Source organism: Brachionichthys hirsutus, chromosome 17 (assembly GCF_040956055.1).
Source record: "Brachionichthys hirsutus isolate HB-005 chromosome 17, CSIRO-AGI_Bhir_v1, whole genome shotgun sequence".
NCBI classification, from domain to species: Eukaryota; Metazoa; Chordata; class Actinopteri; order Lophiiformes; family Brachionichthyidae; genus Brachionichthys; species Brachionichthys hirsutus.
The window spans coordinates 6,672,312-6,744,400 of record NC_090913.1 but is presented as its reverse complement, the minus strand read 5'-3'; the positions used below and the strand labels follow the sequence as shown (position 1 = coordinate 6,744,400).

General features: G+C 42.5%; 1 protein-coding gene across 1 annotated transcript; it reads left to right on the top strand.

The window, feature by feature from the left end:
• Positions 1 to 40,019: 40,019 nt before the first annotated feature.
• Positions 40,020 to 66,281, top strand: tnrc6c2 (trinucleotide repeat containing adaptor 6C2). Its single transcript, XM_068750719.1, has 21 exons — positions 40,020 to 40,082; positions 40,460 to 40,481; positions 47,486 to 47,899; positions 54,106 to 56,514; positions 57,309 to 57,512; positions 57,853 to 58,013; positions 58,112 to 58,189; positions 58,377 to 58,434; positions 58,717 to 58,859; positions 59,031 to 59,177; positions 60,036 to 60,182; positions 60,366 to 60,485; positions 60,683 to 60,766; positions 61,141 to 61,432; positions 61,508 to 61,672; positions 61,811 to 62,002; positions 62,445 to 62,594; positions 63,316 to 63,531; positions 64,251 to 64,324; positions 64,835 to 64,974; positions 65,942 to 66,281. Exons 1-21 carry the CDS (start codon positions 40,020 to 40,022, stop codon positions 66,279 to 66,281), a joined length of 5,619 nt encoding a protein of 1,872 aa, XP_068606820.1.
• Positions 66,282 to 72,089: the final 5,808 nt, after the last annotated feature.

Genomic DNA, 72,089 nt, shown 5'->3' with positions numbered 1-72,089 from the left:
TCATCCCTCATTGCTGTTTCTCTTATGCTGCACACTATTTTGCAGATTGGAATTTTCCCTTACAGAAGAGCAAGGCCTATCATGCTTCCATTCTAAATGACCTTTGTGTGAGGAATTGCTCCTTCGGATCCCATAATAGCAGAGTTAGAAAAATATGCTAGGCAATTGGGATTTGTCTTTGTCTTGAATTCCACAACTAAATTGCCTAATCACAGCAAACATTTTAGCCAAACAGCACATTTTAGACAACTGAAACAGTTTTTGTTGTCCTCTCAGTGACAACAATGGTGCTCAAATGAGTTCCTTAAGCAATCTTCAAAGCACTTCACATGACATTTTTTAGTATGGATGGCTCCCTGGGGAATGAGCCATGGTGTTATAGTGCTTCATTGTCTGTGGAATTAAAAGATGCCTGCCGAGCTCTCAAAGGGCTCGGCTCATTAGAGAGTTCAATTTATGATGACACACAACGGGCTGTTGCTTCAACATGTGGCACCGATTAGAAACAGGGTAAACACTGAAATGGTGTTTTATGCCCAGATAAAGAATGAGCAGAAATTACGAAATCCAATGCTTTGTCTCGCTCTCCTTCTCTCTGTTGCTCATTTCATGCATTCTGATATATTTTCAAAGTGGAAATACCAAACGACCTTCAGCTGTCCCACTCTCCCATGCTCTCCTCTTTCAGTTGTCTTCTAAAAATAGACCCCCCCCCCCCCCACAATCATCAGTGAAGTGCTGTGGCTGACCCTGTGGGCACAGACTTTGGCAAAAGGGTGCAGGAGATGAGCCTAATTAACTCATTGAGAAGGAGACAGCAGTAGAGGGAGAGGTGGAGGAGGAGCAAAGGGGTGAAATAGAGAGAAGATGAGGGACAGAGGAAGGCGGTGCGTGAATATTAACAGATGGAGAGGATGTAAAAAGATGTAATGGTGCAAAGAGGAAGATAAGGAGGAAGAGGAGGAGATAATGAGAAGGAGAGGTCAGAGACCGAGATAGGAGAGGCAAGGATATAGTAGTGAACAAGGCAGAAGGAGAGTGATGGAAAGGAGCAATTATTAGGCATACGACCAAAGCCCCCCCATCACCTTGCATATTGGTAGATGGAGAATGGAGAAAAGGAGGGATGGAGATGGATGGGCGGGCCGCAGCGGTGTCAAGATATGAAAAGGAAATATGTAATCTTCAGCACAGAGTGAGAAAGTGGCAGCAATCTTGCAAAGTCAATTAGCCAACGTCCATAAAACAAACTGTTCTTAATCAGCTGTGTCAGGCACTTTCAGCGAATGAGCCGCTCTCATTCTGCAGGGAGGAGCCGGGGAGATAACAGCAAAGTTAGAGGAACCATCAAAGGAAAGATTAAGTCCGAATTAATGCACTTGGTTTCACTACTGTCTTTATGTCACACAGTGAAGACTTTCAAAAATAATCAATGTTTGACCCACATTATCACTCAATAATAATGTAACGATAGCATAAATGAATTCAGACTTAATGTTCACACTAATGGAAAGTGAATAGCTTTATTTAACTGGATGGACAATACATTAAACAATCTAATGCTTTTGACTGAGACGTCATGGGTTTGATCCCCAGACAGTGAGAATACATCAGTGTGGGGGCAGTAAAAGAGCGTCGATTGCCTTGTATTCATTACCACCAGGGAGGAGCCCTGGAGCAAGTCCCTAAAACACCAGTGGCAAACTATTGTGATTGTGATATTCCCCTGATGTGAGTGTGTGTAAGTGTGACTCTGACAAAAAAAAGAGCATGTACTCTCAACAATGTTTTAAAGGTTTGAAAAAATACTCAGCATAATTATTTATGACTGAAAACATAAAAAAAAAAAAAAATCAACATCTCACTATACTTCTTTGCAAGGCACAATACTATCATGTGGATTTCTAAATCCACACAGCAGTCTTTTGGTACATGCTCTATATGCCACCGGGGCTCTTCTGTCTTGCAATCAGTGGCCCCTGATGAGCATCCTGTCCTAAGCTGACTATAATTACAAAGCAGGAGGAACAAGTAAGCTAATTAACACTTTAACAAGCAGCAGACACCCGACAAGGGCATGGAGCGTTGCCATGCAAGGGTCTGACAACTTCACCGCCCCGCCCCCCATCTGTCACAAACACAGACCTGCACCTGTTTGTGAGTGCATGTATGTCTTTACCAGACGACCGGGTCCACCCCCCCCCCCCACCACCACCACCACCCCACCCCACCGCTGCACAAAGGAGGAATATAGAGATGTTGATGGAAAGCCGTAACGTTAACGGCCTTTTGTTCACGTAACTGGCAGTCCCTTCCCGGAACCCTGTGCCAAAGTGCTAGGGGGTCCCTGCCAAGGCATACATCAGAGTTGGCATCAACCATGTGGTCTGACTGTCCGTGCATGGCCCCCGGAACACTGGGATACTCTGCTAAATCCCTGTATTTGTCTGAGGTTTGGGTTTTGGACAAATGTGATAACGTGGGGTGGAGAATAACGTGCAATTACATTTTATTTGTTCTTTTTTCTAAAATATTCATAATGAAGTTCATCTAGACCGTGACAATGCCACAGAAATAATAAAATGATTTTAAGGTTGGCAGGCCCTTGAGTCTGGATGGATTGAAATATAATGCATTCGTGAAATTGGGATCCTATTGCAGCACCTGAGGATGAAGTAATACTCATTCTTCTCTGAGGGGTGAAACAAGGGTGGCCGTATCGATTTGTTATTACAGGGAGAACGTTTTCCACGAGCCTTACACGTTTTCCTCCTGCATGTAAATGTAAAAATCGGAAAATATTAACTGAGACTGGGGAGCAAAACTCCGCGATGCTCTGGCGCCGTGTCCGAGGTGTACCCCGCCTCTCGCCCGTAGAAAGCTAGGATAGGCTCCAGCAACTCCCGTAAAGCGGAAAAGCGGAAGAAAATGCATGGAAAATAGATAGTGAGCAAAACTGGCTATGCATGTCATAAAGTTCAAATTTGTCTTTGCCTTTCAACTTTGCACATTTGATCATTGAATTTTGGAGATCTTGTAAAGAAAATTATGTTAGGGTTTAATTTAATTTCAAGGGACTGTCAGGCTTTTAAAGTGCACACATCAGCCATGCACAATTATTGAGTCTCTATAGAATACTACACTTAAGTCATCCGCTCTGCGCTCTGGGGGTGGAGCAGATGGCAGCACTGAAGAAACACAAAACAGGCTTTAAGAATTAAGTTAAAGGTCCCATATTATGAATGGGCTGCTTTAACAATAGGCAAAGTCTCCATTCATTTCTGTTGCTGATGTTTCCCCAGTGGTGGGAAAGAAAAGGAGATGTGAAATATTCACATGAAGTTGATGAGTTATGGATGGACATTCTCATGTCACATTGTCCAGTGTGCGTGTGTGCTTGCGTGCGTGCGTGTGTGCGTGCGTGGAGTTTTGCAGACTGAGCATCTTCGGCAGTCGCATGGCTGATCACAGAAAGACGGCATCTGACTGATAAATTGCTACATTTGGAGGCTGGCGCTTTTGCTTATACAAACAGAATATATGATCTTCTTTTCACACAAGTTGCCAATGTTTTCTCAGAGAGGATTCCCCCCCCCCCCCTATTATCCTTTTGTTGTCTAATCAGCATCTTGTTGTGCCTTTGCCTGGGGTCTGCAGTATCCCACTGTCTCTGCAAACTGCATGCTTTCCCCAGCCGCATGGCTATGCTTCAAATCCAATCAGTTTTCCCAAACCCCGCCACCAACACACACACACACACACACACACGCTGCGCTCCTCCCAGTCTTCTGAGGTGTGGCGGATCGTCTTTCCGCACAGTGCAGACCCAGCATTCTTCTCATTCATCAGCTTGTGTATTTGCATTTTCAATTAATTACCAGCGTCATGCGTACCGACTCAGCCGCGTCTTTGTGTGAGACCCTTAATTGCAATCATTATGCAATACAAGTAAGTTGCCTTTGTGTGTTCAATTGTACACTGGGTTTAATTATGGGAACAGAGTTAAAAGCATTACTCAACAGTCTAATGGACCGGATACTGGAGCTGTGTTCTCTGGAACTGAATTAAATGATCGTTGAATGCTGAATTGGTAATTAATCACAGTTGGGGTTGCTGGTTTGCATAGCTACATCATTTTAAAGAAGTGTGCGTGTTTGAAAGCAGATGTGACCAGGATAGCTTCAATAAATATTGTAACATATTGGAAAAATAGCTCATTATGCCTCACTGAGTTTGAAGAGATGAAATTCAACTTGAGAACCAAGTATCTGAAGGAATCTATCCGTTTCCTAGGAATTGCAGATCTATGGGATAAACCAGATATAGCTGCACTACATGCACCAAGATTAAATCACATTATTTTTAATCCATAGTATAATGATAAAAGAAAAAGCACAACCCTTGGAGTAGTTCTTTAAACACAAACCTGTGCAAAGATATGTCTTCATATTTGTGCAGACTTGCTCTCACTCACAAATAGATGTCACTCCTTGCATGTGAGTGTCTTGGAAGGAAGAGACAACGTGCACACACACATGCACACACACACATACACACACACAATAATGTACACAGTCCTCAGAGAAGGCACAGTCACACAAAGTGACTGGAGAGCATACATGCACTTAGTCTCTCTCTCTCTCTCTCTCTCTCTCACACACACACACAATAGCGTCCTGTCACACAGCTAGCCCCTTTGCTCTGTGTGTTGCATTCAAGCTCAGCCACTGAGCCAATAACACAATCGCTGCAGCAGAGAGCCCCCCCTTTGTTTTCCAGCGCCATTCCCCCTCTCACCATTCCCTCGCTTTTTCCCCCTGCCTAACTCCCACCTTCCAGAGCACAGATAAGAACTCTTCATGGCGCAGTGAAAGCAAGGACAATTTGAAAGAGCGCAGGAGGAATAGCCGAGACAATTAAAGACAGGGACAAGAGAAAGCAATTGTGTGTTGTCAGCACACAGCCAGAGTCTCTGATATCAATCTTAATATCCCATTTAAGGCTTTTCTTCATCAGAGGTTGTGATTTATTAGCTGGCCTTCCCCTCCAATTTATCAAAATAAACAATGAGCTTACGGATGAGGCCAGCAGGGCAAATTAAAGCAAACAACCGAGCTATTGGTTGGAGGCAAATAGGAGATGCCACTAGCACACATGCACATGTCGCTCTAAGTCTTCGTTTCTTCACCTCTCTCAATCTTCATCAGTGGTCGGTGGCTGAAGAGACAGTGTGTGTGTGAGTGTGTGTGCGTGTGCGTGGGTGTGAGTGTGTGTGTGTGCGTGTGTGTGTGTGTGAGTGAGACTTTTCTTCTGCTCTCCCTGCACTCTCATTTCTTTTTCCTTTTCTAGTTCCTACTTTCTTCTTTCCACTTATTGCCACAAACATAACATACACATCTTTCTAATTTATTTTAAGAAGGAATTCCCTACAACAGGAAAAAAAGATTGATTGATTGATTTTTAAATATATAATAATTTGACGTGAAATATTTGATCTGGGGTTGACATCTCTAGTATCAGAAGCAGTGTTTTTTCCTCAGGGGAAGCATATGTCCCTGCCAAGGCAGTGATCACATCCAACCATCCTTTAAAAACACAACTTTAAGACAACTTAACTTAACCAGTTTTAGAGTCATTAAATACAGGTTGTTGTTATTATACACCCACAAATAAACTGTTCAGTACAATACGGGAACACTGTGATGGATTGTTGTTTTACGCCAGTCATCCTTGGAATATCAGGGCTCATTTGGAAGGTCCAAACGAGTACAATGATTCCTGGATCATCTGGATGGGTCTGGAAGGGCGGAGAACTTTCAGGAAGTATAAAAGTGTCACCTGAAGAACTTCTGTTCCATTTTTCTTTCCTTTGTTTGTTGAGAGAGATGTTTCTGGATCTGCTCTTCAACCCAGCGTGATGTCTCATGGACTCCAGGACACCGCCAGGCTGGTTGTGCTTAGCGTCTTGCATTCCCTGGATTTGACTAACTGCAACAGGATCTTGATCATTCAACGGACTTCACAAACCAGGATTCATCAGTCAAGGGGCACCACCCCAAAGGAACGCAGGCTTGTGACTTTTGACCTCAATTTCACTGTTCACCTTCACGTATTTGTTGTATTGGATGTTGATACATTTTGTTTGTTTGGTTTACTGATAAAGCTCTATTGTATATGATTCTGGTTTGCTGCAATTCTTAGGGGCTCACAGAACTTAAGTAAGCACATTATATAGCACTCCCCCTAACAGCTGGGTAGATGGGACAATGGACCATCACAACACTTGCATCACAAACTGGATCTTAATCCCCTGACCGCTTCGTCCAAAAATCAGGATGCGGGTCATGCTGGAGCATAATCCCAGCAATCTATGGGTAAGAGGCGGGATACACCCTGGACAAGCACGCTAGCTCATCAAAGGGCCACACATAGATAATCAGTCACACGCACGTGCACACTCGCACCTACGACAATTTAGCATAATCAATTAACCTAATTTGCATGTTTTTGGAAGCTGGAGAATCGTAAAGAACCAATGCAGACACGGGGAGAACATGCAAACTCCTCACAGAAAGACCCCCAAGTTGGATATGAACCTGTGACCTTCTGGCTGTGAGGCAACAGCGCCACCCACAGTGCCACTGTGCTGCTCCTTGATGGATTGTGTTGTTCACACAACATTACTCTGGAACATATCTGTCATGTTTTAAATCCAATTTTCATTCAAATGTAAATGCTTTTCAGGGGGGCAGAAACGGAGATAGTCATCACGACTCTCTCCGGATCAATCCCCCCCCCCCCCCCTTTTTTTGTCCACCTACGTTGTACACATTATGTGTCTTTTTAATTTATTGTTATTTTGCATCAATTGAGTAATTTATTTATTTTTTTATAGGTATTGTCACAAGTCGATGATTTATGTACGAAGGACTTTCAACGGAAACAAGACCGCAAGGGCTTTTTTGAAATGCTCCTCTTAGACAGGATGTTTGACTGTATTTGTACTGTAATACATACTACTGTTTGACTGTACTTGTACTCTAACATTCTATCTAATAAATATATTCATCATCATCATGCTGTATAAAATGAAGCAAGTCTGAAATATGAATCACTTGCAGGTAAACTGGGATCCAGGGAAGTGAGAAAGTGATACTAGAATGATACAAAGCAAGTCGATACGACGTGCAGGATTTCACGGAACTACACACAGATGCAAAGCTATGAGGGTAAGGGAGATCCAGTGTGAGAGGTTTTTTTTTTGTAAGAACAATTAGGATAAATCGACTTTAATTTTCCTCCATCTGGGACGGTTGTGATTCCATCAGCCATGATTTCCCTGCAGGCGAGATGCAGCATCAATTTAACTCACCGGTCAGTCACCCATGAGGTAACTGATCACCATGCAATAGTGAAAAAGCCAGATGAGGTCATCAACCTTTTCACCCTCGACCTCGCTCCTCTGACTCATGAGCCCCGTCCAGCGGGAGTCTGGCCTAGGGACGCTGGATTAAATCAATAGCAGGGTCTGTAAGTATTAGAACCTGAATGACCAAGCTACATACAACAACTGTCACTTGAGTCTGTACCAAGGATGTGCTTTCTGCATTAGTTGCATGTGTGCTCAAGAATGAAGACTGTGAAAGGATGAATTGTAATCTTTACCACAATGACCACTGTCCTTAATGAAACTCCTAGTCGTAGCAGAAGTTGAGTATCACAACTCGGGTCTTGTCAGTTGGATATTGGTGGAGAATCAATAATATATCACCATTTAGATGGACTAATCATGCAAGCAGAATCAAAACCTGAAGAAATGGGGCAAAATATGAGCTTGCTAACATAAACTATTCCCACGTGCACAATTTACAAATGCACAACTTGTGCATGACTGAATGTGGGTTATATGGAACGGGGTTTAGTGATGCATTAACTAACAGAAAATAAGTCCTTCCTCTACAGTGTGAAATCTGAATGGACTGCATCTCCTGCACAACCCCCTGCTCCATACAAAGGACTGTTGCTAGGCAGATTCATTTTCATACAGCCACTCTCTGCTCTCCCCTGCCTTGCCTTCCTTTTCTTTTGAGTGTGTCAGCTGTTTTTTTCTCTTCTTTGGTTCTCCCGATCAAACCTGGAGCCCAACCTTCCACTCCATCCTTCTCTTTCTCTCTGGCCATCTCTCCATTCATCTTTCTTTCATCTCCGTCTCAGTGAGGTCTCCAGTGGGAGCAGTGAGGTGACAGGCGTGTGTCTGCCTGGCCTTGCTGTCTGCCTTTCTAATGAGCTTGAAACACAGGGGGTCAGCCCATTATGGAGATGACGAGATCCAGGATGGCCAAAAGGTGACAGTCCTCACTAATAGGGGATCTTTGCTCTCCTCCCAGCCCTCCATCCTATTTCTCCTATTTTCTCATTCTTCTTTTCTCTTGCCCATCCAAATGTAGCCTGTCATGCAAGATCAACTTAAATGGCTCATATGCTAAACAGAGGGGGTGGTTTTCTGTCCGTCCTTGTCCTCCCCCTCACCATTATCTATATTTCCCTTTACTTTTTCATCCTGGAGGTTATTTGATGTTTCCCTTCTTCATCGATCGTTCCAATCATCTCAATTGGTCCAGGGTTTCCTCTGTTTGCTTGCTCAGTCTCAATAGGATGTCTTTACCCACAGATCCTTGTCCTGGAGCCTGAAACTGCTTCCTCTGTGTCTGTTTGTGTATTTTGTGTGTATTGTTTTTCCTCAGCCCTTCTTTAAATGCACGCAGCCCTGCCTATGCATTCTATGTGGCCAGGCTTCAGTCAGTCAGGTCGACTTTGAAATGCAGCTAGAGCCCAATTACACAGGAACAGTAGGGAACACAGCGACTTCTAACTTTCTGTGCTTGGAATTAATTAGGACACACACACATGCCAGGTTGTGTGTCTGTCATACATAACCCGATACTCCTGTCAGAAGAAGAAGAATCAGAACAGACAATATATATATATTACTATGCAATCTAGATTATTTATCATGTGGGTTACACTATGAATTTACCGTGGGTAAATGCATGCCTTAAATAATACAGACTGGCAGCGTTCATGTTTCCAGGATGGGGGTGTTGTTCAATAGCCCTGCTGTAATTTGAAACAATGGGGGCACCCTCATCAGGTAGGAGCTCATTAAATGGTGAGGGACCCCCCCCCCCCCCCCCAAAAAAAATACAAGCTGTGAAACTGTGTCACTGGCGCTTTCTTTAACATTTATCTTTCATGTTTGCAGATAGGATTTTGCAGTTTGCCAGTCAAATGCTCTCCAGGTGCTTTTGGTTGCTAGGCCAAATAGAATGATTAGACAGGAAGCCATTCACTGGTGAAATCAGGCAACATGCAGATTAGAGCTGCCTCGCTGTGCCAATGCCGGGCAAAGAGAAAGCTCCAGTACCTCATGCTGGGAATATTCTGAGGTTGGAGTTGCAAAGAGAAACTTGGGTTAGAGGAGCTGTGAGCTGTGATAAATACACCTGTATCACTTTCAGCAGTCTTTGAGACTTACTTACTAGAAGATTCGTAACCCCCCGCCACAAAATAAAAGAAATAGAAAATAAAAAATACAATAAGATTCAAGATTCAAGATTCAAGACCCAGCTACCTCATGATGAAATTATCACTATTTGAGAATATTAACATTTAATAATGGTGACCAAAGGGATTTTAGCACTTTTGAGGCCAGTCAAGTGTCAAATCAAGTCACACACCTCAGGTAGTTCAAATATTTGAGACAATTTATTGAAATTGTCTCTTATTTCTTAATAAAACATTCCAAGTTCCTGTAATCATCTGATTTCAAGCGCCTGGGGGTTCTTGCCTCAGAGATATTTAGTGTCATATCTAAACTTACTGTCCTGATGATTAGCCCCTGTTAGCGTCAGGTCTCAGTCACTTTGCTGTGTTATCCTGTGTTAGCAGTAATCTAATGCCCCAGGAAACTGATAATAATTCTCGGCACAGATTCCCATCTGCCGTTGCTGTTACCGCAATGCACACACAAGCACGCATGCCCATTGCACATGTAGATGGGGGGGTCATTGTTGACATGTAATGCGTACATTCCAAACAGCATTTAGAGTGATGCTCACATATATATGGCTGATACTGGTGAAAAAGCGAAACACAGTGAGCTGCTGCATATTTGTATCCGTGTACATGCCATGTGCATATACTACATGTGTAGCAATCCCTCCTGCTGGGCAGTGGCGCTCGCTGCAGGGAGGAGGTGTTCTGCGTGCTGTCCATAAAGGGGCCTCTTCATGTGCAGCATGGTGGTGATAGATGGTCACTTATGCTGCAGCTGACTTCCAATCTGGCATCAGTGATTATAAAGCCCTCACTTCTTGATGTGTCCCTCTGTAGACATTGGACCCCCTCTGCTCAAACGCCAAAGTCTCATTTTGTGTTTTGTGCGTATGTGCGTTTTCAGGTGTGTCCTACAGTCCTAGCACTGTGCATGCATGTGTGACGGTGGCTAGATATAGGGTGTATGTGCATATCAGAAGATGATAATCCTTTCTCTTTGTCTCATTGAAATGGTCTGTGTGGTTTTTCTGTAATCGTGTCTGAAGTGAATAACAGAGCAAATGAGCAACCGCCTCAGAATTTCACTTGTGGTGCACAATTTATTTACCTGGAGACAGGACCAACTACTAATATACATACATCAGTTCATCATATGGGTATTTTAATTATGAGACTTTTATGTTATCCAAATTATAATGTGTCACAATTACAAGTACAAACATGTAGTGCGATATGGACTGCATTTAAATAATAATGTGAGCCTTCACAGAAGGCTCTCTGAACAGAATGATAGGATGCACGCTGTGAACATTGTTACACTACCTAACATGATTTCTCTGTAAACTATACTCGGAATACTCAAACGGATTAGTATCCCAAAACTGATTTTCTTTTGTGGGCCAAGAATACCGGAAACAAATTTATCAATGCAGCATAATATCTGACAAAGACTGCAATCCGTTCTGCCAGAGGGAGAACGTGATTGCTAATGGAGGGACCTGTCATTTCAACAGAGGCAGAATAAATGGATTTTAAAATACCACAACGCCTCTTCCTCCATTAAAGAGACCTCCTTTTTTCTGCTTTACTGTTTCATGTGGTATTTTGAGCCCTTCAAGAAAAATGCCAAGAAAACTGAAAATTTCAAACCCAGATATTGTGTCCTAGAGATAATGATTCTGCATTGAGTCACAAATGGATTTTTAAAATGGCCAAGATACAGCTTGACCCCTTTCATTGTGCTTTTTCCTCATCATGTTAAAGAAACATGTGTATTGTTCATTCTTTCACATTACCCAATGTTATTCTGATGAGTACGGCAAGAAAAATGCAAACTTTTAAATGTAATCTGAGAACATTGTAAAGGTGCACTTCAACAAATCAATCAATTTACGATGTACATTCATTTTTATATGCATTTGAGATATAGTTGTTTTCAAAGTTGCATGTTAAAGGTGTACACAAGATCATAAACTTTCATTACCACCGATTCTGTAGCGCTGTTCAGATTTAATAAGCAGTTTTTTTTTGTTCAACTGTCCATCACACATCTCTCTTTTAGGTTCACTTTTGCCATATTATCATGTTTAGTCACTTTTGCCGCTTAAAAATAATAATTGTAGAATACATTTTTTAAACTACACTGTCCACAATAATCTCCTCAGATGCCTGCAGAGAATAGTGGACTTTGCTCCATCAGGAGGCCAGAAACACCTCTGCTGTATTCAGAAGATGTATAAATAATTATTGCTTACAAATAAGTTCCTGCACAATGACTTAAAATGTGACAATTTGTCAAACTGGGAGAACAGACTGTTTCTTCTGCCCCCGTGTGTCCTTGACTCAAATAATAATCTGTTATTGTCATTGATGACACTGAATGCCAGATACCCTGGGGAATCAAAACTGTCACTGTCAATTTGTAGCCATTTACAGTTTAAAATATCCTTGAATTTTAAACTCTTATCTTTTCATGGGTACTCTGTACCTTCTATTTGAAAATAATCCAAGTGTGGCATTACTTAACACACATAGACATAAACCTATGAATGGGCTCTCTCTCTCTCACACACACAATGGCACCAACACACTTGTGTACATAAACTTGCACCCACGCACATACATATTTCTGATTAAATCAACTCTTTTTTTCCCTCTATCTTCTTCTGCTGCATCACTGTCTCAAGAGCTCTATCCTCAGCATTGGGAACGGAACGGAAGACAAGAGCTTTATTCAGAACAAGTGGGTGGATCTGTTCAGGCATTTTATCTGCATTTTCTTTTTTGTATGTTTTTAACTTCAATGTGTCATTCTGATTGATTCATTGTGAAACAAGAAAACTTGAAGTGAATTAAACAGATGGGAATTTAATCCAATTATGCTCTTTGTAAAGCATGAACCTTTATTTTCGAACATTATACCTTACAGCAGCATTCATGAGTGCCTTGCAACAGTCTGCTTTCTAAACTAAACTACAATTCAGTGCACTGCAGTATTCTGTCATGACATGATAATTACTGAAATGAGAGACATATGATTTTGTTATTAAATGTCAGACAGCCTGTTGTTTTTCCCCCCTGCGGATGACTCCTGCCTTCTTTAATTAAAACCTCCGCTGTAAATTGTGTCACAAGTGCTGCAAACACTATTTGTGTCAGTAATCAGTGAATGCCATTTTATACAAGTGCTGCAAGATCCAATCAATTATTCTTCAAACATTATATATATATAATGCACATCAGCACCATTGTTTGTTTTCACTCAGGAAGATTACACCACTTAAAATCAGATGTTCAGATCATGGATATAATTGCTTATCATTGTTTAGTGATTCTATTTGCATGAATTCCTATTTATTTTGAATATTCCAAAAACAAACAATTCAGAAATACAGATGGAAATCAGTCAAGTGAAAGTGCAAATTATAAAATATATATTTATATAAAATGCTGTTTAAAAAAACTTCATAAGCATATTGAAGTGGTATAATCCAGTGGAGTAATGTTTGTTATTGCATGTTAAAACAGAAATTTAAACAGCGCAGAAAGGCTTAATGTGTAGGAATGGGGCAATAGAATGAATTAAATGCCCAAAATGGGCCTCATCATCACACCACATCAGCTGTGTAAACGCTAACGCGCATACAGGCAGAATGATGCTCAGCATTTCTCTCCCTTGATCACCCACCAATTTTAAGCCCATCACATCAGTGATAGAAAGACCCTAGGCATCAAAGGGGAGACTCCCTAATGCCCCCCCCCCCCCACACACACACACACACACAGCAGGATACACCCTCCTCCTGCACGTCTCCCCTACACCTGCTTGCCATCCTGTGCTCCGCTTCCCCTTAACTGTTGTTCATACATCCACACTAATTGGATTATCCATGACAGTAATGCACTTCAGGCCTTGGTAACACAAACACACACTAATAAATTGTGAGAGGCGAAATTTGCTCTTTCACTATCATTTGTGAGATAAAAAAAGATTATGAGTGGCAGAATTAAGTGAATGTGTGAGAGCCTCTTGATGAGAGGAAGAGGAGGAGGTTTCTGACCTTGGAGCTGTGGGCCAGCGCCACGCCTGGACACTCAGACACAGTAATTAGCCTCCAGACTAAGTAGACGGGCTAATAATAGTGTCATTGCTATTAATAATGAGAGCGATAACAGCGCTCGTAATTATGACAGTCATACTCATAATGATGTAAATCATGTTCCGAGTTAGCCCTTTAATTGTTGTGTGTATGTGTTAGGAATAACATGAAGACGACGGATTAATTTGAGTGCGTGTTTGTGATTTAATGCCATTAGAGCACTGTGTGCATTCATTTCATTGTAATGTATGCAACAGAGCTTTATAATGGAAGTGACTGTTATCTTGTTGTCTGGTTATCTATCAACTGCTTATTGTTACTCACCCAAACGAAAGCAGGCCTTTGTCTCGCGACCGTATTAAAAGTCCAATCCAAAAACACAGAGCTAAAGCTTGCTCTTCTTTTCAAGAGGATGAAACGAACGAGCAGATCGGTAATGCTCCTTTCCCCGTCTTTCCACTGAGACGAGCGAAAACCTGACTCCTCCACCTTTTTTTTTTTTTTTTTGCATTCGCCTCACTTTTACAGCCGTTAGTTGACCTTTTCCTGAGTCTTTCATCCTTGTTTCCCCTTGACCTTTTGTTGGGTGCCATGTCTGCTTTGTCTTTTGTTATTGCTAAAAGGTAATATCAACACATTTGGGACAGGCGATTTGCTTGCAGTCTTTCCAGCCACAATCAGACATATACACACCCGTTACAAGTGAATTCTATGTCATCATTTTGTCAGCCAATCTTTCTTTTCCATTCAAGACACATTTCACAGGTGTGTAAAAAAAATGTGTGTTGAAAATGCTGAAAACTTTTAGTGGTTCTCTTGATTATACTCAGGGAGGGTAAAGCATTGGTTAAGGGCATATTTATATTTCTGCCCTGTAACATGTAAGTTCTTCATGGAAATTCTATGAAATTATTGGGATTTCATGTGAAAGACCCACTAATTGAGTGACTCTTCCATCGTCACCTTATCCAACTCTATTTCCCCTCTTTAATCTGGTGACCCACACCTCTGTCAGTCAGCCTAAGTGTAGCGTATGATTGAGGTTTATTGCAGCAGATTTGGGGATCACTGTTCATATTTGCCTGAGGCTCTTTCTTTGCTGCTCCGAGTTGAGCTGAATTCATTTCCAGGTGCAGGCTGGTTACATTTCTGCTGTTGATGGTAGCATCTCTCACACTGCTCTGGCAAAGTTGAAATTTGCCTCAGGGGAATAGTTCGGTTGAAGAGGCTTTGCTTTATATCTAAAGGCAGAGGCGCTGCTTTGCTCAATACCATAAGACATCTTACACTGAACAGCAGTCGTCCGTCAAGTAATTGCAAAAAGAATGAGATTTTTTTTTTTAATATAATAATTTAATGAATGACTGACAAAAGCGATCCTTATATATCTTGGTCATCTTTAAGAAAACAAGGACTGCATTAACCAAATACATTCTCTAAGGGTGCGTATTTATAAATCTAAATGACTCTTCAAGAATGTGATTAGGCTTTGTTGATTTGAGCTTTACCTACTGCTTTATAAAGAATACCTTACTAGTATAAAATACATCTATTTTAAGTAATATTTGAACAAGCCTTCATACAGACACACCCATTTCTACCCTCAGTGCCACTTGTATCTCCTTTATTCTCCCTGTTCCCTCTCTTCAGTGAATTTAAAATAACTTTAATCAGAAAGTATTTCTTTAAGAAACAGAGAAGCAGGTTTGCTTGTTTTCTCTCTCTTAAATTGCAAATACTAGTATAGGCTTATTATGTTCTAGAATTGTAATAACTAAAAGCAATATTTAACTTTCTCACAAAGCAGAAAATCCTAATAATATGTCGGCTGAAACATTCAGATAATTGTCTCAGTCAGGCTGCATGACAAAGCAGAGTGTCTGTATTATCCGTACTACAAGACCCATAAGCCCTAGAGTTTACACTGTCAGCCAAACAATTAACTCAATTTGCTTCTGTCAGCCAATTATTTTGAAATAATGACACTTTAGAATCCCCTACCACCAGCACACACACACACACACACACACATACACCTGAAATAAGGTGGCATCTGCTTGTGTGTGTGTGTGTGCGTTTGGCTGAGTTCATTAAGATGCTCTACGTTCTCACAATCAAATCGATCAAATTGCATGATAGCAGTCAAGCCTTAACATCTGAAATGTAAGCTCTTACCTGCAGTTTATGTCTATTAGAGGAAAAAGGATGATATAAAAATTAAGTCCAATTCAGTACTTTTCTCCAGTAAATGAAATCTTTGAATTCAGTAAAGTTGTTTTCATAAAAATACGGATTTATTTTCCTTCTATAGGGTGGCAATGATCAATTTGAAGAACAAAGCTGAAGTTTGACCTCTTTTCCCTGAAGGCATTTTGGCATGAAAATTAATCATAACATGCATGGTAATTCTAATTGTTGATAATTGCAAGCCATTAATGAGGACCTAATTACACCCGTTCCAGCAGGCAGGCTGGAACGGGTGGAGGAAAGTATCAGGTGTGCTCTGTGATAGGAGAGTGTCAGCGAGGATGAAAGGGACGATATCGGTAGAAGGATGCTGAGGATGGAACTGCCAGGGAACAGGGCTAGAGGACGTAGTGAGGGAGGATATGAGAGTGGCTGGTGATGGGGAGGACGGTGCAAAGGACAGGGTGAAGTGGAGAACGTTGATTTGCTGTGGATTTCAATGAAAAGAGTCTCATAAAAACTAAGTTCTCAGCATAGTTTAGACTCTTGGTTCCTCGTTGTCTGGACAGCCCTTATAGGTAGGATTCTCTCTCTGACTTTCTATTTCATTTCATTCTGTCTGCTCAATAAACCTCGTGAATGGCTGAAAATTAAAGTCTTTGTCTTGTGCCGTTTCTAGAATCAAAAAACAGACTGTACGGGCAACAGAGGACCGGAGAGTTCTGGTCTGCTCAACCCGGACAGTGTCCATGTCTCTGTTCATGCATGTCGGCACTTTACGTATGCATGATACAATTTATATAGGAGTACTAGTGTGTACATATACGCATGCGTTTTCAACTCGGACAGCCTCTAGCTTGTTGCGCGTGTGTCGGTGTGTTGGAGAGTGTACGGTTGCCTCTGCATACGCACTGGTATAGTAGACAAGCCCCACATGAGACCTTGCAGACACAAAGGGGGTAATATATGTATAGAAGGGCCTCTGTGTCTCAGCCATATGGAAATACAGTCCAGCTCAATATCTCCATCCTGCCTGGTTTGTGCCTGCTTCTAAACCCCAAATGGACCATTATGTTCCTGCAGAGTGGGAGGGTCAAGAGAGCTCTCATGGAAATTGGAATAGGGGGTAGGGAACACAAAGGGCTACTGATACTTAAATAAGATGCTTATGCCATGAAGTACAAACACAGCTCTCGATGCATGTATCCACCTAAGAAGGCTATTCACGCCCACCTACAAATATGGTGAACACATGTGCCCCATGGGGGATATATGCATACATGATTAATTGCACCGGATTCAAGTGTGCACCTATAAGTAGGCGCACACTCGTTTAAACACACCGTTATCTGAGATTCCAATGTGTCACGATGGACCGAACTCGGTCGCCGTAATCTACGCTGGCCACATGCTTAGGAGATCAATGCTCCGATTGCGGCAAAACCACCATCTACAATACCCTCCACTCCATCCTTCGCACTGCTCTGCCCCACTGTCTCCTCCTGTGCAGCCTTATCTCGCAGGCTTAATCAAATTGGCAGTTAGCGGTATAGAGGCTTGTGCCGAAGTTGTGGATGAGAGATAAAGAGAGTGAATGGCAGAAAGAGAGGAGCGATGAACAGCGCTTGCTCTACCTCAGAAAAGGAATGGTGTTCTAATAGATGTGGACAGACATTCTCAGTCAGCTCCCAGTGGTTCAATTCAGTCTCCCCTGCACCATACTTTCCCTGTGCCCCCCCCCCCAACCCCCTCCGTCACTCCACTTACTGTTGCAACACTCCCAGCACCCCCGTTTCTCCCTAGACCTCTGTCTCTTTTTCCTTCTACATTCTGATACCACCACACCTCTTTGGTTTTATATTTTGTATTCCTCCCACTCGCTATCTGCTTCATCTTTTCCTCTCCTCCTCTTCCTCCCTCTCCATTCCCTTCTGCCTCTCTGCGGCAGTCTCTCACTCAGATCTACATATCTTCACCAGTAATTGACATTTTCCATTTGCAATGCTTCTTTCTCTATCAGCTACCAACCAGCGTCGCCACGGCAACTGTGATAGGCCCCTTTGCTTGGCAAGAGAGGGAGTGGAGTGGGTGATGGGTGGCGCAGGTCTGCCTCTGCACTGCCGTCTCTTCTCTCACACACGCACACAGACACACCATTCTTTTGACCTGACAGGACCCTTGGCAGCTCACTTAGGGAATAGGTAATAAGCAAAAAATAATCATGAAGGTGACGTTCAATAAGGGCATTTAAGCTAATTTAAGGAATTAATGAGCATTTTAGGATCCCCCATGGCAGAAAGGGTTAGTGAGAATGGTCATGTGCTCTAATGTACACACATATAATCCTTTAATATGTTGTGTCCATATGGATTATGATATAGTGGGGTATTAAATAGCAAAGATGTGGAATATCTTCCTCGGGGAGACCCTTGGTAGAGCAGTGTAGCTGCTCGGTAGATGCTCTGTAGTACTTAACGGTGTACTTTACTCTGTGCTTCGCTTTTTCTCTTCCTATCCCTGTGTCTCACTTCTCACTCACTCAGGCGATGCTTCGCTCTGTTTCTCTCACGTTTTATTTTCTAAATGTAGAAATGGTGCCTGGATAGCATTTTAAAGACATAAGGGTGAACAGTTGTTGCTTTTTAATTATTCATATGATTCTTGCGTTGTGCTGCACAGTCATCTTGCACTGTGTATGTGTCTGGTACTGTACCTTTTTCTTCCTTAAATATCTAACTAAATATTTTCACATATTTGTTTTACTGTATATGCAGTAAATGACATACCGTGTGTTCTAGTGACAGTGATAGGATCATTATAAAGACCTGATATGGATTCTAACTCTAATATGAGACTCAAAGTTGGATTTTTTCATCCGTTTTTAATATCTTTGGAAAACCCCTACCAGTGTGCATCTCTCTGACTGTGGATGATACCACCTGTTATGGGTTGTGTTTCCTGTGCATCGATACGGGACTGAAACTCTGCTCTCCAAGACTCTCACTGATGAAAATGGTAGGCTTAAGGCTAAAGCTGCACAATGAATGGCTTCCCCGCTCCCCGTCTGTCGAGTAAGAGGCTCAGTCAGCAGCTCTCTTTCAGTTTTTGCTCACATCTGAAGGTAATTGAAAAAGAGTCCTTCCAACAAAAAAGCATTATTACTCGCTGTCTGCACAACTGTTTTCACACAGATAACAATCTCATCGCTCCTCTGTTCATCCTCTTCAATCCCAACTTGTCTTCCTTAATGAGCAATCTAATTGTTTCAATTAAGGTGTCACCTGTCAGTCAGAAAGCTCCAGGTGACGTTTTTGTAATGTTGAGTTAATAGCAGTGATCCCCAAAACTAAAGTGCCAGTGGAATTCATTTCAATCATCTCCATCATGCCTGGTTGAAACCGGGGACTGAAACAATTCCCCATCCTCCGCAGCTACACACAACCAGTGAAACCCCTCTTCCCCGCTCCCTCCTTCACTCCCGCATGTCTCGTCATTTTAATTGGCTCTGAATTAAATTAAAAGCTATGTGCTGGCATTAATTGATTTATCTTGAGACAGGGTCTATAATTACAGGTCGTCAATGGAGAGATCTATGCTGTGAAGCTAGGGGCTTCTCTCACATCATTGTCTAGTGTGTGTGTGCGTGCGTGCGTGTTTGTGTTCTTAATCTGTTATTGGTGTTTATATGTGGTAGGTGTAATAAGCTTTGTTTGAGCCTGTCAGAGGTTAGCAAGCAACCACTAATCAATGAGTAAGGGAATGAAAGATGCAAATAGACGCAGGCTCGCTATAATGAAACGTAATTACGGCTTCATTAAAAGATGTAATTGCTTTGTATGAGCATTTCAATTTGTCCTTGCCGCGCACCGTTTACTCCTACTATCACAAAATGCACATCCTCATCCATACTTGACCTGACCATGAGTGACAGCCCCGTCAGTTATTATATATATTATCACAACGGAAAAGCCAGAAGGCTTTGGCAGCCTGTCTGGGGCTGAAACACAGTCCCATCCTGTACTGTATACAGTCTAAAGCATGGATTCACACAACATCAATCAAGATGCACACTGACGAACAAACTGTACATACATATTCATTTAGCCTAAACTCCTCTTCCCAGCCCCTCTAAATGGAATAGAAAATTAAACTGCAGCACTTCTCATCTTCCTGTTCCCCACTTCCAGCTGACTGTATATGCATCTCAATCAGGGCCAGCAGAGGGCTGTCTGTCTGTCAGCGCTCACGGAGCGAGTGGATGGCATCGGATGTGGAGTGGTGAAATGAGCCCACTGGGGGCTATAGACGGGCACAAGTACTAGTCAAACTGCTACGGACATCATGAAAGCGAGAGAGGCAGAGAGATAAAGAGAGAGGGAGACGGGTCGAGGGCAGAGTGCGTTCACTGAAAGAATAAAAAAAAAAAAAAATGGAAAAGACTGTGTGCGAGGGAAGAGAGAACAAAGGAGAGAAAGAGGCCAGGAGCGAGGAAGGAAAAAAATGGAGGTAGAGGGATAGAGAGAGGATGAAATATACAGACGTGGCTCATCTGCTCTCTGCTCACTAGCTGTTGCAAGACTGCAGGATTTCCTAGATCAGTCAACTGTAGAAGTGAATTCTTCCTCTACTTGTCTCCTCTTCACGCTCTCTCTTCCTCCACCTCCCTCCTCTACTTTCTAACTCATTTTCTCGGCGCCGTCCATCTCTTCCCTGTCACTGAGCACAGGATTAAACTCCTATTTCTTTTCCAATACCGTTGTGATATCAGATTAAGGTCCTTTATCCTCTGTCTGTGGTACATGGCTGACTTCATTCATGCATCTCCCCACTGTTTAAAAAAATGTTATGCTATATCAGGCTATATTTAAACAAGGCTAAGATACTGCTGACTATCATGTTAGAGTTAATAGTGTTCTTAAATTGAGGAGAGTGTAATATATTGTGTGTATAATATGGATAATAGATTCCATACTCATATACATATTAGCTTTAGCTAATAAAGTGTTCAAATTCACATGCCTGTAGATTCCACACATGCATTTTGTGTGTCTGGAACAAGGGCTTCTCAGTACTATTTAGTTACAGGGATCTGCATTATTATTGGACTCAGATTCAGTCACACTGCATGAAACAGCAACGCTGCATTACAGTCTGCGGCTTGGTTATTGAAAGTCCTTCCAAAACGTCCAACATCAGACTGAGCCCATCATACGAGAGCGGCGAAAACAAGGTCTCTCTTTGAATGTGGAAGTACATCATCAACATTACTCATCTCGATTCCCGGATTGCAAACCTGCGTCCATCCATGTCGCTCCTCTTCTGAATAGATGGGCAGCAGATTAGGCCTCCTTCCCCATCAGCCTTTTGTACCTCATCCTGCACCTAAGTGTCCTGTGATTGATTGCTCATTATTAACCTGACTTAGATTGTTCTTCAGTTATGTAGGCGTTGATAATGTCCGAATTTTCTTTAATGGGCCACTTCTGACAGGATTCATAATGTGCCATTTACCCAGATCCCACCCTAATGTATTTCTACTTTGTGAAATCTCACTAATTTAGGTATGGAGAAATGGGGCCAGACGGCACATTGGAGTGGGATGATTCCTCCATAAGTTAGTTAGCCCATAGGCACAAGCAGATGCCTGATGATGATGGGAATGATGGGAGAAAAGGCAACATTTGATGTGATTTCATGTGTGAAATTCCCATTGTGGGCATTTTATCAGGAAGACTACATTTCCCCTTTAGACTGTCCAGATAAAGCAGATATCTTAGAAGCTGGCCTCTCCATTTCCTATTGTGACCTAATACTATTATTTCAAAATAGAGCTTGTCTTCTTCGTCAAGTACATATTTGTTGATTTTCTTCCCTGCATTACGAAACTCTAAATTGACTGTAGTCATGAATATGAGTGTGATTGGTTATGTGTCTTCCTATGTAGCCCTGTCATTAACTTGTAACTTATCCAGGGTGTACCCCCGCCTGCTGCCCGCAGTCAGCTGGGGTAGGCTAGAAACCCTTGACCCGACGGTTACAGAAAATTAACAAAGCAATAAATGATTTCAATGATGTAGTATTCACACATATTTTGCAGCAAGATAGATGGGGACGCCATATTAAAGTTACTTTACTAATGTAGCATGCTGTGTATCTTTCAGCATCGTGTACAACGGGCATACAGGTGGTGACCAGTAATGTGCACAGGATTTTATCTAAAGGTGTTTCATGATTTATTTTGTTAAGCTTTTGTCCCAGCTCCACATTTTCGCAGCTCAGGGACCATCCTATCTCTAGCCAGCACCTAAACTGAGCCAAAGCCCAAGTTGATGTGTTTGCTGCGGTCGACCACACGCCAGTGTAGCGCCACGGTTCACCACCTTGTCTACTTTAATGAATCTTCTCCACAACCCTCTGTGGTCATAAACCAGTGCACTCTCTATCTGTAAATGAAGTGTCCACACAAGACTGATGCCTGAAAATATGCCCCCCGCCCCCCCCACCCCCACACGCACACACGTGCTCTGTAATCCCTCATTATCTCTGTGTCAGGTGTGTTTGCGTGTCTGTCTGTGTCTGTGTCTCTGTGATTTTGTGTGTACACATATTTTAGTGTGATGTGAAATGCAGCAGGGTTTATCTTCTGTCTGTGTGTGATGTGGTGCAAATAGAAGTACATGAGACCACTGGCTGTTCTGCAGCAGGACTGTAAACACTATGCCACTACAAAAAGAAACCGCTCCCTGCCTGCCTGCCTGCCTGGCTGGCTGCCTGTGTAAATCCCAGCGCATTCTCCAATTATCACCAAGAAAGAAACTCACTGCTTCTGTGCTGTCTGTCTGTGTTTACCAGCATAAAGAAACTGTCAAATAGAGAGAGAGAAAACCTATTGCTTGGCCTTACAGCAATTGTAGTACAATAAGTGCTGATGGACTGATGTGCTGATATGGAGCTGATGTTTATGACTGTTTAGATGGCCATAACCGCAGCAGGCGGTGATGGTAATAATGCCGTGTTGACATTAGCCCAGGTGGGAATATGCCAGTGGTGTGTTGCCATCATCAAATTGCCTCTTCTACTGTCGAGTAATTAATGCTTATTTGGGGACCTTGTTTCAATCGGCAATGGGGTCGTTCAGAGGGATGTCACATGCGCCATAAACAAATGTTACCTTTACAAATGCAAATTGAGTTATTTTTTTTCCAATGCCCTCTTTTTGTCCTTGCGCTGCCAATCGTACGACATGATTGCGCCCAGCCAAATGTCTGGAGCTGGATGTTGTTGCTAACAGATTGAATGAGGACAACATTTTCCTGCGCCACGTTTAACTGATGCCGAGTTGCTGTTTTGCCTCTTTATTTTGCACGTTGCTTTCTTGATTGTGCTTTTTTTTTATCATTTGGTTTATCATGTGTTTGGGGTTGTTATTTGGAGACGGATGCCCTATGCCACTGTGCTGTCACGCTCCAACCTATGTCGGGAGACTGGATGGCTTGGGAGGGATGGGATATGGTCATTGGAGAAAATGTCGTGCGTGCACGTCTATAAGATGTAACGCTTAGTTGGGGGGTGAGTGCCAGAGAGAAGGGGAGAGCATGCGGCGTGCAGCTGGAAGAGGCAGAGATCAACGGAGGCGTGAAATTGGTCCTGCACCATCCACCACCCACAGATCAACCTATCCAAGGCTTGCCCCCTCCGTTCCATGCCAGAGAGAAAGAGAATATGTGTGCGTGTGTGCGGGCTAGTAAGCAATGCATGGCACTAGGTGGGTTTGTTCGCATGTCTGCATCCTAAATACTCTCCCACTCCCTCCCCCATATACATATATCTACACACACACACACACGCCTCATCCTTCCATTCCTGCCCCTCCCATGGCGTGGTCATAACTCACCTTAATTGTATTTTGTAGGTGCCGCTAAGAAGTAGAGTGCATGGTGAGTGTAGCTGAGCCTGTGAGAGAGCAGTAATGGGAGTGAGGGCAAGGTACTTAAAGTAGGGAAACGGTGGACCTTTTGGCATCTGAAAATACACATTATGCATTTCGGGTGGACGCACACAGGGTCACCCCAGCAGGCATGAAAACTCACTTGTGAATATCACTTGAATACACATGAATACCAAGTTATGAGTATTATATATGACAGACATACACATAGATTGCTTGAAATCAGATTTAAGGCTGTCGTAAGTCGCAGAGTAAGTAGCCCCCCTGTCAAAGCAATGGTTATTCCTAATGTCTCTTTTAGCTGGACAATCGGGCTTTCCTTACGGGCAGCCATTGGTGCCAGCTATGACACAAGTATCTACGAGTATAAGTCTACCTGAAAGTAATTCATGCTAGGTCCGACTTCACACCTTTAATTTGTCTTTTGCTGTTCCCACCCCTGCTATCCCTCCCCCTCCTTTTCTTTCCAATCAATTCACCTCCCCCTCTCTGTTTGCATGTCTCGTTTCTTCCATCTCTCTCTCTCTCTCCTAGTGCAAGGTGATGAAGGCGGGTGTGTGGGTCTCAAAGAGCACGCCTCAGGGATTACACCGCCTGCTCCCATGAAAGATTCATGATGCTCACAAGGGTGTGTGTGTGTGTGTGTGTGTGTCAGTCCCTCACGCTCAGCCATTGCCTGGAGAAAAGGGAACAGGGAGAAAAAAGGAGAGAGAAGGGGCATTGAGGGTACAAAATGGGTTGTAGTGCGAGTTAAACTGATGGAGCGCAGCAGGGCTAACACTCCTGCCTGCGATTATGATACTGGTTTTTTTTTAAATTCTGTCTATGTTTTCAAACAGACTCGACCGCCTTGTCCTCAAAGATTAACTACTATCATAAGCCAACCCAGAGTTTGTCTGGTCTCCAGCGGTGGATATATATATAACTAGTGTTGAGGACAGATGCGCCTTGATTTCAGTTTCCCTCTAGTCTAGGCATCAAACACATTTAATCCAATAAATATTCATATTTATTTTAACCACTGGTCTCTCCTGATTGGAATCATTTTGCTGAGTGCTCTTAAAGGATGTGAGACATCCCATAAAACTGGAAAGTAAAATATTCACAAGGCACCTTTATTATTGTGATGATCATAATGAAAAGGGCATAGTCTATGTCAAAAATGTTGAGTTCATTTAAATAAAGTCAGATTCCATTTATATAATCAGAATAAAATTTATCTAATGCCACCTTTTAAATGAACAGGTTGAGAATAAACTCAATTCAAAGAGCCCCAACGATTACCTCACAAGCAAGCACTTTGTGACAGTGGTCAAAATGTCTTAACAAGGAACCTGGCAATGAATGGGTGGCCATCTTCCTTAACTGGTTGAGAGATGAAAATAAGAGAGATACGGGAGAGAGAGGGGAGTGAGAACGAGAAGCACAAACATGTACAGCAACAACAATCGTAACACCTTTAAAAAGCGAAGTAAGAAAAAAACATCAAATTAAAAATGCCAGAAACACAACCGAACGATCTGTTGATATTGGGTTCCAAAACAACATGACATAGACACACAATCACAAGACATGATGGTAAAAAAAATGAACGATTACACACAAACTGATTGAATTATTCCAGACGGTTGAGTTGGTCCACCCATACTACTCAAGCCTGTAGTTGGACCTTGGCTCCACAGAACAGGATCCATGACAGTCCCTCGTTTTAAGGTCCGCTCCAGTTGCATCATGCCCAAACTATTATCTACAGAATCGGGAAATTCAAAATAAAATTTAAAAAATGCCCCGGAAGCAGAGCACAAATTACAATAAATAACAATTTTAAAGGTTTTGTCATTGGGACAGGATGCACAACTTTAACGACACTCTAAATAACAATAAAGAAAGTTGGTAAATAAAAAAAAAAAACATTTTCTATAAATCCTCTCTCTCACTCTCTCTGTCTAAATTCCTTCTTGCCAGGTCAATGCCAGGAAAGACCAGCTGGCACAAAAAGTGTCTCCTCAACTAGAGGAAGTATGTCATTGCCAAGTGTCTAGTAATGTACAACAACTCTATTCATGTGCCTTGGCATCCACCGGGAGCGCAGGAAAAGCAGTGGCGGTTGGGGGTATTTTCTGTGTACATTCATGTATAATGTGTGGTTATCTAAACTTTGCAGGGTACTGTAATGGCTGCAAACCTGTTTCCCCTTTCCCTCTGCAAAATCTATAAAATGTATTCTATTATTGCAGCGTCTGATTGTATTTCAGATTAGAGAAGGCTCCTGGAAAGCCAGCAGCAGAACAGTGAGCAGACAGGGACAGACAGAAGGAACAATGATGATGGAGAGAAGAAGATGGATGAGGATGAGAGGCAGAGAGGAAGGGCAGATCAAGGGGAGACAGACAGACAGACAAACAAATGGGGAGGACAAGAGACGGTGTTTAAAAGCAAGACAGACTGTTAGAAGGAGAGACACAAAAACCAGAGAAAGAGCCTCTGGGGGCATGTATTATGTGGCCGTTAACCCCCTCCAGAGAAGCGGCGAATAGGAGAGGCTGAGTACCCACTATTTCAGTGACCTTGGAGGTCAGTTGCAGGAAAGCAGCATGAATCAGACTGATGCCCAGGCTAAAGCTGATGATAGCAGGCAGCTACCCCCCCCCCCCCCCCCTTCACCCTACCCACAACACCAGCACCCTTCATGTTTATTTGTATTCTTCCTCTGTATTCTTTTTTTTCTGATTTTATTTTATATTTGCATTTCTTATGCTTTTTCACATTTCTTTTCCATCCATCTCCCTCTTTCCTCTGCCTTGCAAGCCCTAAACCTCTTCGAGATCTCCAGCAACAGCGAACAAACCAATCTGTCTAACTAAATGGCAACCCTTGCCTGTGGTGTGCCACTATAATTCATAACACAAACTGTATATGGGATTGAGATAGCTGCCTTCAGGCTACTCACAGACGCATTATTTATGGGTTTGCTTGTTATGTACCTGTGTATAATGCATATGTGTGTGTGTAGGTTTGTGAAAAATGACATGTAGATGTAAATATTGGAACATTTTATTTCAGTAATTCTGAAACTTTTTCAAATATTTGTTCCTGATTCTTGTCGTGGTTTGATTCATTTTAGCTTCAGAGCAGAGTGAAAGTTGCCATTCTCGATGCGCCCTCCTGATCCCCACCGGTTGGGATCCATACGGTCAAAACAGACTTTCCTGACACAAGTACAAAGCTCTAACCATGAACCTAACACACAACACAAGGCGACGGCTTTGAAAAAGTCAACACGCAAGTGTGTGCATGAGGTAGCGCTGTGGGTCAGTCGATACAGACCAATCAATAAACCCAGAGAGAGCGGGATAGTTTGGTTCAGGGTGGTTTTAGGAGGCTGGGTTAATCTGCAGCCATTCATCTTTACTGATGATAGTATTGATCTGGTGAAGATCATCTGAAGGTTAAGATATGTTGCCGCCGTACAGGCCACCTTGATGTTAATACAGCGTCTGTCCTTTTACTGCAGGTATATGACAGCTGACAGAAACATCAAACAAAGGCTTTACGAGTATGAGTTTGAAGATGAGATGAAGATGAGATGCTCATCACTCATTTTCAGTGATGGGCATGCAGAACAGTTCGTAGAGGATCAAATTTAAGTCAGCGTCTACAGCACTCTATAGAGTTTTAATGCTTTCATCTCACTGTGATTCCTCTCTGTGGGTCAACACTGTTATTTCAGATTGATGAAACTGAAACTATAGGCTTGTTAACGCATAATTATTCATTTGAATCCATGAAGGCAATCAATTAAGCTTATACAGGTTGTTTACTCTTGTAATGAGTAGTACGGGGAAGGGAATAATAAGCGAGTGTGTTGTGACTGCACCCACAAACACGTATGCACACAAACGTTGGCGCAGAAAATATTGTTGAAGTAGGCATGAGAGGGAACGTGATCATTTAACACATTAGCTATTGGGGATGGAAGATAAGCAAGGCTTAATTAATTAATATTATAGTATAATATTAAAGTCTGCAGCTTGTGACAAAATAATGCAAGGTCTTCAGCAAAACGTGCACTTGTAATTCAGAAAAGTAATAAATGAATCCAATACAAAAACAATGACTCAGTTCGGAAACACTTAGTAACGTGTTGAGGCATTGAAATGAGAAGATAAACGTTGTGTGGACAATGAGTTCTAGTATACTCAACCTTGAGCTGGGCTGTGTGTGTGTGTGTGTGTGTGTGTGTGTGTGTGTGTTTTGATTGAATCCGCAGGCTGCCATCTGCAAATCTTTTTACCGCCACCATTGTATCATTTCTTATTATTCTCTGACACTTTGGTATGCCGCCTCTCTGCATTCCTCACTCTCTCTTTTGCTGGCCTTCACCTGCTTGCTGTCCTCAGGGGAAATTACCAGAGCTCAGAAATGCTGTCCTACTGCACTCCTCTGCCGTCCCTCCACCCATACTACACCATTATGTACTGAGGAAAATCTACACACGCACACACCTGTTTTCTACCCCTAGAATTGCCCTTTTACCAGGTGTAGCTCAGACTGGTTCGTCTTATTCATCTTCCCATATGGTGTACTAAAATACGTACATACAGTACAGCCATACGCACGTGTGAATTTGTATAAATCTACATATATCTAGTTTTGTGTATTACTCTGTTTAGAGTAATTAACATTTTAGCCTCAAAGAAAGTTTATTTTATTTTTAACCGGGTAAGTTAATTGAGAATTAATACTCTTTTTCAATAGAGCGTGTGGTGGTGTGAGGGATCCGGAGAACTCGGAGAGAACAGCAGACATGGGCAGAACAGCCGCAAGTTGGATTTGAACCTGCGACCTTCTTGCCGTGAGGAAACGGTGCTTACCACTGTGCCACCATGCTGCCCAATGAATGGGAAAATGGTCCATTCTACCCTTATGGACTTCTCTCCATTTAGCTACTTGCAGTCTCTTTAATCTCATTGCTATGCTGCAGACCTTTAAGATGCATGCATGAGAAGAGATGAGCTACTTTACCAGTCGTAACTTCTATTTAATGGATGGATGCTTTTCACAATGAGTGGAAGTTGCGCAGTCACACCTTGAATATTTTTCCTTTTGCAGCAGCTGCATCAGGAGACATCCTTCTTCTATATGCAGCCTGAAAGATGACTTCATCTGTCCCTTTCCTCTGTCAGAATTACCCTGAAAGCCCTTTTATGTCAAGTCATACCTTTGCAAATGTCACTTTTAGCAAAGCAGAAGTGGCTGCTATCTGCGTTTCGGTTATTCACACGTGCATCAAGCCCAGACTTTGGAGGAGGATTGCCTCAAACAGTGACTGCCCCAGATCAATTTGCATCAAACGACAAACTATGAAGTACATTTTGTAGATTTATCACATCAAGGGAATGAGCATTTAAATCCAATATCTGCTTTTGTACTCAGTGCTGTCATTGAATGGTATGTTTGTATAGTTAAGTCCACATGATTAACTGTTAAATTGATGCATTTGGTGCAGAGCTTGGATTAATATTTTGAATATTGAAATAAATGTAATTATTAAATAAATTCAGCTAGTTTGTCATAATCTAATGAATATATATTTGACTTGAAGCAGCCATTTTAATGTCATTTGAGTTATAAAGTGTTTGCCTTTAGTGAACGTGGCTGATTAGTAATGTTTCTAGATGGAGACATTTTCTTACATGGGAAACACATTTAAGTGGTCAAAGATAGCCAAGGAGTCCTGCATTAAAATATACATGCAGCCATGTAACAACGCATGTGTTTGTGACCTGATTGAGGGAATTTGTGGCTTGATGCATTCAAATGCATTCCTGTGTGGAATTTGTTCATCGGTGTTTGTGAGAGAGTCTGGCTTGAAATTAAATCCTTGTGAACTTTATGCACAAAGCATCTCATGCTTGGCAGACAAAATTGACAAAAGGCAGAAGGTAACACTGGAAAAAAATGGATAGAAAAAAAAAAAGAGAGGCGAAACCCAAAATGGGGAGAACAGAATAATGTGAAGTCCTACAGCTTTTGTCTGGACTGCTTCTACAAGTTGCCAGTCTACATGAAGATAACTAAACTATAAATAATTAAGACGCTTTAACTTGCAAGAATTTGATTAAATCATTGAGCTGATGCTTAAAGTAGGCACACTGAATTATTTTTGAGATAAATATTCACATGAAAGAAAATGTAGTTAAGATGCACGCATATAGTTTGACAGTCTGCGATACACAATGACCTACAAATTGCTTGAGGCTTTTCTAAACGTATTTCTATGTGCTCCCATCTCTGGTAACCCTGAGAATGGAACATCTGCTTTCGCTATTTAGTTTTTTAAACTTGCTGTTTAAATAGCTCTGGGCATTTTGCCTTTAAAAAGAAAAGGAAAAAATCTTTTGGCCAAGGCCTCCGGATTTCTCATTAACAGTCCTTCCCAGTGATTCTCAGAGCCCAGAGTTTTGCTGAGAGACTCCTCCCTGGTCAGCCTTTCCCTTTGTGGACGACAGCTTTGACTTGCCTGTGAGTATGTGTGTGTGTGTGTGTGCGTGTGCGTTTGCGCGCAAGCGAAACGACTGGTCATGTCCGTGAGAAAGAAGTGGAGACAATGGATAGGGAATGCAGTTTCCTCCTTTCAGACTGCTGCAGATGCTGTTTGGGGGCGGCTAAAGGGTGACCTCATGCATCATATTAAAAATAGCCTGCAATCATAGCCCCATGCTTCTGGACATCACGTGTTCAAGAGATTCCCAACAAAGGTCATCTTGGGTAGAGAAACTTGAGACGGGTCCTTTAAGAGATAATAAAATTTGCCAAAGAAAGTTCATGACATGAATTCCGAATTGCTGGAAGACATTTATGACACATTCATGAATGTGTTCTTTTGGACTATTTTGGTCATTAGTCACTTAAAGCATAATATCTTATTCCAACATTATAAAATACTGTGCATCTGTCTAATAACTAGCCAATAAACTATGCTCATTTATTTAAGCACAGTTTTTAGGCATGTGTAATTGAATTGGTAATTTATTTTTGTTTCAGAATCAATTGTAGCCGTTAGTTACCTCAAATGACAACATTTTATATGCAAAACACATCATCATCTTATACAACATGATGAATTGCTATCAATTCAATTTACCAACAAAAAATTACATTCGCTTCACTTCAGCAGCGCAAACAATGAAATGTTTCTTATATGTTGATGCATCTCTAATTGCATGACACAGCAGTCTAAAAGGAGCAAATCAAATTACTTAAAGTATGTGAAGAGTTCAAATTCAAATGCAGCTCATTAATAAATTATCGTGTATATTTACATCAGAGTGTTAGACAATGTATTTATTGCTTCATGTGTCTGAATCCATAACAACAGTTGCATGCTCTAAAACCAAACTCAATTTAAAGGTCACTGAACGTCTGTAAAGCTGAGGGAAAATAGATAGGAGTAGTGATAACTGTGTGTATTTTGCACAAAGCAACTCCAATCATATGAAAAGTAACATAAGGTTAGTTAATATATTTTATGATAGTTACATTTTGCATCTCACACTCATTTCAAAAATAATGGGTATAGTGAAGCATAAACATTGTAATAAACAGTACTACTTGGTCTTGTAAGTGGATCTTCAAACATATTGTTTCCGCATTCTTTGCAACAGTATTCAGCCAAAATGCACAACAGTTTCAAATGTGTTTCTTTTCAGGGAAGGGGCGGACCAGAGGGGGGGGGCGAACTCGCTCTCTGTTGTTATTATTGGTCGCGAGTGACGTAGCTGGAGCGACTTCCTGGCCTGCGTGCTTCCCTGGGAGGAGGAAAAAGGGAGACTGCAGTCAGTTTAGTGCGAACAAAATGGCTGCGAGGCCGCTGTCAGCTGGAGCTCGGTGAACGCCTACCATGACCGCCCGCTCCGCCGTCTGGATCCACATAGAATGTATTTCCCAGGAGTCGTTTCTCATTTTGCATGCGCGGTTGCCAGCCCCTGGCTGGTCTTCCGGCTGACGACATAAACAAAAACAATTTGTATTTTTTTTTTTTTTTTTTTGCACTTTAAAACAAGTTGGCTGGCTCGTCTTCGGTTTGCTTTAAAACGAAATAACTCAGTGCTGATTAATTTTTTTTTTTTTTTTTAATTAAAACTCGGGATTTCTCCGTTTTGAGAAGCCTCGCACACGGGCGACGGCAAACCAGCGCCTACGTTATCTTATCTTATACGATTTAGCTGCTGTTAAAAGTCCATTTATTCTTCTTCATTTTTGTTTTTGCCTGCAATTGTGCATCGTCCAGCTCTCCCAGCCCGTAATTGACGTTTTTAAACCCACTGTTTTCGGTGAGTTTTAATTTCACGTTTTATTGTAATCTGCTCCAGTCGTAAATAACCCGACCCGCTGTGCGTGCATCTGATTGAAGAGCCGCTGTTTACCTCAGTATCTTCTTTCGCAGCGGTCATCTAATCTGTCAAAATGTCATTTTTTTAATTACGGCTGAATCTCTCTGCTCCGTCGCACCACTTCAGAGATCGGATAACGCTTTTCTGCATATTTTTGTTTTTTCCTGCCATGCGCAGACTTTTCGCAGAAAGCTGCCAAAGCTGTGATTAACGCGAGGTAAGTTTCAAATGAAAGCAGTTTCTCGTGGTTTTTATTGCTGCTTTATAGGGCTTTGAACATGCCCGGGCGCATCGTCACACAAATAAACACAATAACGAATTGTTTTTCCTAGCGCAAGATCACATCTTCATCGCAATTTGAACCGCATAGTTGGCACTGTATCGCAAATAACCTCATATGATTGTACATTGAATAACGTTTTTTTTTTCTATTCAATAGTGTAATAGTAATTTAATTACTATAAAAAAAATGTTTTTAAGGCATCATGCTGGCGTTTAGTCGAGCAACCAGATGTCACGGTGTGTGTTTTTTTTTTTTTTTGGGGGGGGGGGGGGGGGAGATCCCCGCAAAAATTAGGAATAGGTTTTGGATCAATGAGAAAATCCTCGTCGGTCCTGTTGGAATGTTTATTTGACTGGTCTTAACACGGACTTCAGCGTTATATCATCCCTCTTTAACGCTTGGCTGAGTCCACAGAGGACCGCCTTGGGTTTTAAATGTTTTCAGAAGGTGACGGTATGCCAGTACTTCACATGTACTACCTGTCGTTTCATGGTTGGCTGTTGAACCATATATTATATTATATTATATGATTATTAACCATATTATTACAGCTCAGTTGTATGCTGTTTTGAGTTTGTTCATAAATAATATTGTAACTGCAGAATATATATATATATACTGTATATATTTTAATCAGTGCGACATTTTATCTAGATTTTTCTCGTATTACTCCTCGTCAGTCTTTGATTCGTTCCGTAGCTGTAAGTGACACCATTGTACATTCCTCAACATACGTTCCGTATTCATTATTGCTCTAGTTTTCACTCCTTTCCTCACCCTTCGGTTGGATAGCAAAGACCGGGTGCTGATTGAACCTTTGCCTTCCATTGTACCCCCCCTTAATGCTTTCTGTCTCCAGACACTGCAGTACAAAGTATATCCTATGCATGTCTTAATTGAAGTATATAATTTCCTGTTCAATCTCAAAGCTCCTTTTTCCATCCTCCTCCTCTGACATCTGTCACCGCTGTCGTCACACACCAGTGAGGCGATCGAATGAAAAATGTATCGAAGCAATTGTGGCTCGCATGCATTTGTGCATTTGTTGTTTGTTTAGGAGACTTGAAGCACTAGTGTGTGTGTTTGTGCTTTGCACCTATACATTTCTATTAATTCCTTCCTGTCTTGAAATGCAGACGTGGTGTGGCAAAGGCTGTGTGTTTCTATCTGAAGCAGTCAAAGAGCACACATTTAGAAATGCCTGACGGTTTTGCAGAGGGTGTGTGTGAGATCATTCATGCCCAGCTCAAAGCTCTGGCATTTTGGTTCGTGCATAATAGTTGTTAATCAGGTTGCAAGCTGCTTGCTGCAAGCTAAAGACACCCCCAGCTGGCCTGCAGACACACAGACAGACATGGATGCACAAGGCCGAACCTGGTGAGCTGCAGCCTGTGAGTCTTGGCGGGGATCCAGGGGAATGTTCAATGTGCAGAGGTTTGGTGGGGGCCGCCACCACTGCTTGTGCTCCATGTTGGCTAATTGGAGAGACTTGGAGAGAAGGAAAGTGGGATCAAATAGAGACTGAGAATGAATATGCTGGACACTCGAGCTCCAATGTTCCCCCTTCCTTCTCCAAACCAGCATTAGAAAGCCTTACTTATTATGTAAAAGGTCTTAGGCCCTACAGCACGTCCAAATCCCATAATCAAGGCTAAATAGCACAAGCATGCTCTACCTTGCCCCAATGCAGGGGCCTTGGCTTCAGTGAGTCAGGTTGTTTGTTTTGTGAGGTATTCCATCATGTTATTGTGCACAATACATTGAAAAAGCTTTTAATCCAACTCATCGCATGTTTTGATTGTATAGCATTGCCAGTGTTTTTAGAACTATGTTGCTGGATGAACATAAAGAAAACACAAGAGATGCGTGCAGCATTTGTGATGAATCCTGTTTCCTGAACTGTTATTACTACACTATACAGACTCAATAACATCTTGGCATGAACAGGAAACCATCAATGCAGTGTTGATGTTTTAATATAGAGCAAGCATGACAGCTGAAAATGGATTTACCCAAATAGCAGATGACAATATCTGATTGTCTGCCGTGAGTGTTTATGATGTGGCATAGCTAAAAACAAAATCCCTGTGGCCTTTTGTAAAAGTTTGAGGCAGGTTGGTTGAAGTTTAATCCTCAGAGGTTGGCCATTGTGTTAATGCTCTTAGCTCTTCTAATGTATCCTGACATATATGAACAGAGATTCACCTCACAGCATGTAACCTGCAGGCAACAAATACAGGCATTTGCAGTAAATACACAATCCCATAGTCTCATGAACACAAGGCAGTCACAAACAAACATGTACACCAACACACTCGGTTTGACAGCAGCTTCTGGAATTCTATAAGCTTTAGGTCTCGGTGCTGGCAGGAAGGAGGCCTGCATGGTCTTGTGCACTGTGCTGTTTTCCTCTTTAATGAGCTGCCATCATGTTAAAGTTTCATATCGACTTGGCAGAGGAAGCAGCCAAGACACTGAGAGCTAATTTTCTGGAAGCAAACATCAAAGATGTTATTTATAGTGCCAGCCTGACTTGGGCACTTTCTGATTCCTTGACTTTTTGTTCTCCATCTCGCATCCTCCTCATCACTGCTCTCCACCTACTCTTCCATCCTCAGTCAAGCCCTCATCTACTGATTCCAAGTTTTAAAAAAAATATGTCTGCAAGTGCCTCGATAAGATGTGTTTTCAGAAGTCTTTCTTTTTCTGTGAGCAAAGCTGGTAGGCACTGAATTCTTCAAAGCCAGTGTGACTTTTACTGTGACTATGGAATTGAAACACCCAAAAACAGAATTGTTATTGCTGCTTGCCGGCTGCGGGATTTACAAGGGCTTCCGATCCCCATGGCGTTCAGCACAAGTAAACACGAATGCAAATCGAAGGATGAAGCGCAGTAGTTGCCTCCGCTGCAGCGGCGGTAAGTTTTGATGAACTAGGTATTAAGGCTTTTCACAATAAAGCTCCATGTAATGTAGGTCATGCGAGCCTCGTGGCTTTTCTAATGCCACAGGAATCAGTTACGAGCTCAGTGTTGGTTGGGAGTTGGTTTACCGTGTTCTGAGGCCATGACCTGACCTTATTACTTCTGTTTTGCTTTGAGAACAGTGTCTTCTTTCTCTTCCTGTCAAGTGTGTCAAGCTGCATTTTTCCCCCTTTGCTGTACTTTCCCCTTTTCATTTTCTCCGTTTCTGTGTTTCTCCTCCTTTGTCTTCCAGTTCCCATTCTTTCTCCCATCCGCTGACTCCATCACCTTTGCGTGGTTTCACCCCTCACCCCCTTGTATCCTCCCTTGCAATTAAGGTGTGTGGATAGGCCAGTTCATCCCATTCCTCCTTGCACGTCTCACCGGCTCTGCTTGTCTTTCAACCCGGATGTTCCCGTGATTTCCTCCATTTCTCATGTGAGAATTCTTTGTCTTCCTCTTTCAGCATAGAGTCTCTTCTTTTCTTCCATGCACAGAACGATTCTCTGTTGGCTGGTGTTCTTAATTAGTGTTCCCCGTGTCTGTGTCCATCCTGGAATGCCCCCCCCCCCCCCAATCATCTCCTCTACCCCATCTTTGTCACTGCCTCCCTCGTGGAAGAAAGACAGCGGTCGGATAAACATCACACGGACACCTCTCTCACCTTTGCATTTCCACTTGGCTGAATTTCTGTGTGTTTCCTGAAGGGTTGCAGTGCTGACTGTGTTCATGCTATATCGTGACATAGAATGTAAAGGTTTTAATACATGTGCGTTTGCTTATTAGTGGTTGTATTGTAACAAAAAAAAAAAAGCAAAGGTAAAACCTTGCAGGGACATCCCAAATTATTCCCCAATTGCTTTTCAGACTTGGTAATAGTTGCCGTACGCCTGTGGCAGAGAGAAGCGAGACAGATATCTCTGATCTTTATGCCTCATAAAAGAAAGTAAATCAGGAGTGTGGGACCACTTTGGATGTCTGAAAGACAATGAAAGAATGAGCACACAAAGTGGCTGCTGAAGGAAGAGCACGTCTAACTTCTCTGTGTGAACGTCATCGCTCTCTGCAGATCAAAGAATGTGGCCCATTTATGTCTTCAGTATTAACAAATACAAGTATCTCTACAAACAGTGTTCGTAGGACTTGAGGGACTAAAAGTACCAAAGCAGGTCAGTTAAGGTTCTACTGAACACAGAAAGAGTTCATGTCTACATTTTATTTTAATTTTTTTACAGTTGAGGTAGATACAGACTCGTGTCTCTTTTGGGATCCTGTCCTTGTTGTCACTGTAAAGGACTATTAGCCTCTAAGGACATTTACATTTATATTACGTTGTATTGTTGTTTAATCTTTTTACCGTGTTTCCCAATTTCACTCATTGTGCTACTCTTGTTCTTCCGTACATAAGTAGCAGAATCACAGCTATCCGCGTCCCTATTTAAAAAACAAACGAAAAACAAAGGCTTCTTCAATTCATGTATTTTGTCGTTTTTATTTTTGTTTGTTCACATCCACATGGGTATTTCCTGAGTAGATGCCCCTTATCTGTGTCCTTGGTTGTAAATGCTCTAGTTGTCATTTGTTTAAAAATAAATTGTGTAAAAAGTGTAACGATGGGAATGCTCGCCTTAAATAACATCCAGGAGTTTCCGTTTTAATTAGGATTGCTTCAAAGGAGATTGCTTCTACGGAGATCTGTGCAACCACACTGGCTGTTCATCCCAGTTAACGCCTGTGTTTTCATTGAAGATGTGACACTTAGTATTTAATAATAATTATAAAGACACTGTATTCCATGATACTGTGAGACCACATGTAGGATATGAATGCGTGTTTTTTTTTTTAAATGTCTGTGTATTTAGGGATCTTCTTCGCCAGGCTTTACTGCAGTTGGGGGGAAATGACTAATTTGGCACTGAGAAAGATCCATTCCTTCAAAGCTGTTTTTATTTGATCGTCTCTGTGTTTTTCCAAACATTTAGAAACAGAGATTGAGGAATTATACTTGAAAGATGTCGACTTGAATACCGACAGGTTTGCACACATCGGCAAGTTTGGGCAATCCATTCTCCCATGCTCGTGGGCTCAGCGTTGAACAGCTTGCTTGCTAAAGTGCAAATGGCAAAATAACATTTGGCTCAAACTGCATATAATTACTGATTTACTTATTGCCTGTAAACAAATACCACGACTTAAAGGATGTGAGAAACACACAAGCGCATGGAGGTCAGTAATCTAAAAACTGGACACGTGTAGCCTAATTGCATTGTCATAGTGCCAGTGAGGGTGAAGCCGATGCCAAAGGCAGCGGAGAGATACCCCAGGGTCAGAGCTGAGGAGCTGCTGGAGTCAGCAACATTAAGTGAGAGGGATGGAGAGAAGAGGAGAGGCAGATAAATGTAAATAAATAACTTTAGCCGGGCACTGATCTTCATTCTGAAGCATGCATCGCCGCATTTAATCAGGACGTCTGTCATATTCACGGAAGTGATGTTTATTTTGCATACGCGTGTGTTAGTAGAAGCCTGACGTGGATCGTGGCATTGGTGGAATTATCGCTGTTGTTGTGGTGCTTTTAATAAAGCTGGATCATATTGCAGGCAAATTCAGCCAGGAAGTAAGGAGCTAAATGAAACGTTATCAGGACCAACCCTGACCAAACTAAACCGGTAGATATTCTATTTCACCTTTAATATAATGTGGTTGTTCTTCTGATCGGTTTAGGTGAAGGTCTATCACAGTGACACAGCCAGGTGGGCTGGACAGGACCTGTCACCTTTTGGTGACAGTTAATGATAGAATCCAATTTGTACCCCCCTCATATGCTTAGTCCCCGTCTCTGTCATTTTGTTACAAGTACCAACACTTTATCCTCTTTCTTTCCTAGTTTCTGCCATCATGGTGTGATTTAGGTGTGGGTGACTGAAAATAAACGACTGGACAACCTGAATGTTGTGTGATATGATTCTATGTGATTGCACACAAACGCCGGCCCACACACATAAGTTTCTATTAGCTGCTGAGCTATCCCAACGGCACACACAGATTCCTCAGTGTAGGAAATTGGTCTGTGTGAATACGGAGGAAAAAAAGAGCAATGACAAGGAACAGAATGAGGAATAGAAAACCCAAATGGAGGAGAAAATTATTGGCCTATGACTTATTGCCATAGAGGCATTACCACACAATCGCTGAGTATCTTTCTCTTTGACGGACAGCTCTGTCCCCTCTACCAGTAGGCAGTAGTAGACTTTCATTAATCACTTCTGTGCCTTGTGATACTTTTTTTTCATGCATTCAAATGTGGCTTTGTACCCAGTGGTCTGCGTCGGTCTGGTGTTTCACTTATATAACCGTATAACCGATTTTTGTTATTGGTTAATTCATTACTTTCTTTCACTGATTAAGAATTTGGTCTTTAAAATGTTAGAAAGTGCTGACAAATATTCATTTATTTTCTCAGATCGAGATGTTGATGATGTTTTGGCATTGGCTATTTAATCTAATCAACAGTATTTTTATTGTTAAAAAGTACACGCAAACTCCACAAAGGTGTCGTGTTTCCTCTTAATGATGAGAATGCATTAGGGTAATGGTAATAATGCAGGTTTAGTACTCCTTAGTGAGCCAACATTATGAGGCTAGATGAATAGCTTACAACCCGAATATCACAGAAACAAGAACACAGTTGCGTATTACTTCGGAAATGGGAACCGGCCCATGTTTGACTTGCGTGTTAATGCATGTTGAATGCATGTGAAAGTTGTAGGGTGGTCTGTCATTAATTTGATATGTTGTTGCATTATAGATGAGTGTTTATTGCACTTATTTAAGATGGAACGTGCTCGTTCTTTCTGGTCCAGGAACCAAAGCCAAAGGAAGTACAGACTGAAATGAAAACTCTTAGTTTCCCTGTCAGTTTGGCCGGCCGGCTGTCTCACCATCCCGACTCTCTGATGATTATGGAAAAGTTTTTCCAGACTCTGCGAGCTCTTTGTCTCAGAGTTACACATGGATCAAAGGGAATGGGCTGAGAGTTTATAGACAGTGTGAGTGTGCTTATGTTGGCGAACATGATTGTGTACATTTGCTTTTGAATTTTTTTATTTTAGATTTCCTGCACAGACCGTTTGAATTTGCTTGGATGTAATGTGCAGACATTTGACCAGTATCATGCCGACTGCTATTTATGTAAGGATACAGAACCATTTATAATGCTCTTTATTTTCTGTCACCTTTATGAATCTATCATCTTTTAAAAGTAAAGGTCACTTCCAACATCTAGCACAGCTTCTTCAGCCCTCTGGCACTGACTCATAAACAAGACCGGAATGAAACTGATGCTTGATCTAAATGGTAGAAGATAAATTGACCTAAAAGAAACACATATTTTGTTAATTAGTGAAGGAAAATAGCCTTTTGAAATTTTCTTTTGCATCAAGCACCAAAAAATGTCAATCTTGAAGCGATACGATTGTCCTGGCTCTAACAGGGTTTCTAGTGGTAATGAAAGTATCTCTCTTTTGTGCATTCTCCCCTTTTTTGGACAGCTGAGAGAAGCTCGCGACAGAAGAAAGAGAACCATTTGATGGAAGAAAGGAAAAAGAAAAAACAAGAAGAAAAGACCAAAATTGATATTATCCAGAAAAAGGTGAGGGTGAAAAGAAGTCCATGCAACGCACATATAAAACAAAGCCACAGCCATCTATTTTTAGATTGCTGGCATGCGTTTCGTTGGCACTGAACTACTGTGGCTGATACAGTACAGTTTAATCAGTGACTCGTAATACAATCAAGAGAATTGGCTGATTTATGTACAAAAGAGTTCCAGTAAACCATTGCCAATTTATTTCAAGCGCATGCTGTCATTAAATAGAAAATACAAGAATGATTTGAAATATCTTGAATTCTCCACTCTGCTATACTAGCTACTTTTATTTTTTTAAGAATTTTATTTTTTTTAAAGATTGTTAATCACCATCATTCCTGTATGAATTTAACAAGTCAATTTTCTTTCTCTTCCTAAAGGCTGCTGAACAGAAACCCAAAGGTGAGTACCATTATCGCATAAATTATACCCGTTCATCTACTTCATCTTCCAAAACTGCATCGCTGATAATACTTTAATCTGATCTGATTGACACACGCTGGTTGTGAGAGAAGCCCCATGATGGGGGCACGACTGAAAAAAAAGAGTGAGGAGGACAAAATGAAGTGGAAGTGTAATGGGGTGTTCTTGGGCTGGATAAAAGTTCAAATGAAGAAAGAAAAGGGAGAGAAGAAAGTAATGAAAAAGTGAGTGCTAAAAGTGGCCATTGGGAGGAATAATATAGCAGAATACTAATGACCTGGACATTTATTTTATAGTAAGTTGAATGTGAGCTGGAGGAAAAAAGGGACATGGAATGAAAAACTGATTGTGTGGTTACTGTTCCTGCAGGCAGACAGATGAGGAAAGTTGACCAATCTTTCAGGAACTCTGACTTTGTAAATTACCATCTGCAGTGTCTTGTAAAACATAAAAAGGTGCCATCAACTGGGATCTGTTTTAATGTGTTGCACTAAATATTTGGCATATATGGAGGGAGAAATCTGCCACATCAAGGACTAGACTTTATACACTCTCAGAGTGTATAAACCTCACCTCTCCTATCTACAGCAATGTTTTCTGCCCTCCTCTCCTCTCCGCATGCATCCTTGGTCTCAGGCATTTCAATTTGTTTGTGGTAATCGATCTTGGCCTGGTGCATTCATATGTATGAAAATGAGATAAAGCTTCGGTGCGGTGGAATTAACTTCCTTGCCCCCCCCATTAAGCGTGGCGCTTCACCGAATGTAGGGTTCCAAGTGGCAGCATGCCACTGCCTGAACTCACCTCCCCCATATTCACACACAGCATGGACCGCTGATGCAAGGACCTCCCACCCGCTCTCCCCATTAGCTCAGAGGGACACTGATTATTCATCCCACCCCCCCCCCAGTACGCACTCAGCTTCACCACAATTTCTGCCTTCAATGCAATCAAAATCTGGCAGATTGACTGCTCCGCATTCAGTCCAACCTTTAGGAAATCGTGCACACACTGTGATGAGTGTATGTATCAGTCTATCCGCATGCATCGATACCCACAATCACATTAACAGACGGGCCCCTTCCTCCTTGTTCATGGTTGTTTCTTACTAGCAAAGTACACGCTGTTCTATTAAAGAGAAAGTCACTTAAACCACAGCAGCACATTTATAACGAGCAGAACACGTAGCTTCACCAAGCCTGTCTTTTAAATTCCACGGACCTGCTTCCCATTCCAGGGGACTACCAAATTTCATTGAAGGCTGCTAGGAATGTTTGAAGGAAAGAGGAATTTTCCCAACAATCCTTCATGTCTCTTTATCTTGCCTGTCACATACCCCAACCCTTCCACAGAGTTTTTTTTTTATGTCCTGTTTTTCAGCAACCAGTAGAGAGAAAAAATCTGCCCCTCTCTACGGAGCTCCTGGAAATGGCTTGAGTTCTTGTATATCACATAGATCATCCTTTTATGAGTTTTATTGAATTTCTTTCCATTTTTGTGTCGTTTTGCCAACCGGCTTGTGAAAATGTAACTTTCTCGGCGGATATATCTGTGCAGTCTTGTGTGTATATAGCTTCAGTGGTTTTTGATTCCATCGAATGCTGACAATGTTTTCTTTTAAACTCATAAATAGTTGACGTTCATTTTTTTCAACCTCTTGTCAATGGCTTGATCAAATGCTTCCATTATGGAACTGTAAAAAGGCAAAGGCCACAATGTACTCGCCATGGTGGCTCTTGGCTTAATGTCTCACTCACACACACACACACACACACACACACACACACAAACAAAAATATTATTGAAGTCATGGGAAAACATGTCCCAGACAGTAAGTAATTCATGAAACAGGTACCTACAGGGAGGCACACCTCCACTGTGTTTACAGCATGTTGCTTTTCCAGGCGACTAGAGACAGACATAAACACGCATGTTTTATATAATTCTGCACTGGATTAATTTGCAATTTCACAAGCGATTAATTGCGTCAAACACTTTTGAAAGGAAATTTCATGAATCACTATTTAATTAGAGGCTAATTTACTTCAACATTGGAGCGCTTTCTCTTCAGTTAACCACATTTATAAACACTCAATGAATTAACAGCAAATAGCTTGTGAATTACATCCTGTGGATTTATGACTGCCAAGCATAATTGTTTTTCCTCCCACCCCATGTGCTCACCCCACCTGCATGTCAAGTGGTAGAGAAGAGCCAACAGTGGTGGGAGAGGAACGAAGAGGGGCAACCCACAAACTCAATCAATACCTTCCTCTCTGTTCATTCCGATTGTATGATCACTCTCAAGCTGCTAAAAAGAGGAGCCCATGGGGCATGACTTTCTTGAACTTGAGATGAAATTAGTTTTAGATACTTGTTAATCGTCTTGTAGGCATTAAAGTCTGTGAATTTTAGTCATGTAAAAGTCCTATGTTTCATAAATTCCCATTGAGATCACAGATTATTGGCAGTCCAGTTGCAGATTGTGTTCTGGGTTTGACCCTGGAGCTCTGGCCTTAACGGACCTTGTGTCTCATTAAGGATGAGCCACAAATCATTTATAGTTTACCTTTCATCGTGTAACGTATCAGCCAAATTCAAAAGACAGTGTATCCTCAGGCAGCTGTTTTCTATCAGGCACTGTCCTCAGACGGAAGTAGTGCAATAGGAAAGCCAGTTAAAGGCATTGCTGTTGTGCCTTTATTACACCTCACTGTCCTGTAAGTTAGGAAGACGGAATGGGTGGTCATTGTTGTTCTGCCTATGAGCTGCGAGCAGAGATACTAAATCGATCAGTTATATAAAAGGAATGAGCTGGCACGGTGCCAGGGTAGGTTTGTTGTTTTGATGATGCGCTATGTTTGCAACCTACTAACAAGTAAGTAAAATGCAACTAGTAGCATTTAAGAGCTTATAAATCCCACAGGAAATGTCTGCAGATTGGGTAGACAGCGTGAGGTTAGCTAGCCCCTCAGACTACCATCAAGCAGTAATGGAAAATAATTTTGCCATATTACATTTTCTCTTTTTTGTTTTACAAAAGACGTATGATGCTACCGTCTCATACGTCCCGTTACTTTTGGGACCCCAAATTGGCATTGGAAGTGAAACTCTGGAAAATAGACATTTATTATTATTTCATGGACAATTTTTCATGGCTTGTTTGGATTAGCAAAAACAAAAAAAAAACAGTAATGGATGCAGTTTTACCTACACCTACCTATATATCTGCTTTGTACAAAATAGTTGCACGCAGAAGTAAACCCACTTAAATGCATGATGTATATTCCTTACCTCTTCTGCCTTTTTGATTATCAGGCAGGGTATATAGGATGGTGTTTCTGTCCATCCCTCCCCCTTCAATAAACATGGCTGCATAATGAAAAGGCTCTGCAGACAATAGGCAGAGGGGATGTGGGGAAACCTGCGCTGTCTGGCGCTAGGCTCAAGGAAACAGTTACAGTTCCTTAAAATCTCAGACACCCACCTTTATGTCTCGGATACCTCATTCCCTTGATTGTATAATATACCCTTTTAGTTTTGTCCCCTCTGTCTTCTGTCCTTTTTGTCCCTTCTTTCCTCTTTCCTTGCTCACTTGCTCTCAATTCGTAAACCATTTCTCTTTCTTTCACTCCCTCATTATGTGTAATTAACTATTTAGTGTGAATTAAAAGATTGGTGCAAGGTTGAAGAGTGCCTGAGCCAGATTCAATAATTGCTGAGTGTTTCTGATGAGCTTAGGGTGGAGTTCATGGTAAAGCACGCCAAAGGGGAACATTTTAGGAAAAGTGGGGGAAATCCCTTTGATTTTCTGTAAAGGATTAAATGAGAAATATAATAATAATAATAACAATATATAAGAATACTTTAAGAAATATAAAATAGAAGGTTACAATGATGCATTGTATATTTTAATGGCCACAGGAAGAAAATACCTTCTACGGCGTTCAGTTTTGAGGGGGGGGGCGGGGGGTCTCAGTCTCATTGTCCGTGTGCTCCTTTGGTGTACCAGGAGCTGATGGAGGGGGTGGGTGGTAGTAGTCCAGGATGCTTCGTAGTTTCTGAAGCATCCTTCTCTCCATCACTGTCTCTAAGGAGTCCAGTTTCACCCCCACAACATCACCTGCTTTACGGATGAGTCTGTTTCCGTCTGCGACCCTCAGTCTGCTGCCCCAGGACGACACTAGAGACCACAGACTCATAAAACATCCTCAGCATATGCAGAGTGCTCTGGCTATTGGGTAGCATTGTTGCATTTAAAATCTTTGCAGAAATCACATTATCTGCTTAATAAGCCCTTAATGAAGTTGTGAAGTTTCTGACTTTGACAACAAATGTACTATTTATAATATGAATCATACTATATATGGTATTATTATTATCATTACTATATAATTCACACTATATTATGGAATGAGAAACGTCTCAAAATGACAAATACTCTGTTAAACATTTGGATTGTTCAGGGCAGCTGTGCTATTCTATTCAGCCATCATGCTATTTTTACATTCTCGCTGTGATATTTGTACAGTTCCACGCAGACTCACTCACCTCCCCCCACAGAGAAGCCTTAACTCAAACGGATACGCTTGCTAAACACAGATTACATTATAGATGGTTAGACATAACCCACCAGGATTCTCTTAGAGCAGCACTTTTCTCTGTGAACATTGAGTAACGTAATTGAAGAGGTTTATGAAACTGTGGCTTTAAATGTGTATTTAAACGGTCCTTTTGGAGAAATAATGTTGCAGCTTGTGCAGAAGAAATTAGATGCGGTCATCTGCAACACAAGGGAGCTGCAGCTTGGATACACGCATTAGTACAGCAGCACAGGCTTTATGAGTCAGGGCGTGGGTTCGGCACGCTTTAGCTAAGGGACTCTGTCTTCAGGGTCTGTCTCTTTCCTTCATCAGACTAACAGCCAGGATAAACAGCAGGCCGACAATCACTGTGTTTTCCATTTAGTTAGAAAATAATAGCTTTTGTTTGCGACCCAGAGTTATTGTCACTTTGTTTTATGTAAAAGAAAAAAAAAAAGAAGATGTTTGTTTTCAATATCAGTTCCTTGTTAGTCATTTGCTATACTGTCGGTTAAAAGTCAAACCTTAAATCCATAAGTCTGATTCTAGCAACTTAACATAAAATTTGTCACACTTCTATATGGGCAGTGAGCAAATCCAGCCATTGCAAAACAGTCTTGAATCCTGGCCCCTTTCCTGTGATAGAATCCAGAGTTCAAAAACCAAACCAGGACCTTCTTACCTAAATAAAGGATAACATTATTATTAATAATAATAATGTAACTATTATTAATAATAATAATAATAGCACAAAGCAGAGCAGAAGGAAAAATTTCCACGAGATAGAAAAATTGGTTGGAGTAAAAGATTTAGGAAAGTGAGCTGAAAGAGAAGTTGGTTTGGAGGCGTAAGATGGTGGACTTGGGGGGGAAAAGGACAGGGGAAGAAAGGGACAGAAACACGAGTGATTAATAATCAAGCAGGATAAAGGCCCAGAGGCTGAATAACTGCCAGCACCAAGCTGGAACAGCAAAAGAGAGAAAGCAGTGGCATCTTAAAGCGACCTAGCAGTGGGAAGACAGAGGTGGGAGGGGGTGGAAGTGGCGTGGGGAAGACAGAGAGGAAAGGGGGCAGGGCGGCTTGTATTCACTGTGCTGCCGTTGATTGGTCGAGGCAGTGTTAGGCAGGCTGAACCGAATATACTCAGAGACGTGCGTCACCGGCTGCAGTTCCAAGCCAGATACTGCTGGGGGGGGGCAGGGGCTCTCTCTGCATATGTGTTTTCGCTAAAATCTCATGAGGGGTGTTTTCTAGAAAAAGATGTCAAGGTGCACACACAATTCTGCCTCTGTGGAAGATTGTGTGTCTGTAAAGACTTTAAGTAGAAGAAAATACAATAAAATGTAAAACTTCATAAATAGCTCACACCACACAGAGGTGTTTTTTGAATTGTCTTATGCAAATGAGAGTTTCCTACGCATTACACTAATTTCTGTGTCAACAGGAAGCAGCCTACTAGTCTTTAGTGCTGTGTTCATGGAGAGGGCCTCTGTTTTTAACCATGCTTTCATTGGACCTCCTGGCAGACGCAGTAAAATACCGCTGTGCTCTGACTTGACTTACGTTTCAATGCGGCGGCCTTTGCCTGTGTGTGTTTAGTTCCTGATTAGTGGAAGAGATCCATCCCCACGTAGCAGTGGGGATGGCCCTGCCAATGTTTTTTTTTTTTGGTCACGTTGATCCATTCTTTACAAAATCATGTGTTTGATGTCACACTCGCTGCGATGCTGCTGCGTGGCGCGTCACGCCTCTTTTGCTCGGGGAACGGCATCTCACCGTTTAAAAGCAGACACCAGCGCACTGTTGTTCTGCCGTTGTCTTGCTCGGTGTAAACAAACAAAAGCTCTGTCATGGCGGCATGCTGCATCACTTGAAGTTGTGTGTGTGTGTGTGTGTGTGTGTGAACAAGAGTGTGTGTGTACTTCTGTGTTCAGTCAGCGCAAAAATAGGAGCCTTTCATGGGCCAGTAGCATACGCGCTACGAAAGACTTACCCTAAAGGCATAGTCTCCACCGATAGATTAACACCCACGATATATACACGAAATAAATAGAGCTTTCAGAGAACGCACAAATGTAACTAAAAATTTAAAAAATAAAAATTAATTCTGCTCATTCTTTACAGTCCTGAAGACTCCAGCTTTATATGAAGGCTGTTTTCTCTGCTGTTACTTAATGTGCGGCTCATACAGAAATATTGTAGCATTAAAACACGAATTGCATCACCAAGAAACGAATAAAAACCGAGTGCTGTTTCGGAAAGTCTCAGTTCATTTGAGCTATTTCAGTACGGGCATTCCTCCGGGTGACTCGTTTATAGTCAGGACTCATGATGAGTTAAGACTTTCATACCTCTTGATCTGCATGTCTCTTTCTGCTTGTGTTCATTGTATCCATCCAGTGCCAGAGCCTGCTCCAACTAAGCCCAGTCTCAACCCACCGCCCCACCACCTCCACCCCGCCAGCTCCACGCTTCCCCTCTCCTCCTCCTCCTCCTCTTCATCGGGCAATGGCAAGCGCACCTCTCCCAGTTGCCAACTCCCGAGTCAGACTCCCCCTCAGCAGCAGTGCCAGTTGTCCTCTGCCAGTGCTCGCTACCCACCCAGAGAGGTGCCCCCACGCTTCCGCCAGCAGGAGCACAAGCAGCTGCTAAAGAGAGGCCAGCCACTGCCTGCTGGAGCCCTCAGTGCACTCACCCTCTCCTCCTCCTCCTCCTCGTCCTCTTCAGCCTCGGCGTCTTTCCCGTCACCTTCCACAACCGGCACCAGCAGTACTCCAAACTGTGTCACATTTACTTCTGGCCAACACCCACAAGGTTTGTGCCAGTGTTTAAAAAAAACAACAACAACAGATTTAATCTGGTTCCTTTCATTATTTATGTGCAGATTGTTTCATCCAAAAACGTCATTTGGTTTGAATTAGACTTTCACGCTGGCGCAGTTTGTCCGGGGACATTGGTTGCATGTTTTATGGCATTTCCTTTTTGTGAGTTGTCCATAAAGCTAACATCCATCTGCACAGCCTGTCCCCTGCAGGGTCGGTGCTCCTTTATTCCACCCTACATTTCTGAATAAATGCAACTAAGTCACAGATTCTTTTGCTTTTTGCACCTCTGAGACAATGCATGGATGTTTTTGCCGAGTCAGTCCTTTATTTACGAATCGCTGCTCAACTCTTATGTAAGACGTGCATCATGTCTCATGAAACACCGGCTTGCTATTGAAAATTAAGCATTGTCTTTCCTTATTTTGTTCAGTGAAGCATTACACTGTTTCCATTTACATTCCCACTCGACATTTTTAGGCTCTCATCATTACTCCTGTTTTTTTTTTTCTTTGAACATTCTTGCATACTCCTCAAGATTGTTCCTTTTTCTTTTGTCTTGTCAGGAAAACAAATCGCCACCATTTCCTTCTATCGCCTCGCATCCGCTTCAAAACGCTTGGCTTCCTCCACAGCACAAAACGCAATGTTTCACGTTCAAGTTTTGTAGCTGGGAGAGCGCTATCACTGCTTTTGTTGAGTTTCTATTCAGTGCCTTTTTTCCCCATCTCTGTCTTTTCATCGATGCTCCTTTGCCGCTCTGTGCTGTCTTTTATTACTGACTCAACATTTGCTTGGAGAACACAGCTGTGGCGCATCTAATCCAGTCTGCTCTGATCTCAGAGGCAACTGTTCTCTGTGAGCTCTGTCTTCTTGTTGTTGTTGTTGTTGTTTTAGCATTTCACAAACAATATATAAATTAATTAATCATTATCAGTTTAAAGGATGAAACTTTTGTCTGCTTTGTCAGTGCTTAGTTGCTGCTTGTCGGGTTTCTTCAGCTGTTTGCAAGCGTCTACATTTGTTTGCAGGCTGACTTCACTCAAGACCAACCTATGGCTTTCAGCCTATATATATTTCTCCTTTTTGCTGTAGACCAGTTAAGCTGCCCTGGTAGCTCATATTACACTAACTATTAAACTTGGTACCCATCTTAAGGTCCTGTTGTTGCAGCGATTCTGGCAAACTGAATTCAGAAACTGGACCTGCTATTTAGATTTACTTCTTTGCCATTAAAAACATAAACTCCAGCCATTGTGTTATATGTTTAAAACAGGTGCTTTATTTCTTTTTTTACACATAAATATAATTGTCCTACCCAAGATCCTGCTCATCTAAGCGCATGATAGATATATGCGTTTTAACTTCCTTGATAGGAGTCCATTTTTTTTTTATTGTATTAACGTCACATTAACGTCGTGTCATGTGTGTTTCACGGAGCCCCATCGGCACGGTTGAATGTTTTCTTTCTAGAGCGTTTGCGATCTCTCATGAGGCTACGTGGGGATGTTTGGTGCTTTCACTTGGGTTGTTACTATCAAACAGTAACACATGGCTGTATCGGCTGTTTAGCAGGAAGAACGCACAAGTGTGACCTAGTTGTGTCCTCTCAGATCTGTGTCTGCGCTGCAGGCCATCTGGCTCAGACCTTAAAGGGGAATGTATGGCATCTCTCAGGCAGACACACACACACACACACACAGACATGTTTGTGATGGGAAACATTCCAGCAGGCTATCCACACACAGCACCCCATCCCAAAAATCTCAACCCATTTACATTTAAGGGTGTTCACACCACTCCCACACAACCTCCACCCATTTCATTGTCCCAACACCAGACCACGACCCCCTCCCCCCCTTTTCCTTCTTCCTTTGTTGCCCCCCGTCATCCCCGTCTCTCCAGCTGACTGGGGATCATTAAGTAGTTCGGTGCAGCCAGCAGCCGTCCCAACAGCCTCTCCAGTAGCAGGTGCAAGTGTGTGTGTGTGTGTGTGTGTGGGGGGGGTCTGTTAAAACTGTGGGAACCGAAGCCCAACAGCTGTTTGCTGGTTACCCAGACAGAGCACGTAGCCAGAAGGCGCACTAGTGGGTGCTGCTTAAACACTCGACCCTGTCATTTAGGGCCCCTTTTTATTTGCAGGTGAAACTGTCTGGTTTTAGACTATATCCAATATATCCAAATGAAATGCTTTTTAATACTTGAAAATGTTTTATTTTAGCAAAGCAAAAAATAAAATATGTCTTTGTCTTTTTAGAACATTAGACAATCCTCTTTAAGTCTCTGGCGAACACAGGCCTTCTTCACACAGCGTACCATTAAGATGTGAAGAACCCGACTGCCTCTTATAACAAGATCATTTGGATTTAAAAATATATATATATATATATACATATTAATCACTAGACGTTTTGTCTCTATTGAAGCTGGGGCGGGATATAGTTTGGCTCATGTGCCGAGGCTGCACACAAATGAGAGAACCCCCCTAGTGGCCTCATTAATCCAGCCTCTGTCAGGGACACCGGAGGAGTCACTGTCGTCTCACACTCTGGTTTTCTGTCATCCCTCCGAGGTAAACAGACATGCATGATGAGGTTTTTAAAACCTCCTGCGACCAGTCCCTCAGTCTTCTTCTTCTGGCAGCTTCTGCAAAAACAAGTACTTGTGGTCTTTGATCCAAGTGGGTGTAAAGCGCTCCTTGCAGAGCGATACAGGGAGTCTGTTTGGGGTCAAAAGACTGATAAACGTCCCCTTCTGCCCTGGTGAAAGTGCATTGCCAGCCCGTTGTTTTGTGAGAAAGCTCAATGGTGTCTTTCGGTTTCCTGTTGAAGTAAAGAATTTATTTATTGAGGCATCATCTCTGCTGGTCTGTGCACACTTCTTCTTTCTCGCCATCTTCATTTCTTTTCCCTTAATATTGCCCCCCCCCCCCAGACTTTCCTCTCTCTCCCTTCCACTTTCTCACACACTGCTTTTGTCATCTTCTCAAAAAGGAAAGGAGGCATTCATTTCTTGGCTACCTGCCTATTTCTACGATGGCCGCTCATGTCCTTATCAGAGGCTCATCTCGTCCCAAGTCGGCATCGCAGTTTCAAAGTATTCATTCATTTAAGGACAAGCTTGATTTGCGTGTAAATCATCGAAGAATTGTTGTTTATTTTTTGTGGCAGTCGGGGCTTTAATTATAGGCCAAGCCTGCATCTTGCCTGTGTGTTCTTGAATGCAACGAAGGCGGCATTGTTCCCCGCCTTCGTTGCATTCAGAATCACGGGGAGCTACATAAACCGTATTGGCTTTTATTTTAACCTCCCTTATTCACAAAGAGTAATCAGAGTCTGCCCTCCTAATTGCAGCCGAAATGAGAGGGCCACATTACTCACTCATGATTGCAAATGGTGGATGGAAACAATTGTTCCTCTTTTTTTTCATGTTCAGCTTGGTTTAGAGTCTTCCCCTGCCAAATCACTTCTTTGCCAAGAATCAGCAAGGCCTTTCTGTCGGAATGTCTGGAGAGGGAACGACTGAGGCACGTTGAAATGGAAGGGAAACGAGACTTTAATCTACACATTGTATATATTTACAGAGGTCGACACAACAAGTATTGGTTCATATATTATAAACTATAATATAAAATCCCAGGGTGAATACATTTTGCTGAGAACATGGTGTCCTTTTTTTGTTGAGGCATATTTGCTGCTTTCATTGCACACCGTTAGACAAGCATTTACATACTGCACATTGTGCAGGTCCAAGATGTAACCCAGTAAGAGCGGTGTATATTTCTGTCATGGATATTTTGTATTTTACTAAGTGACTTGCTGCTTGTATTTTTTCTTATCCTTGAATGAAAATGTTTAAACACTCAGAATTGTCAAGTTGCACCTCTCCTCGGGTACTTTTCCATTTTGTCTCACTTTTTTATTTTTTTTTACTTTCCTTTTGGTTTTATCATCAAACCTAATTTTTACTCTTAGGAAACGTATGCAAATAAGGCTGAGAAAAAGAAAGGCCGAGCGGGAGAGAGGAAGCTCATGTGGATCAGGGGTCAAGTGAATAAAATTACATTAACATGGACATTATCAGGCCATGGCTGCCCATTTGAAGGCTCGTATCTGACTTGTTTTGAACAACCTTTGTTTAGAGCAGTTGTGAGGGGTTTCCTCTGCTCTGACATTCAATTGTTTTTATTTACAAACTGCCTGCGGAGTAGTTTTTGTGGGTGCACATAGTGTCGTCGGAACGATGACCCTTTGAGATAAGGCTGCCTGAACAGCGGAGATAAGTGTTCAAATGGAAATTTGCAACCATTCTGTGGCGCGTCTGCACAGTATTTATCGTAACTGTGTGTGTTTGTCCGTCCACACAACACAAACCCATCAGACTGGATTGTTCTATCTCATGATGATAACTTACAGCAATTATGGAAATCACTGCAACGATATGATGGAAATTAAAGACAGGGTAATAGAAGCCATGGATCAAACAAGGCAAGCATTTTACAGTCACAGCCTATAATTAGTAATCAATAGTAAGAAGAATGAGCCATGCTTATTGCAGTTTGACAGTCCTTAACCAAAACTGTGTTATTGTCCATTAGGCCTTTTATGTTTAAAAATGATTGCACATTTTTAAACATAACCCACATTTAATGGGTTATAGCAAGCTTAAAAGCTTACTGTGCTTGTCTATTTACATTTTCATTTTGATGTTTGCATGACTATAGAACTTTAAGTGCAGTAACATAGCGAACATTTTATAATAATAATTCACTGCATTGTTTACTCAGGTTAGATTTTTGAAAATGTTATACTCGGTCTGGCAATTTTGCAGTACAAATACATTTTCTGTATTGCTATAAGAGTTAATGCTTTGTGGTACCTTTGAGCTACTGAGATTCAGAGCAATTCCTGTGGGTTTTTAGCTCATCACGAGACTTGCCTATAGCTTTAAAGGATGTTTGCATGCTGGATCAATAGCCTCCTTGCTCTCATTCACTGCCATTAATAAGATCATTGATTTTCTGCCTTACCCTGATTGATTACCCCTTTATAGCATCAAATCAGCTCCTATTATTAGTTCCCCCTTAAATTGGATGCTTTTATCCCTAATGAAATTGACCTTGTGCAATACCATTTATAAAATAGTTTTTTTTTTTTATGCTATTTTGGCAGTTGGGTAATCAATTTGTAGGACATGCTGAATGGTTAGTTGGATAAAAGTTACACATAATTGTTATTTTCCAGATTGTGATAACAGCAGACACACACGTGCATGGTTACCATGTGCAGGTAGTGAGAAGCCAAGAGATGCATGCATGTTTAAAATATGTGTTCTGTGCTTTCTGAGTGCAGTGCAGTTGGGGGGGTCTGGTCTGGTGATGCATAGGGAGTGATGGATGAGAAGCCATCCTGGTTTCATTCCAATAAATGAGCCACGTTCCACTTGGGCTTCCCTTCACAGCCCCAGCCAGCGAAGCCACGATGGAGACTGATGGACTCTCACTGCAGGGTGTTAGAGGAGAGCATAAAGAAGAGAGGAAGAAATTAAAGGGTGACGAAACAGATGGGGGGGGGGGGGGGCAGAACGCGAGGCAGAGGAAACATGGAAAGAGATAGGGATAGGAAGTAAAGTGCACGACGAGACAGTAAAGTAAAAGAGAATGAGTTTCAGGGAAAAGAAGGAAGTTGGGTGAAATGAGAGGAGGAACGATAGATGGGTAAAGCAAAAAAAACGAGGGGGTGCCATATCCCCATTTTTGTGTGGCTGCCTGCACCAGAGGAACGATATATGGATATGCCATGGTTGATATGACATGTAGCACGCTTGGCCGTGCATCCTGATTGTACTGTACACATGCAAGTGTGTGCCCATTTCATCCTGTCAAGTGTGATGGCTAGCATTAACCGTCCAAGAAGATAAAACCGGTCCACGGGGCAAACGGGCCTGTATTACATGATGCTCCTCAGCCTAACCTAATGTATTTTTTCTTCTCCCAACCCACCCCCAGCTTCTTGTGTCTTTTGATTACTCTGTTTTGCCCTTTATCTCTAATTCTGTCAGTAGATAACTTATTTATGTAAATATGGCTTTTTTGTTGTTGTTTATGACTGCCTGCTAATTTTCACCTTTATCCTGTATTGTATTCACATTTTTTTTCCTTTGCCTTAAACCCTTTTCTCCTTTTCTCTTTTTTTTTAGATATATCCTTCCAGAGTGGCCCTGTTGCTCAGTATGAGACACCTCATTGGGGACCCTCTATAACAATTGACAGCACCTCCAGTGCCAGCTGCTGGGACAAAGTGATTGTTGACGAGAGTGACACAGAAGCTTGGCCCTCAATCAGCCGCAATAGTGACCCCAGCCACCCTGCAGCACCAGAATGCCCGTTGGGCTCAGCTAGCTCTAACAAAGACACCAGTGCTGTCACTACCATCTGCAGTAGTAGTCTTCTGAGTATGGCCACAGGTGCCGCAGGCCAGCAGGCCCACTACCCCTCTCTCAAAGCTAGCAATAACATGATGACAGGACCTGGGACAGCCAACACATTATCTGGTAATCGAGGCTGGGGTTCAGATGGGAAACAAGATGGAATGAATAATGGACGAATAGGAGCACCCAATAACTGGGGCTCTTCCAACTTCAACTTGAACCTCAATCCAAACACCAATCCATCTGCCTGGCCTGTTCTCAGCCATGAGGATGGCGGAAGTGATGGAGGCCCAAATCGGGTGTCGAACTCCCCATCCCACCCTCCAGTTATTAATGGCAATGGAAAAATTGGAAGCGGGAGCCTGGGTGATGCTGACAGTGGTGGAGGAAGCTGGGTTGGCATGACAAGTGCTCACGAAAATGATCAGCAGCACGTTTCAACTAACAAAAGCTTGTCCTTCAATATGGAACCTGCTAATCTTGACACTAATGGACCAAACCATAGGAATCAACAGCAGCAAACCCAGGAGCCTATGAGCCCCATCCACGGGTTAACTGGCTGGGGAGGCCAGTCGCCCACTGAATCATCCCTGCTCAATGGGGACACAACAGGCAGCTCTGTATGGGGAAGTGGCGATACAAAGGCAGCTGATTCTCCCAAGGTTTCAAGCTGGGACTCTATGCCTTCTGGAGGCCATTCTGCCTGGGGTCTCCAAGGCAGTGGTGGGGGTAGTGAAGGCGTTGGCTGGGGTGAATGGGGGAAATCCTCTGCTGATGCATCCAAAGGCTGGGAGTCAGTAGATGTTGGTAGTTCTGGTTCAGGCCGAGAGCCCCAAATTTGCTCATGGGGCCAGCAGTCTGGAACGGCCCCAGCAAGTGAGGGTAGTGGGGACAGCAACGATGGTCAAGCTTACAACAGAGACAGATCCTCTAGCATGGATTTAACGCCAATATTACCCCGGCAGGACCTGGACCCTAAGGTGCTGAGTAACATGGGTTGGGGACAGACCCCCATCCGACAGAACACTGTTTGGGAGATGGAAGATGCAAACTCTGATAATGGGAAGAGTATGAGTATTGGTGACACATTAGAAGACTCTAATGGAACTTCATCCAGCAATGGCGTTACTATCAACCCAAATATTGCCTCTAGTCAGAGGCCTAGGTCTGTAAGCAAAAATGACAGTGAAGGATCATCATCCTCTGGCTGGGGAGCCTCACCATCTCAGCCAAATCAGACCGGACCAGGGTGGCGGGACCCTCCACAGGCCATCAGCAAAGCCCAGAATGGCACTGCCAGTGGGTGGGGAGACCCTTTGCCTGCCATTGGTCCCAGGAATGGAGGTACACCATCCTGGGGTTCTGAGGAAAAGGCACCCAGTTGGGATGATGGACTGATGAAGAAGCAATCGAATAGCTGGGGTGAGGGCCCCAAAAGCTCCCATGCTTGGGACAACAGCAATGGGGCCTCCAATGGCTCCAAAAACAATGGATCATCCAGTATGTGGGAAGGAGAAGGTGGGACTGGAGGAAGTAATGGGTGGAAAGAAGGTCCCAGAACAGGAAGTAGAGGAGGAGGTTGGACAAAGTCAGCTCCTACAGGGACTAATGGTAGCTGGGGGGAAACTCCACGCACCAATGGCCAGGTGCAAGGGGGTTGGGGATCTTCTAAACCCCAGGAAAGCAGTAGTAGCAGCACTGGCAGTGGAGGAGGTGGTAGTATGGGTTCCTGGGGTGGTCCGGGTTCTGTGAAGCAGAACAAATCTAGCTGGAGCAGTGGTAGCAAACAGGACCAGGCCACAGATTCTACTGGCTGGCAGGAGCCCTCTCCTCCGTCCGTTCGCAGAAAAATGGAGATTGATGACGGCACATCCACCTGGGCCAATCCCCCATCCTACAATAAGACTGTCAACCTGTGGGATCGCAACAATGTCAGTAATAACCAAGGCAACAGTGGTCCACCTCCCAGTAAGAACGGGGGAGTGATTATCCCCAACAATCATTCGGTTGGGCATGGAAACAACAATCATCATCTTGCTCACCACATGCACCACCATCCACAGCACAGCCAGCCCTCAGCTCACCCACAACACCATGGAAGCAACAATGGGTCACCCCACAATGGTGCCTCACATCCAGGTGCTAGCTCCCAGAGTAGGCCCCCCCCTGCCAACCCAGGTAATACAAAAAGATGGGATGTTAAAAATTGTCTATTTTTAATATTGATTAAAATTGAAGGAACATGATATTCCAAACATGTTATAAAATGTATTGTGTTTTCTAAACTTTTGCTAAAGACATTAAATGGTCTTAAGCTGGGTCGTGGTCATTGTAGATGTTTTCACTCGTTGAGCGATTGTGTGAGGAAATTGCTAGAAAGAATTTTTGGTGCCAACATTTCCAGTCAAAGTTTTTTTTTATTATTATTATAAATTGTTATAAACATGGCTGACTTCTTAATGTCCACACATGCTTAGGTAGGACCTTTCAACAATCTTAAATTGGTGCCACAATCACTTCAAATAAAGTCTTGTGAAGACAAAGGCTGTGCATCCAGACATAGAACAACTTCCATGCAAAGCGTTCCACCAATTGATTTATACAGGATACTATTGCCCCCTGCTGTTTTTCACTTGTACTACATCAGAGCCATTTTTTGTCAGTAAATATGGAGAGAGAATAGATGTAATAGTGCTTCTTTCATCCATCTCCTGTTCTCACAGAGCCCACATTCACAAATAGAAATGCATAAATGGACAAGGCACAATGTGTTTTTCAAATTACATGCTTACTGGTCTCTTATTAAGACATTACTACAGCTCTTTATTGGGGCCTCAGAGAAATGGATATGAAAGTTCAGTAAATTCAAGCAGATTTAATGAATGAATGAATTAAATTAATTTATTTGCTTTGATTTTTCATAATAAACATAAATGCCTTGATATAACAGAACACTAATATTTTTTTTGTAGGTTGGGCCGAGCTTCCCAGTGTTCAACCCAAGTCAGAGCCCGCTTGGGGAGAGCCAGCAGCTCCAACATCAACAGTGGACAATGGCACTTCTTCCTGGGGTAGGCCTCCAGGACGAGTAGGAGGATGGCGAGACGGTGGCCATGAGCTCACTGGACCTTATGGCAGGGCCAATGGACTCCAAGGTTCTGCACCCTGCAAGCCAGGTAGCACCAAAATACAAACAAATATTTTCAATCATGCATGAGTTCAACAGTGGTAAATCAGCATTTATCAAGGTACAGGACATCAGTTACGTTCCAATACACTGCAAGTTATTAAACATTTGTCTTTGTCGTTTATACTGTGGTTTTGGAAAGACACAAGAGTTGGGGGGTGAAGACGATTTGTCAAATGGCAACAGTGACACCAAGTGTTCAGGCTGAAAATCCACACCTCACCCTGTAAAATCACTTCCAGTTCACAATGTCCAATGACAGTTAGCGCTGAAATACAAGCAACAAACATAGTTTGTCACATTTTCTTGCTTAATGCCATCTTTCTCAGGCCCCAAATCTATGCAAGATAGCTGGGGGAATGGAGGAGAGGAGATAGTCATGTCCACGAGCCAGTGGGACACGGAGGGTGGGGACATGTGGAACAGTCCAAGCCCCCAGGAGAGCAGCACTAACTCCTGGACCAATGGACCCAAGAAGGGTCCAAGCAAGGTTACCTGACTCTTGCAAAAGATATACACAAAATATGTAATGTAATTAAGATTAAAAAAAAAACACACTATATGTATATTTTGCTTCTCTGATTTCAGGTTAAAATTTGCAACAAGGCGGATGAGGTTTGGATCATGAGCCGTCTTGTCAAGCAGCTTACTGACATGGGTTTTCCGGTACGTGTCAATATATTTACCGACTTCACTAACACACTGTGTTTTTAGTACAGTACTAGGCTACCATCCTGCTTCTCCATGAGTATGATTTGGTATAACTACAGACTTGTCTACTGCGCAGGGTATAACCAAGTGAAGATGCAAACCATCAAATTATGGTCAGTGACTTTGTGGTTTTTTGTCACAGAGAGACCCTGCTGAAGAGGCGCTGAAGTGCAACAACATGAATCTTGACCAGGCCATGAGTGAGTCCGCCAACATTTAGGTTCAGGTTATGTTTGTATTGTAAATGCATGAGGTGTTTTAGTGAAAACACAGGCGCAACTCATGTACTTTAATAAGAATTACGTTTAAATATCACCAATCAACATTCCTCTTACTAAATATGGACATATATATGATATCCAAACTTAGAAAGCACATTTGGAGTACCTGATTCCACATTATCATTAATTTGATTTAGTATTGTACTGCGTGTCTTTATCTAGACTTCACCATTAATCTACTTTCTTCTCTTTGCCCCGCAGGTGCTCTGCTGGAGAAAAAGACAGACCTGGACAAGAGGGGAATGAGCATGTCTGATTACAGCAACGGCATGAACAAGCCCATGGTGTGTCGGCCCTCTGTGCTCTCCAAAGACCCTTCTGACCGCAGCAACTTTATTGACAAGGTAAGACATTAAACTGACCAACCTTCAGGCCTTTTCCAAGTATCTCTCAAAGGTGCCGCGAGTACAGCTAAGAAAATAAGACTGATAAAATGATAAGCCTATGATTAAGGCTATTTTCTTATCTCTGTGCTCCCCTGACGACTGATTTTTTTCTTCCTTCCCCTGATCCAGGATGGTGTTTTGTCAGACGATGCCCCCTCATCACCGTTCCTGCCTTCCCCCGGCCTGAAGCTCCCTCTGACCAACAGTAGCCTTCCTGGGCAAGGTCTGGGACAGGGCAACCCGGGGTTGGCCATGCAAAACTTGAACAGACCGCAGGTAGCACATCGTAAATCATAATCATAATAATAATATATTACATCATATATCAAACAACAAAATGTTTTTGCGTTGTTTATTTTAAGTTCCTCTGTTGCTAATAATAAATAAATGCTACACATGATTCGATGCAGTTTAAAAGAAACAAATGTCCACATTTGAAGACTTGAGCAGCCACTTTGATCAACATCATATTACTAGATTAACAATATGTGTTGCACACACTGTAAAAGCTTGCCATTTAAATGCATATAGTGTAATGATGGGCACAACAGATTTGAACTGAGCTGAATTTGTTTTGCTAACACCACTCTGCCCATACATTTTTCCAAATATCCACGTATCTATGGCTCACTTGTGCGTATGACCTTGCCTGAAGTGTCTGATGAAATCAGATGGTTATGCTCTATCAAATTTGTCCCCGGAGGCAGCCACGGCCCAGAATGCTGCAGTGTGTCCTTGAAGCCGAAACAAAGGCTCTTTAAAATGTGTCTTTTCTTTTTTGTACTGAATTCCTTTGTGGAATCTAAAGTGTCGATAAAACCTTATAGGTTCAAATTGTTTTGGCCCATTTGATAAATGCAAAAGTTAGTGTTTAGTATATGCAGTCGTTCGGTGTGGAAGGTGTATTGTGGACTTAGACATGAAGGATAAATGCTTTGATGTGGTTTGGTGAAGGTATCGACCCGAACTTTGCTTTTCAAACGCCCTCATCTATTAAATAAACCAGAAGGTCTGAGAGATGAAGGCTCAAATTCAGGGCTGGCCCCCTTAGGGTATTCCATTCAGTGGCTCAGCTCTCCTTATGAATCGCTTCAGTAATTTAAATTAGTATGGATGTTTTGATCCTGCTTCTAGATACCCAGTGGAATGTTTGGCAGCAGTGGAGCAGCACAAACCCGGGCCATGCAGCAACAGCAGCAGCCTCCTCAGCCACCAGTGCCGCCTCTCAGCTCCTCCCAGCCTAGTCCACGTGCTCAAGTGCCTCAGTTTCTCTCACCTCAGGTAGAGTTACACGCTCTATGCACATGTCAAATGCGTGACATGGGCCTGCTTTGTTTCATAACACACATGACAAGGTAAAACTTGGCTTGTTTGTCCCATAACTACAGATCATTATCATTTGTGTTTTGATGTGCAGGGACTAACTTGTCGTCTCCTCTTTCTGCCCGTCCATGCTTTCCCTAGGTCCAAGCACAACTCTTGCAGTTTGCAGCAAAAAACATTGGTTTGAATCCTGCACTTTTAACCTCACCAATAAACCCTCAACAAATGACTCTCTTGTACCAACTTCAGCAACTGCAAATGGTGACTCAGAGCCTTCTCTTAACTTTAACTACACGACACTGTGTATCGTTGACATTTTAAAAAACATTTAAGGCAAATGGCAAATGGAAATGCAATGAAAATATGTCTCGAGGACTTTTTATTCACATTATATTTTTCCGAGCGGAATTATTATTCTTTTTTATCACTGACTTGTACTTTCTGTTCCTTTCTGCCAGGCATACCAACGTTTACAAATCCAGCAACAGATGATGCAGGCGCAGCGCAATGTTTCCGGCCCCATAAGACAACAAGAGCAGCAAGTGAGTCAAGAGTGTGATCATGGAGGTCATCTTATATGTGGGGAACCTTGACACTAAACACTGACGCAACTTTTTTTAAATCAACAAATATTCATATTTTGCACTGATTTAAAAAAACAGCAGGAGTTATTCAACCTTTGAGATACTTAAGCAGCCAGTCTTAATCCTATTGTGCACTTTCATTTGTCTAAGAGCTTTTCATCTTATTGTCGTTGCCTTTTCCTTCTACCCTCTTGCTCGTTCTTTTTTCATCTTTCCTGCGCTCTTGCATCCATCGTATTTGTGCAACCATATAATATGGTCATTGTTGCTATCCTCCCACTTATTGCCCAAATGGTCTTGATGCATTGACACTGCTTCTCAATCTTTCCCAGGTTGCACGAACAATCACCAACATGCAACAACAGATCCAGCAGCACCAGCGTCAGCTGTACCAGGCGTTGCTGATGAAGCAACATCAACTTCCCTCTCATTCCTCCTCCTCCTCCTCCTCCTCGTCCTCTTCTGCTGGTTTGCATCCTCCCGGTTGCCCTGCTGCAGGGCCTGGCTCTGGAAAATCAACCCATGACCCCTTCGCGGGCCCACACCAGGCTCCGGGCCTCGCAGACGCACTGCACACCAAAGAGCATCCGTCTTCGCCCAATGCCTACAGCACCTACCCTCTCTGTAAGTCCTTGGATGGGGGACACCTTTACTCTGACCTCACAGCATGTATGAGATGCATTTGTTTCGTCTGTGCAGCTGGACTGAATCCAAACATGAATGTAAATTGCATGGAGGTTGGAGGTCTGTCCCTGAAGGAGCCCCCTCAGCCCCAGTCTCGCTTGTCCCAGTGGACACACTCCAATTCCATGGACAGCGTCTCTTGCAACTCCTCAAACATGGAGAGCAACCTCAACAAGCATGGTATGTGGACTCACAAACATGAGCAGATATCACACAGTATTCACAGCTCTAATGTATAATAAATAAACAAAATCCTCAAAGTAATTTCACGTGTTTTGTCCTCATTTTTCCCTCTGAATTGTCTTTGTGTTTATAAAGGTGCCATATCTGCTACTTCTACTCTGCACCCCTCTGGAAAACTCCCCCAGCTGGAGGACTCATACAGCCCTTACAATATGATGTCCACCTCTGAGTCCCCCACTGGACCCCTGGTGCCCCCGGACAGCTGGGGTCAGGGCAAGAGCCCAAATGAAAAGATTTCCAATGGGACCAACATTAACTGGCCCCCAGGTGAGGACCAGATGCAAATAGATGACTGTTAAAGCCCCTTCTAAATAAAGTTAAACAACATTCTCAAGTACCGGTAACACAATTAGCGTGATTCCTGATGTCACTGATCTCACAGCTTACTCACTGTTAAAGTGGTTTTACAGACTTTATCAGGAAGACCAAAGTCTTACCTTCTAGATGTAGCGTGAGTTGTTGTTGTACGGGACTTTTAAATGCTAAACATTTTTCTTATTTACAGGTAGCTATGTTGTAATTATGGTTTACTGCAGTCTCTCCTTTTTCATGCTTTGAATCATTCTTCTGTTTTTGTCGCACACATGGCATATGTCACCTCACAACAACTTAAGTTTGTGGGTTGAACGCCAGACCTTTTTTGTTTTGTCTAATTGCATTTTATTTTATTTGACTAATTCCCATTAATCGCTCTGTGTTGCTCCATCAGAGTTCTGCCCAGGTGTTCCATGGAAGGGCCTTCAGAACATCGACCCTGAGAACGACCCCAACATGACTCCTGGCAGTGTTTCCAGTGGTCCAACCATCAACACCAACATCCATGATGTCAATCGATACCTCCTGCGGGACAGGAATGGAGGTAGGAAAAGGCTAAAAGCATCTGCAGCCCAATGACACACTGTGTGAAATCAGATGAGGATTAGCTCTTTTTCACGAACCGACCTATTTTACCTTTTACCTGGCGGAATATCATGCGCTTGTACTGATGCATGCGTGGGTATTTCTTCTCCATGTCTGGCTACAACATTATTACCCCGTGACTATGAAGCCACTTCCCCAGCCTCTCCAGTACAGAGTGGCCTTCTGCCTCCAGCCAGCAGTGACTGGCCCGTCAGAAGCTACCCTAGCTCTCTCAGTCTTTTGTCCTCCAATGGAGGCGGCTCAGGTACTCATCCGACGTATCTTCCTTCCATGTGTGAGCTTTTGAAACCTCTCCTGCTACAGATGGAAGGCATAATGCAGCCGTTTCTTAGCCACCCCCTCCTTACCTGACCTCATCTGACCCATGTTCACATCCTTCTTACTTCACAACACGCCTAAAAGTATCTTCTCAGTGCCTCTAAACAGGACTTTTTTTCCCTACGTGGGTGTGTTGATGTGTTTTAAGTTAGAAAACACACTGTAATCCTACTTCCCTATAGCCTCCTAATTTTTTGTGTTTTAATTCGCAGTTCTGTTGCATTTGTCCACATTAAAAACTTGTTTGTGAATCTGGTTGCTCAACCTAGTGTGAACATTACGCCCATTAATCGATGGTCCATTAATTGTCCTTGGTCTTCCCATCCTATCTCCATGTCCAGGTAAACTGCCTGACATGAAGTCTACTTGGTCTCCAGGACCCATTTCCCAGAGCCAAGCCTCTTTGTCACATGAGCTGTGGAAAGTCCCCCAGGGGCCACGCAGCACCGCAGCACCTTCCCGGCCCCCGCCTGGCCTCACCAACAACAAGCCCTCCTCCACCTGGGGTGGCAACTCGCTGGGCCTGGCCCAAGGTTGGAGCGGCTCCTACACCTCTGGTGAGCGCTCTCCGCCGAGCCGCAGTGCAACTGTTAGAATGACTGAATGAACGGGACTTAAACCATGTCTCAGCCACCAACTCATGTGCCGTCCCTCCAACAGCCATAAAATATGTTAACATCATTACAGAGCTGGAAGCCATTTACAAAATCAGTCACTTTTAGAGAATAAATCAAGAGGGTTCAAGAGCAACTTTAATGGAACGCGAACCTTCTTCAAAGTGAAATCAACATAGTATATCGTCCTTCCTGATACGTCTCACACCCAGATGTGCGGTGGAGTTCATAGCTATAACCGTGCCCTCACTGTCTCTGCACAGGATGGGGTGACCACACCCTGCTACACTGACAATTTGTGGTTTACTGATCTGCGAGAGGCCTCTGTTTCCCATCACACATGTGAACTACTTCTACCTTTTGTACTGTAAACATGTCGACAGTAGAAAATCTCCTATATTCTCCTTTCGTGTGAAGAGTTCAACTCTGTGGCCTCCAGCCCAGAACTAATGCACCCTGATATTTTGACATAATTGACTTAAAAGGGAAATTACATATGAGACATTTCCTAGTGAGCCGACTTTCTTTTAATTACATTGAGCCAAAGGATCGTTAAATGATCAGGAAAGCTCTGCCATTCTACTAACTTGAATGGACTGTTTTCCATTAAGACACCAAATACTGTTCCATAATATTTGGCTTTGCCTGCGTTTCTCTTTCAGAAGGGACAACCTGGAGCACGGACAGCTCCAACAGAACCAGCAGCTGGCTGGTGCTGAGGAATCTCACCCCACAGGTACGTCTTTTTTGTGCTGCTAATTCCTGTTGATCTGAAGCCTTTTGCGAAACCAGAAAAAAAAACAACAAAAAAAAAACTCTTCATCTGAAGTATTCATTACAGGATACTCAAAACGTAACAAATATAGTGGAAATGTGTTGCGGTTAAAACAAGAGATTACCAATAGAAAATAATAAACTGTTGCACCATACAATTATTTTCCTATCTGAGAAAGTGAGTATTCCATTAGTGTTAAATACCCCCTGCATTGAATAATTATATCTATAAGTAAACCAGAATAAAAAGTACAATTTTGCATTGAAAGTGAGGAATGGGGTAGAAGTATTGTCTGAGTACTATTACTATATAGCTGTATGAAATTGAAATACTAGCGAGGCGTCTTGAATTTGCACTCCAGGAAAATACTCCAGTATACAGTATCTACTCAATAATATTGTGCCAGTGGTAAAGTCAAAATCACAGTTCATAAGTTGTAACGTCAGTCTTCTTTTGGCGGCTGTGCTCCAGATCGACGGCTCCACTCTGCGGACCCTGTGCATGCAGCACGGCCCCCTGATTACATTCCACCTCAACCTGACCCAGGGGAACGCCGTGGTGCGCTACAGCTCCAAGGATGAGGCTGCAAAGGCCCAGAAGTCTCTGCACATGTAAGCCTCAAAGTCTCTTTCATCAGCCCAAGTGGGTTTCTTGATGCCCCATGCTAAAGGGGCTGTGTTGGGTTAGATGCATAGGTATGTGATGATGACTGGGGTGTGGTGTACCCACATTTAAAAAACACTGCTGGACACAGTTCGGTGAAATCTTCCACATGCTTTTTTGATATATATACTCTAAAACTGTATATCTGAATTTGATTTAAAGGGTGAACTGTTTCCTGAAACACACTTGTTAAATTATCTGCATTTCAAAAAATGCTAAAAATAAAAAAGAGAAGGCTAAATTGTCCATAGGTGTGAGTGTGAGTGTGTGTGTGGCTGGTTGTCTGTCTCTGTGTTGCCCTGCGATGAACTGGCGGCTTGTCCAGGGTGTCCCCTGCCTCTCGCCCGTTGACTGCTGGGATTGGCTCCAGCTTGGCCCGTGACCCGATAGCGGAATAAGCGGTTAGAAAATGAAATGATGAAAAAAGAGAAGGTTTTAGCAAAAAGAAGATGTGTAACACGGGCGGGGGGGAGGGGGGGGGGGGGTGCTACACTTCCTGCTTTGTTAGTCATGCTTTCACATGAATACGAGGCAAGCCTTCCATCTGAAGGAGTGCAGATGATTTTATTTTTGTCACTAGGAAGGCACATGGAAGACGCTCGAGAGTCATGCTGCAGTCAGCTGTGACTTCATATTGATGTGTGTCGTAACAGGCGGAGTGGACTGGGAGGAACATCCAGAGCGGAACAAAGACTCGTTTTGCTGTTGCGTGGTTTAGATTATTTCCTGATTCTGTTTTGCTAACAGTGTCTGGTTCTCATGGAGACAAGAAGCACAATGTTTAACTGAAATGTAAACTTCGTACCATGCTTAAAAAACATTTTGGAGAAATGATCTGTTTTGATCCGAGGAATGATGCGTTCGGGTTAGAGTATCATTGTCAGACCAATCCTTTCCTATTCTGTCTTTTGCAAGGTGTGTGCTTGGGAACACCACCATCCTGGCGGAGTTTGCCGGCGAGGAGGAGGTGAACCGCTTCTTTGCACAAGGCCAGTCGCTAGGGGCAACCGCCAATGGCTGGCAGGCAAATCCGGGGAACAATCAAAACCGGATGGGGCCTACACAGTCCCACTCTATTGGGCAGTGGAGTAGCGGTGGAGGCAAAACCAGCGGAGGTGAGCTGCTGTGGGGTGGAGTCCCCCAGTACTCCAGTCTGTGGGGGCCTCCTAGTGGAGAAGATGCCCGCGTTATAGGGAGCCCCACCTCCATTAACACCCTGCTGCCTGGAGATCTGCTGAGTGGGGAGTCCATGTAGGGTGATGCCACAGTACGCTAACCCACCAACCCAATCCTAACATGTTATGTAAAACATTGGTGGGGGAGGGGGGGGGGAGAAACCCCAAGCAAATCATGATACGATAATCATTATCAGTTTGAACTGTGAATTATGAATCAGAAGCCTCGGGCCTCAACCACAGACCCGTCCTTCTGCTCGGCTTTTGTTGTTTTGTTTACTTTTTTGGAGGAAAAAAAAAAGCAAGTCTTTTTTTTCTCCTTTTTGATATTTTTAAAATGCGTCACATAAAAAAAAAAACTGAAATAAGACTCGACACAAAGACACCTTCTAAGTGTGTTTCGTTATTATGTTTCTATACATGACATTCTGTGTGAAGTGTTTATCGGAGAAGCAATCAAAGCTGCCATCGAAGACTTTCCTTTTCCCTCCAACAAATAACGAGAAAATCATCCCAAAATGAGACGACCAACCATTCCCAGCATGTCCATGGCCAACGATGTGGGTCAAAGACCTTTCTACCAGTTATGTTAACATTCATTTAATAGCACTAATATTAGCCTTAAGTGCTTTTCGGTCCCAGGTCCTTCCTAAACCACATTTTTTTGTTTTTTTTTTTGTAATGGGAGAAATAGCTCAAATCTTGCACAGTTTAACCATTGAGCCAGCAAGTGGTACAACAGAGCATGACTGGTCTGTCACTGGGCAGTAGGAAGGCCTGGCCATGTGACTGGCCCTACCAATCATCAGCTTGATCAAGTTGTCGTCTCAATTTGATCATCACAGCTGTTGAATGACCTTTCTTTCTTGTCCAGAGTCCAGAACCATGCTCATTTTTTGACCGCAACCTATAATCCTAATGGAAAATCTTTTTTCAACCTCACTGCTTGTCTTCACACCAGCCTATGTGGTGTCTGGTGGCGCCTAATCATGCACCGAGACCAGATCCTTCTGGTCACCTTGAACTTGGAACCCAGACGCGTGGTGACACTTTTAATTTCAGCCCATTGGTCTGTACAGTCAGCCAGTTCTTGCAGGAAATAACAACTTCACCTTCATGTAACACTTACATTGTGCAATATATGCCATTGCCCATTCTTCCGTCCATACCCTGTTTTTGTTCTTTTTTTTTTCTGATTGCTGATTGCAGCAAAAGACTTCAGAAACCTTACCCCCTTTCAAAACTTGGAAAATCCCTCCAGGCCACCAGTCCTCCTGAAACTGCTGGGTAAACTCTGCAAAGAGGAAGCAGTAGCTATTGAACTGTATATGCAGCGACCTGTACGAATGAGTGACATTGGGTGCACAAAAGAAATCCACACTTCCTCTCTGCACGCCGCAGCCACGCCCAACGGAGACTGAATCCACAGAGGGACTGGATGGTTCTGGGTATCTGGCACAATACCAAATAAGAGGGGTTCCTCCTAATGCAGTAGACCTACGAGTGTTCCGTGCATTCGGAGAGACTTGAGACCGTTATGAATTCAAAGGGTTTTATCATGGCACTTATGAAGAGCAAATCGCTTCAACTGCAATCCAATAAATCAAAAAAGGAGCAGAAAAAACATTGAAAAGAACAACAACAAAAACCTGGTATTTTATGTACTATATGTTCCTTGGAAATGCATCTTGTCTTCGTCTGGCTGCTGGATGAATGAAGCTAAACTGAAATGTACCAACGGACTTCTGGGGAAGAAAATTGCAATCTATGACCTTTTTCCTCCTTTGAACAATATCAAAGTGAATATCACTGTTACTCCAAAAGTTTGGCCTTGTTCTGTTTGGAGGAACGAGACTTGCAATGTCAGCTGGGTGGGGAGGGGGGGGGCGTCCACTGAGTGCCTCTCCGCTGTTGTCCGCTGGGTGTTAAGCAGCAGCCTGGCAGTGCAGCACTTCCTCCTGGGCTCCATTTAGCACTCCCTCTGTCTCCTAAGGAAAGCAGCCCCTCCAAGACTGGCCAATCACGGCTGCCTCCCACACCCAGCGTCACCAACGGGGGCTGGGGGGGGGGGATCCTCTCCCCTGCTGTCATTCCTGTCCTTTCCCCCCATCTCTCAGTTCTTTGACACAAAGTTCACTTTAGCTGGAAGATGTAATAGTCACATTTCTGGAATTTCTTTGCCAGTGGACTTCTTATTCTCGAGAAGATCATTGGACTTTGGTTTTCTTCTTCTGTGTGTTACGTTGTTTTGTTATTTACATGCAGTGGTCTACTCTACAAGACAGAGGCTGCTGATGTGGCCCCTCACTGTTCACATGCAGAGACACTTTGGTCAGAGGTGCCTCTGTTTGTTCGTCCTGTGTATTGAATGCAAAACGAGGATCAATACTACAGCGCATTATTGATTGTCAGTTTGTTTTGAACTGATCATGCTTTTATGTTTGACAGTATTCTGTAGTACTTCCAGGTAGTAGATGTGTTAAAAAAAAAAAAAAAAAGGGTTAAAAAAAGAAAATACATGTTTCAGACGAGGATGTGGGTGTCTGTCGCTCCACGCTGCTCCGCCTGCCCACAGGCTGTCCCCCCCTTACCCTTTGGCTAGCTGCTATGCTACGACCTCTTCTCTTCTCCTCCACCTCAACCAGACCCTGTAGCCCTCCCCTGACCAGGCACCAACAGGGCCCTCCTATCTGTTTCTATGCAAAAGACTCGAGGCTGAGACCCTTTACAGCGAGACAAACCTGACATGGGAATGAAGCGCTCCTCACAAACCCGCAACACTTTGTCCCCTGCGCACTTCTGTCAGCACTTCAGAATGGCTGCCGTTTCTGTAAAGCCAGAGCATCGTCATTTCCTAGAATCCAAACACTTTATCGAAGGTTGGCCTTTCTGCGTTGCAGACACTTTTGTCCAACTTGATCTCAGGGTAGGGGAGTTGATGATACTGAGCATGAGATGCAGCTCTCCGTAATGTGTCCTTTGTACTGTGAGAGCCACGTCTTAAATTAAGAGACCATCCGGGCAACAAGATACACAAACCACATGCCTAGAACTTAATCCTGATTGAAAGGGGAAAGGCTTATGTCCTTTTCTTACTGTTTTAGGGCCCCTTATTGTAAGGAGAAGATGCCAACATAATGTGCCAATATAGATTTGCTTACTCATACTGTATCTTTATATGGAGCACTTCTGTTCCCTGTTTGGAGGAGCTTTGATAACTTTTGCAGAAGGTAAAGTGGGGGACAGGAGGGATCAAACAAATGGGCGGCAGCATCACACCCTTAAACAACTGAGATTTCTTTTTTTTTTTTTGTGCGTTTGTGGGGAATGCCCCATGCTAAGGAGAAAAACTTTACTCAGTCGGGGGTTCCAGTTTGCTACAGTGCACAGTTGATGGGTAAGCCCGGGTAAATATTTTTTTAAACCAAAAATGAAATCACATTTTAACATCGTTTTTATGAAGTTTGACATAAAAATCTTAAAAATGCTAAAAAATCTAAATGGAAAAAAAAGAAAAAAGCTCTATAATATGTTAAAGCTCTGCACTTCTATCTGAAACGTCTCCGGCCATCAACCTCTACAAGCATCTAAAAGAGTAGGCTGGTGGCCGGGGTGCCTTTTTTTGTGGATGCTGTATTTATCTCGTTTTTATGTTTGTGTCCTGCTCAAAGCGGGTCCACTGAACTGTACGTTTTCCACAGACCCAGACGGCTTGGGCCCACTGTATCAGACTCAGTTTCCCCACTCTGCAACAGCAGGAGGGGAGAGGCACATTTCAAGAGGTACAAAGTCTTAAAACATTTTTTTCCAAAAAAAAAAGATTAAAATAAAAAAATACAAAATGGGAAAGGCTACCTTTTCAGGACCTACAGTCCTGCAGCACACAAGCAAAAATCACTATTGCCTGTTTCTGTAACTGCCTTGATCCAAGCTCAGACAGACCCAATAGCCGAGGACCTCCTAGCATCCTGTACTAACTGGAGAACCCTGACAGTGAAGGGGGTTTCCCATGCTGCACCAGCATCGAGAGGCTCTCCTCTCTATGGCTCTGTTCTAGATACCAGTATGTGTGTATTCACTATATATATATATAATTACACACGTGTGTATATGTACATGTGTATATATATATATATGTATACACGTGTATACATAACCTCTGAATCTTCATTTTATTTGAAAGGTTGTTTAATATAACTGAAAATGAGCAATATGTATTTTCCCCGCAAATAAGTGATCGGAAGGAAAGCATTTGGGTCGGGTGTAACTGATACTTGATCGACTGAAAGCTGCATCTTAAACGGAGTTTGATATGCACGATCTGGTTTTTGATGACATATTACAGTACTTTATGTGCTTGTACTGTTTATATGTGTATTTTGTAAGTTCATTAGCCTAAATCGAAAAAGCCCAACCCAAACAGTTGATAAAAATCACATATCAACATGCTAAAAAAACATGAATACAAATACTTGAATCATGAGCGCCAATAACGTAATGTGAAGTCAGTCATTCTTTTTTTTTGTTCTCGTCATCTGACAAATACATTGTGGGGCTTTTAGAGAATATTATATTGCATTGAGTAAAAAAAAAATCCAAGTCATCTTAAGCGTGTGCTTGAAAGTCAGACATTTGTATGAATGTGTGTGCAAGAAACTGTGTGTACCAGGCACATGGCCTGTGCTGTCATGTTCCACTCGGTTATATTTTATGTCATTTTTTTTATTCTTAAATTTTGTTGGTCTGTCAGAAACTGCTCTGAAAGATGTTACCTTCTAATGTTGCACTGAGTGTCTTCTACCCCACACTCAGATAATCGTAGATGAATGAGTAAGTACGGAGGGGAGACGGTTACAATTCATGTGTACATGTTTACTCAAGGACTTAATGGATTATTTTCATTCTCTGTAAAAAGTTTATCTACCTTATAGTGGCTTTTATTGTGAAATAATCCAGTACAAGGATTAGCATTGAGTATTGCACCATTTTGTTCCAGTTACATAAAAAGTTTGAAAAAAAACAATAAAAGTAAAAAAAGAGATATATAAAAAATATATATATATATAAAAGGACGAAAAAACAAAGACCTGTGGCCATAGATAGATGTAGAAGGAGTAGTAACCCATGTAACAGAGGTGCCTATCTTCTTTTTTTTTTTTTTTTTGCAAAAACCACCACAGTTTACAAGCATTTCATTTCTCTGAAGTTCAAATAAGTTAGAGCTTTCTAACTGGAACTGTTGTGAGACATCTTCCTTCAAATACAGACATGACAATTTTGCAAAATGAGGATGCCTGCTACTTTAAGAACTCTGGGATTGATCAGCGTTTTGTCATATTTCAATTTTTAGTTTCTCTTTCAAGTATCGAAAAAATATCTGTATGTATTAAGTTGTGAATTTATGCTTGTCACCGACACACTTTGCTCACTATCTTGCACACTCAACAACAACAACAACAAAAAAAGTTGTGGATTTTGTCTCAGGAAGGCCGGGGTTTCAGATACCGACTCCATCTTTTCTTGGTTTAGTATTTGCATTGGAGGAAAAAAAAGGCAACTATACACAATTAAACTCCAAGCACTGAAGGATATGAGTAATACAGAGATTACCGTTGTTTCTTCCGAAGAAGAAAGTTGTAGCAAGTTATATATTTACCAAATAAGACTGAGAATCAACTTTGAAAAAAAAAAAAGTGGAGCGCTTTACATGTGAAATCTGAGTAGAAATTGCTTTACATTTAAACAATGATCAGTTGTTTGTCGAAAAGACAGTGACAGATGTATGTTTTTTTTTATGTTCTGTAAATTTCCATCCTGTAGTCCAGGAGCATCGTGCAAGACGTTTGTTGTTGTTTTTGGTTTGCCATCATCTCTCCTCGTCTGTCGTC

Bases quoted from the DNA above. Each gene is read 5' to 3' on its own strand.
- tnrc6c2 (XM_068750719.1), top strand. From the start codon at position 40,020: ATGGAAGAAAGGAAAAAGAAAAAACAAGAAGAAAAGACCAAAATTGAT. The intron at 59,178-60,035 runs GTAGCACATCGT...TCCTGCTTCTAG, and splicing joins AAAACTTGAACAGACCGCAG to ATACCCAGTGGAATGTTTGG. The intron at 61,433-61,507 runs GTAAGTCCTTGG...TCGTCTGTGCAG, and splicing joins CTACAGCACCTACCCTCTCT to CTGGACTGAATCCAAACATG.